At 40.8% G+C, this 55,058-nt stretch overlaps 1 protein-coding gene across 1 annotated transcript; it reads right to left on the bottom strand.

Moving 5' to 3' along the window:
- Nucleotides 1-2,802: 2,802 nt before the first annotated feature.
- On the bottom strand, nt 2,803-34,334 carry ERICH6 (glutamate rich 6). The gene is made up of 14 exons (XM_046002402.1): nt 33,968-34,334; nt 33,025-33,082; nt 27,272-27,363; nt 24,426-24,488; nt 24,100-24,155; nt 23,892-24,008; nt 21,132-21,245; nt 20,028-20,185; nt 19,518-19,588; nt 18,410-18,555; nt 12,467-12,552; nt 10,414-10,569; nt 7,725-7,953; nt 2,803-3,066 (listed from the first exon to the last, which is right to left on the bottom strand). The coding sequence occupies exons 1-14, from the start codon at nt 34,332-34,334 to the stop codon at nt 2,803-2,805; spliced, it is 1,977 nt and encodes a 658-aa protein (XP_045858358.1).
- Between the last annotated feature and the right edge of the window lie 20,724 nt (nt 34,335-55,058).

The raw sequence follows: 55,058 nt of genomic DNA, 5'->3' as shown, positions 1-55,058 counted from the left end.
AGACACTCCCCATCGCTTTTCAACCTGAAGGTCAAGTGTAGTATTGGATAAGACACTCCCTCCAAGGAAGCATGGAATTTGAGGAGGGTTACCTTTTCATTAGAAGAGGACTAGAGGATGTGTTTTTGGAAGTTTAACTCATTTCATATTACCTCAGCTATATTTACATGCTTTAAAATTATTTTATTTTCCTATATTGAATATATTCCTAAAAGATCCCTTACATTGTTTCTGGAATAAGGTAGAGCAGAAAATATACATACATAATATTTGTTGTAGGAAAATGAAACAATAGAATGATAATAAATTATTTAGTTTGAAGTAAAATATATTTTTAAATCACCTTTTGTGTATTATCTAACATAGTTGGAGAAAAGCACAGTTCATTTCTGTGTTTTACAAATTACTATTATTATTATTTTTTAAATATTTATTTGAGAGAAAGAACAAAGGGGGAGTAAGAGGGAGAAGTAGGCTCCTTGCTGAGCAGGGAGCCCAGTGCCAGGCCCAATCCCAGGACCCTGAGATCATGAGCCCAAGGCAGATACTCAACTGACTGAGCCACACAGGCACCCCTAAAAATTATTATTAAAATATAAACTTTGCTTCTGAATGTTCATCGAAGGCAGGGGGAGCCTTGGGGCTCAGTCGGTTAAGCATCTGCCTCTGGCTTAGGTCATGATCCCGGGGTCCAGGGATGGAGTCCTGCATCAGGCTCCCTGCTTAGTGGGGAATCTACTTCTCCTTCTCCCTCTGCCACTCCCCTTTTTTGTGCTCTCTCTCTCTCTCTCTCTCTCTCTGTCAAGTAAATTTAAAAAAACCTTTGAAAAACATCCATACAGAAATCCAGATAAGGGACTAGAAACTAGCAATAGAGCACCATATTAAAGATGGCTATTTCCCTGTGGTGGAATTATGAGTACTTTTAACATCTTTATGCTTCTGTAATCTCCCAGATTCTCTACGAGTTCATATTACTTTTGTTAGCAGAAAAGACCACCAATGAAACGGACTTTAAAATATTTAGTTCATATATTGTAAAAAGTTTGCACAGGCTGATACACTGGATGTGGTTTTACATTCTGATCCCAGCAGGGCTTTGCTGAACACACTGCTGCCAACTTTACCTGGAGCAAAGAATTGTAATTTCTTTGTTTATCAGTTACATTGAAGTGCATATATGTCTTCTTAAAATGTGATCACTGTATCTGTCAAAAATGTATACATAAAATCTAAAATATGCATAAACAAAAATAAAAGTCATAATCCTGAGATCAGAAATAAAAAGACACAAAGCTTTAAGCTTTAAGTACATCAGTGATTTCTTCAACGTTTACATCTGGAAAAACCTACACATACAAAGTGTTTTCTTCTCCCTCAATTTATTAAAATAATACTAAAGTATTAGTATATGACAACTTTATGCCCATAAGTAATTTTTTTGAAGAGGTTGTTACTATATTTAAAAAAAAAAAAACCAACAACCCATGAATTAACAGACTGGATTATTCAAAAATGAGATTGCCTAAAACAGCCATATGGAAAAGCAGACTGATACATAAAATCTATGGACCCCAATCCACTTTTTGTACATATTATTGTCATATTGTTATACTGTATCATTATTGTTATTTTAACAGTACAATCCTTTAAATAAATAAAACTGCCCTGAGATATGATCCTAATAGATTAGGGTTAATAGATTAATAGATTTAGATATGTTTTTCACTTGGAAACATTTTATTTTCAATATGTTTTTAAAGAAGCAACATCAATTTCTTTATTACATGTAGTTATTTTTAAAGTTAAGATAATTTTGAAAAGTGAAAGCTTTATCTGATCTGGAGTAATCACAGTATGAAAGTGAAGATAATTTTAAATAAATTCTGTCACTAAACATGAAGCAACATGATTAAAGATGACATTTCATTATCCTGCCAGCCCCCAATTAAGGCCTCATTCAGTATCCACTATGGGTTTAGCATCCCCAAATAATTATTACTGATGTACAAAAACCAGATTCAGTTAAGGCTTTGTTGTGATTAAGTATTGTGCTACATGCTAGTTTTTCAGAGCTGTACAGATACATATTAGTTCAGTTAGTTTAATACTTGTCTCATTTGATAGAAACTAAAAGTTCATCAGTGAAAAGGAAGAGGGGAGAGGGCAAAAATAAAATTGAAACATTTAGCATTGATCAAGACTTGAGTCTAGGAACCTCTGTGCGTTCCCCAGCCAGAGGCTTCACCTTTGCGAGGCGAGAGAGCAGCAGCCTGGGTCAGGCAGGAGAGGTAGATGGCACTCCTGTGATCCTGCGCTCCTGAAGCTGCAGCAGGGGTTTTCCTTGACCTTCACTTCCGGAGCCTTTCAGATGGGTTTTAGAAGCATCTAATCCTGCTTTCTTTCTATTTTTTTTTTTTTTCTTAAGAGTTTATTTATTTATTTGACAGAGATCACAAGTAGGCAGAGAGGCAGGCAGAGAGAGAGAGGGGAAAGCGGGCTCTCTGCTAAGCAGAGAGCCCGATGCAGGACTCATCCAGATCAGGACCTGAGCCAAAGTCATAGGCTTTAACCCACTGAGCCACCCAGGCACCCTGCTTTCTGTTTTTCTGATAGAACTCTGATAATGGACACTTAGGAATGATTATGCTCATTCTCTGGTGTCCTGAATATAAGCTACTGATGACTCAGGATGTGTTCTAAATTTATAATAAACCATATTTCTTGGTATTTCCTGGTCATTACACTTTTCTTGAAATCTCTCACACCCCCTCCCAAAATAAAAAATGAAGGTACCGTCATTTAAGTATTTTCATTTATTATAGCTGATATTGTGTTCATTGTATCTTTTTTTATACCAGAATTGTGACAAAGGGCAATTAGTTTTACAGAAAGTGAAGAAAGATAGGAAGGTAGCTTTAATTTTTCCCAAACCTGGCTGGAGGGAAAATTCACACATCCTTCAAGTTTATGAAACAGGCGCCGAATCTTTATTAAGTTGGCCAGCAGCAGCAGATCATCCCCATTCAGGTACCGGAGAACTGGAATCTCCTCGGGGTTAGGGAACTTTTCAGCAAAGAGAAAGAGAAGGGAAGCTCGGATCCCGCGGGTGGCAGCGGGGAGTTTGTGAGGAGAAAGCGAGAAAGTGCGGATTTGGAGTAGGATTCCGGTGATTCCTTATCTACAGAGCCGGGTGGGAGGAGGGATAAGGTTGGGCAGCAGTGTTAATCTAATCTGGAGGAATGAGCTAAAATGCTGTGGAGATTTGAGAGACCAGAGCAGGCCTGACCACATAGAATTTGAATACTTTCAAATGCTCATATTTTATTCAAGTAATGTATCAGCATATACTAAGGGTAGCACCAAGATGCCTTGAGCACAGCCCCTTCTTGGGAAGATGCCCAGTGGGGAGAGCATGGTCAGTGCTGGACTGGAGGCTAGGAAGGCGCTGAGCAGACGGCCTTCCTCAAAGAAGGGAGCACCTCAGCTGAGTTTTCAGGTAGCACCCGGACCGCTGAAACTCCTTTCCTTCTAAAATGTGCCCCTGCCCCCAGGAAGCCATTCCACGTTAACCTTTCCTTGACCCTCCCTTGGCCTCTGCGCTTCCCCTTCCTCACAGCCTTTGGTGATTCAGGCTGATGTCTGAATTCTTGCAGCTCCAGGAAGGGGAATGATCTGTCAGGACGGTTTTGCCTGTGTGTGCCCACATGTGGATTTAGGACCAGTTTAGGAGGGGCGTTTAGCCTTGGTGGGGTGGGCTAAATGCAACCTGCCGCCACCAGTGTTACCACCTACCTGCAAGAGAATCAAGAACGCACAGCATTCCCTTCTGCATCGCAAGGTAAGAAGGGAGGGACGGAGGGTCAAGGGAGTATGAGACAAGAATAACAAAGAATGGACCAGCATTTATAAGTTCCCTTCAATCCCGATTCCATAGAATCACAGAAAACTTTTTAAGAGAGTAAATCAATGATGGTTCTAGGAAATAGAAAAGATTTTGATCAGCAGCAATAATCTTATAGAATTCCTGAATATCAGAAAACAGATGGGACCATATTCATAGAGAGGTAATATGATCAAATAAAACCACTAACCCAGAACACATCCAGAAGTGAGAAGGAGGAGGGACCCTGAGGTAAATACTAGAACAATGTTGATCAGTTGGGAGGCGCCCTTATGTGGGTGGGGCTGTACCTGTTTTCAATCATCGTGCCCCCGGGGCTGCACAAGCTGGAGCTGGAAGTCTGGCCCTGGGGCTAGCCTTCTGCCCCTCAACATATACCACTTTCCCAAAGGCCCCACAAACAAACTTCAGTAAGTAAAATACGCAGGAAAGTAGGAATTCTCAAATACAAAATGAACACACAACCTGGAATCACCAATTATATGAGGAAATTTGAGGCTGTGAGAGAGCGGCCAGATAAACCTATCAGAGATACCAATATTCAAGGAGACAGTAGCCAGAGGAAGACTCGAATATGTATGGTTAATATTTTCTGAGGGAGAGAATTCTTGTCGAAGAGAAGCAATAACTAGAGGACTTGGAAATTCTATGCATATAGGAAAATAGATGTGTTAACAATTTTATTTATTTTTTTAAAAGATTTATTTATTTACTTATTTATTTGACAGAGATCACAAGTAGGCAGAGAAGCAGGCAGAGAGAGAGAGGAGGAAGCAGACTCCCTGCTGATCAGAGAGCCAGATGCTGGACTAGATCCCAGGACCCTGGGATCATGACCTGAGCCGAAGGCAGAGGCTCTAACCCTCTGAGCCCCTCAGGTGCCCGATGTGTTAACAATTTTAGAGTGATCATTAAAATGTATTAAAAGGTTGAGTCTGTTAGGTTGAGGAAAGCAACAAAATCCAGTTATATATTGTTTATATATATATACACACATATATATATTAAAATTGTATAAAAACATTGAAAATCAAATAATGCAAAAAAAAAAAAAAACCACACACACCAAGCAAATGCTAACTAAACAGAAAGCTGGTATAACAATTTAACATCATACAGAATAGTATTTAAGGCAAAAGTCACTTACAGGGACATTGGGAATAATGTTGAAAATATAATATTTTTGTCAAAATAAAAACAAAGAACTTCACTGACAACACTGAATCTCATAATGGGCAGAGCTGAAGAACTAATAGGTGAGGTGGAAGATCGGGCTGGCCCAAGGCAGAAGGCACAACGCACCAAGGAGCTAGTCAACATCTTGAATTTCCTAACCACAGCCTTAAGAATCAACTGGGGAAGAGCAGAAGCAGGGAGACTCATTAGGAAGCTCTTACAATGATTTAAGCAAGAGATGAACTCGGCCCAAGAGGCAGACAAGAGGGTAGGTATTAGAGGACATGAGAAGGTTTGAGACCGGAGGGGTAGAGGAGGGGGGGTTTATAGGACCTGCAGGGAATAGATGTGAGGCTCTGACATGGAGAGAAGGAATACTGCTCCAAAGTGCCCTCAGCAGGGAAGGAGTGCAGGTGTCACTGTCTGAGGTGGAGAAGACTGGGTGGAGGGGAGGGGGCGGGCATTCTCTAGGATCTAATTTTGAAAAGTTTTTAATGCCCTCTTAACACATGCAAATGTAGATGCAGGGTTGGAATCCAGGATGTGAAAGCTAAAAGTTCAGGAGAGAGAAAATGAAAGGATTATCAAGATGGAGGTGGTATTGAAGGACAGGAGACTCCATGAGACCACCTAAAGAGGGATCACCTAGGGATATGAAGAAGAGCCCCCAGGGGGAGGCCTGGAGCCCCTCGATATGTAGAAAATGCAGAGGTGAAGAGCAAAGAAAAATGAGAAGGAACAGTTCCGAGGTGGAAGGAAAATCAAGGGAAACAAGGCAAGAAATGCTTCCAGAAAGAGGAAGTGAATAACTGGCTGGTACCACTGGAAGGCCACTCCGTGTGGCAAAAATTATACTGCATATAAAATGTTATGGAGCCATTAAGAATAAAATAGACAACGCTTGGAAATGTAGACATGGAAAAACCTCTAATACTCCTTAAGTGGAAACCAAAAACAGAATCCACCCCCCCCAACAATACAAGCAATATGATCCAATTTTTATTGTAACAAAGATGTGTATGAATAATTTATAAATACATTGAACAGAGAAATACTAAATTTGGGGTAGTGATGACCTTTAAGAAAGGGGTTAGAATAGATGATGAAAGGATGAAAGTGGAATCTCGACTTTTCACTCTATTTCTATATTATTTGAATCTTCGAATATGAGAATGTATTTAACATATCACTTTTGTAATTTTTAAAAACCTAAAGAAAGGGTGATCATGAGGATAATGAGAAATGGAACATCAAAAAAAAATTTTTGGCATCAAAACGACTCTCTTCTGATTAAAATTCATTTCTAAGGAGCAAAGGGGGAGAGAGAACATTTTTTACATTTTTGGTAAGAAGGCATTTACCATGAATGTAACCAGAAAGAAGCCTATCTCATCAATTTCTAACAAAGAAGCTTGTCTGGAGCCTAAACAGAGGATCCCAATAGCCAGAGAGATGGAAAGTGGCTTTGGAATAATACTGAGTGTGGGGTAGACCCTCTTGGGGGTTTGGAGTTGGCAGACTCAGAAGTGTCCGTTTTGTTTGGTCTCTGTGAGATATTCCTGCCTGTGCTGAATATGGAGGTCATATTTCCACTTATTTAAAAGTGTAGAAGTTTTCGAGGCTGACAACACCTTTGAAGTCTGGAGCAGTCTCTTCTTTTAATAATTGATGAAACAAAGGGCTTTGAGTTTAAGAGACTTGTTCAGAGCCACACCCTAGATAAGCTACATACACCTCTATTTATCTCTCTCTCTCCATATATATATATTTCAACATTATTGAGTTATAATTGACAAACTCTGTGTGGAGCTATCATTTATTGAGTACTTAGTTGGTACCAAGCACCATGCTATATGATCTATACTTTGTATTCTTGTTGAATATTTGGCAATCTGTTTGGTGGGAATCATTATCCCCATCTTATAGATGAGGGAACTGAAGTTCTATCACCCACTTAGCTAAGTGGCAGAGTTGAAGTATGAAACTATGTCCCTTTAACCTGAAGGCCACATTCTTAATCATTGCCACTCACTGACAGTGTATTCTAGGCCATGCCCTGGGTAGGGTAGAACAATCCGTCAGGCAGAGATTCTGTTCTGGAGCTCACCATCTGGTAGGCAAGGCAGCCACAAGGGCAAGTAAGGCAGCATGGTCCATCAAATGCAGGGACAGAGGTGAGTACATGAACACCCCCAGGGAAAGCCATGATGGACCCTGATTGGGCAAAGGTCTAGGTGGTCTGGGAAGTGTCTCCAAGGAGACAGAACTTATACTTGGTCTTTAACATGGTTGAAACCCAGGGTCTCCTGACTCAGCCCAGGACTTTCTGCCAGAGCACAAAGGAAAAACAAACAGTACAAAATTCTAAACCCAAACCCCCAAAGTAGCACTACTTGGTCACAGAGTAAACACAGTAAATGTTCGTTTTATCCACTCTGTACTAAAAGGAATTTCTGAAGAACAAACAATAAGGTTACCTCAATTCCATATGAAATTTTCACTATGTGTTTTTTTCATTGAATTCCAAAACTCTTAGTGGATAGCAGATTACACACAAGTATAATCTCTCAGTCATAATACTAACAAGAGTCATTTACTCTCATTATTCTAAATGCTTTGAACTGTTTTCAAAAAATGTACCTACCTTCACTTTGGTCCCAACACTGATTCTTGCCTGTTGGCCCATTGCTAGAAAAGTGATTGAAATCTTGTCTTGTTCCAAGATGCGAATTCCAATGTAGTGGTTCAAAGCCAGAAAGACAGGTTTAAATGAAACAAAGGGTGAGGAAGCGACAGAACTGGACCAATTCCAAGCCCTTAGTCTGTTGCCAGCTTGATCTGAGTATTGACCTCCCAAGATATTGATGTATACCCTGGGCAGAAAGGAAATTGAAAATTATAAACCATCATATTTTGCTTTAACCTTGAAATTAGCCCTGTTGCTTGCTAACCAAGGGGAGCAGCAGTTTATGCTAGGCAGCCGCATACAAATAGTGCAGAACCTCAGGTAATCTTGTGAGTGGTGATACTGTGACTGGATTTTATACTAATTTAGAGGGTGGATCCAATCCAAGACCTACTGATAAACCAAACTGGGTCCCAAAGACTGAACCACAATGGTAAAGGGATCTGGAACACTGTGTGTTGGGAAAAATGAAGGGGGAGCAGGGAAGGTTTACTCTGGACAAGAAGACATGGAGGTGAGGCAAGCAGGCTGTATCTGAAGAGGGGAGAAGACCAGTGCTTAAATTTTCCCCAGGACACAATGAAGACCAGTGGCTGTTAAGTCCTAGGGAAGACCCCATTGGCCTCAGTATGGGACAGCTGTGTTCTAACAGTACCCAGCGACTAGGAGCCAGGATGAGCTCTTATGAGGGTTCTCCTATGAGGGTTCTCGTCAGGGCTGGGTGTGGGCAGAAGAGACTCTGGGAACATCTCTGAAATGGCTCAGGATGCCAGTGAAGAGCCTTGTGATGGAGCACAAAGTAGAGCTTAGACTAACAGGGCCTCTGTAGTCTCTTGACATAGCTGATGCCACATTTACTACATTATATACATATCAGGCCCGGCACAGCCTGAGCCCCAGTGACACTAGGGACTGCCATTCTACTTAGTTATCTCCTCATGCTCTCTCACTGTCTTCCAACTTGGATCTCCATCCCTTTCTTGAGAGGGAATACGTACAGCTCTGGGTATTTAGAAAGTTTGCTGAATTTGGTAATAAATTATTTGTTTTTAAACTAGATGAATTGGCCATGAGGGGTCCTAGAGTAAGTTGATATCTTATTTCCCCACTGACGATTAGTGACAATAATCTAATAACAGAAGTGTAAATGAGAAATTGAGGTGATGATCTTATTGTATGTGGGAGAAAGAAGTTTCCTTTCATCGTGAAATGTGGATGAAAATAAAACTTGGGTAACATTATGTAGACAAATTGTTCACTTAATAACATTCTTTGAGTCTATATCATGTACATGCTTGTAGGGACAAAGATTCAGAGTGTGACTTCAAAGACCATCTGTCCAAGAGGGGAGATGGACTTGCTACACGAAAGGTGGAGGCAGGTAGAAGGGGCTGTGAGAGTATGCAGAAGTCACACCAGAGGGTCAGGAATTCAATTAGTGGGTCAGGGGACTTCACAGACAGGAGAACAGTCCTAGAAACCAAAGAAAATCTGGTGACAATTAAGACAGTGCCCCACCACATATAATATAGAATTGCTATTGAACCCTGAAGGATAAGTAGAAATTCTCCAGTACAGATAGGGATAATGGACTGCTGCTTTAGACCTAAAAAACACAAGTGTCTTAACTTTCACAAGTACTGGTAGAATGTCCAGACTTTGTCAATTATGAACGGAGTTTCTCAAGATGAGATAGTTATTCCTGTACATAATATAATGGGAGAGTGTATGTCTTTCTGAAAAGTTCATTTGAAGTTAGAACCCAAATTTCACTTTCTCAGGCTAAATGATATGAGGCAAAGTCACAGAGTAGTTAAGTTCATAGATCAAAATGGTCTGTAGACATTTTGTGGGTATGTTATTGTAAGTTGTAGCTATAGGAATATTGGAATAGTTATAGATATATCTCAAAACAACACACAGAAAAACTGTAACAACACAGTATGGCAGCTTCCATTGTAAATTATTTCCATAGATGATGTAGTATAACATTATCAGGCATACCTCTAGAGAAACCACCTGGGTTTGTATCCCAAATCCCTCATGTGACCATATAATTTGTTTGGAGATTTTTTTTTTTCTAATACTGAAATACTGAAATCACAAAGTTCATATATTCTTACTGTTTATAGAAAGAATATGATGAGCTTTGTTTTACGCAGCTGTCTGGGATTTTTCCACTGAGAAGATATGGGACGACATAAAAAAAAAACTTCTCTGAGTTGAACATTACTATCTAAAGACCACTAACTTAAAAAATTCTTATTCTCTTTACTTTTATCATTTGAAAGAAAAAAAACCTCCAGCTATAAGATGAATAAATTCTAGGGATTTAATGTACTGCATAGAGATTATAGTTAATACTGTATATATATTTGAACATTGCTGAGAGAGTATATCTTCAATGTTCTCAACACAAAAAAGAAGTGGTAATTATGTGCCATGATGGAGGTGTTAGCTAATGCAATGTGATAATCATTTTGCAATATGTAAGAGTATCAAATCACATTTTATGTTTTTAACTTCTACGATGTTATGTCAATTATATCTCAATAAAGTTGGAAAAAATGAAAGAAAAATAAATTTTCAAAACCAGTCCCCCCCTCCACCCCCGCAAAATGGCAGCAGGAGAAACCTAGAAGCTTACCAGACATTTCCATTGGGATGATAGCATGAACTTCTCCCAGAAGAATCTAACAATGCCAGGATTGCAGGGTCATTTGGCATATCTTCTTGGACTATACAAGTAAAACCACTTATTTTATTGGGCACTCGGATGATGGCTAGGTTTCCGGATGGGTAACTGAGATCAGGTAAGGTCCTTTGAGTTGTTCTAATGGCCCTTGACTATTCCAAGAATAAATTCAATTTATGAGAGAGGTTTTGAAACCATTCTGGAATGGGAGCTACAAAAAGCACTTTATGCTTTTTATGGGATCAAAATACATTTACAAGATTCAAAAAGTCTCAACAAAATACCAGCAAATGGAATCTAGGTATGTATAAAAAGAATTATATACTATGCCAAAGTGGAGTTTATCCCAGGAATGCAAGGTTGGCTTGACATCTAAAACTCAACCAATGAAATGTATTGTATTGATAGAATAAAGAGGGAAAAAAATGATAATCTCAATATACACAGAAAAAATGTTTGACAAAATCCAATACCTTTTCATGAAAAATAACTCAATGAAGTAGGAAAAAAAGGGAAACTTCTCAACCTGATAGTGTCTAACAAAAACCCACAGCTGACATCATATTTAATGGCAAGAGGCTGAGTGATTTCCCACTAAGATTAGGAACCAAATGAAAATGTCTATTCTTCCCACTCTATTCAACATTGCACTGAAGGGTCTAACTAGAGATATTTTATGAAAGAACAAACGAAAGGCATCCAGATTGGAAAGGAACGATGTGAAACTATCCTGCTCTTGTATATAGAAAATCCTAAGGAATCCACGGAACAATGTATTAGACTAATAATCGAGTTCAGCAGGGTTATAGGCTACAATACCAATGTACAAAAATTAAATTGTACTTCTGTATACTAGCAGGGAACATTCTGCAAATGTAATTAGGAAAATAATCCCATTTACAATAGCATCAAAAATGAAGAGAGTCTACTGAGGATAATTTATTGTTAATACTCAGTCCTATCTAAGATGATCAGAGAAGATTAGAGGAAAGGTAAACACAAGATTGACTCTGAGTCATTTTGAAAAGCAGCCAGGGCCTTCAAGAGAATTAAGAATTAAAGACAGGTCCTGAAATGATAACTAATGATAAAAGCTGGGGGGTGTTATGTAAAATTTATTGATGTAATTAAAACAAGACTTACACTTTTTCTCATGGGGCCTTACCTAAAACTTCATTATACTTCCTATGCATGAAAGTCATTTTTCTGCTTGATTATTGGGGTTTGATTGAACTTTTAGGAAACTATAACCAAACATGTCTTTCTCCTATAAAAGTGGGGCCTTCAGCCACCAAAAATCTCTCCTCATTTCATAGCTCTGTTTTTTACTTTCCTTGATGTATTAAATGGCCTTTATGTCAAAATAGCCAATGGCTTGGCCATGAGGTGGAGGTTCAAGTGATGAATAACTTAGTGTTCCATAAAATGGATATCGAATTTTTGTATTAAAAAGTAATGTACTGCTCAGAGATGTATAAATTGGTACACATTTTCTGGGGGACAAAATCTATCAAAGCTTTAAACTGCCTAATTTCTCAGTCAGAGTTTCTACCCCTAGACATTCAATTCAAGGAAATAAGTGAAAAGTATACAATGAAGTCTGCACAGAGCTGTTCATTTAGCTGTTGCATAGAATAGCAAAAAATTGTGATACTGCCTTTGAAGTTAGGTTAAATGAATTATAGTACATCTCTATAATGAAATACCTTGTGGTTATAAAACCAGTGGTGTATTTCTATCTTTATTGTATATTATATGCTCATAACATTGTTATTTAATATTATTATATAAAGAGGGCAAGTTGAACAATATGAATAATGAGTTGAGGAATTGACTTTTAAAGAATTATATATATATATATATGCTCATAGAAAAAAGGAAAGGTGTATAAAAATGTTAACAGCTTTTCTCTAGATGACAGGGTTTGGGGTAATATTCTTTCTTTATAATTTTATATTATTATATATATAATAAAGCTAATAAAAATAACTTGTTGAAAGGATACAATATTTGTGTTGTTCCATCAGGAAATGAAGTCAGAAACTTGATCCCATGTTTGTAGTGCTTCTCCAAGAGCTCTTTCCTCATGATCTATGTATGTACAACAGAAAATGAAAGGTCCCTTAATGTTAATTGTTCCAGATACAGTGTATTAATTATGATAATAACAGGCATTGGTCACTTGCTAGGCGGTGATACAAACCATTTCTTAATTTAAATTTTCAGCCCTGCAACAGTGACAGGGAACAATCTTAAGAATCATTAAAGATTATTCCTAGCCCCTGCAGATAACTTGATAAAAGCTTTCAGGCAGGAATCTGACATTATATATCTGTTTGAAAGGCTTTAAAAAAAATTTTTTTTACCTTATTCATGTATTACTCTAGAAACAGAAAATTAAAGAACAGCCCTAGCACAATGGAAATATTCTATGTGCTGATTGTAGTAGTGGTTACATAACTGCCAAAATTCAGAGAGCTGTACATCTAAAAAAGGTGAATTCAACTGTATATAAATTGTACTTCGACAGAGTGACTTTAAACTCAAGTACAATCTATAGCATCTGGTCTCTCTTCAGGATTGCTCTTGAAGTTATTTGAGTGAAACACTGATGGCATATGAGAAGAAGAAAAAATACAGGGAGATAATCCTTATTATATCTCCAATTTTAACTATTTTATATGTAGTACTTAATAGGGAAATGAATTTGTGCCCAGTAACATTTTATAATGAAAGATTCTTTTTAATCCTAATCTTGTATTGATTCAATACAATTGATTATATTGAATTACAGTTGTTGTATTGAATTACAACAATATAATTGATTCAAGGATTTCTAGGGCTAAACAATGAAACCACCGAAATATTCATGTAAGTGTTGCCATTTATTTTGAAAGATAACACATTTTTATTCATTTTAAAAGTTATGAATATGAAATACAGTAAGAACAGTGCTAAAACATGCTGTTTTGTTAGTGAGTAATTATAACATGAACACCCATTGTTATCGCCATCCAGGTCAAGAAATAGAATACTACCAGTACTCAAGGAGGCCCTCTGTGTGTCTATCTCAAAGTCGATACTTTCTTTCCTAGACATAACCACTACTCTGACTTCATAGTCATTTCCTTGCACTTTTATAATTTCTGAACAATATAGCTTTAATTTTTGAATTTTACATAAGTAAAAACATACATAATGTGTCTTTAATGTTTTGTTTCTTTCTGTTAATATTATGTGTGAGTTTCATGCATGTTCCAGTGTTTAGCTGTGGTCCACTAACTTTCATTTGTGTATAGTATTTCAGGGTATGAATTTATCCCTATTTATTTAATGGTTCCCTGAGTCATTCCCAGTTTTTGACTATTGTGAAATGAGAACATTCTTATGCATGTATGCTGGTACTCAGTTCCCCTTGGATATTATGACCATTTGAAAAAAATGGGCCAAAAAAACTCTTGAACACTTCTGAAAGGAGAAATCTCAAATGGTCAATAAATGAGAAGGTACTCAGCATCATTAGTAACCTGGAAAATTAAAACCACAATTAGAGATCAGTATATATCTATCATACTGGCAAAGAAAATGTAAATTCTGATAGTACTGACTATTGGAAAGGATAAAGAACAAGAGTAACTATTGTTTGCCTCTGGTGGATCAATGTAATATAGTCCAACAACTTGGAAATCATTTTGGCTTCATCTAGTAAAGTGAAAGATAGGCATAGCCTGGGATTCAGCAATTCCATTTCTGGGTATAATATCTGAAAGAAGGGTAAATATTATAGCTTAACTTCAAACTTGGATAAATTAAGTTTACTTGCTGAAAATTTCTAGGGTAGCCAGAAAAATAACAGAAGCAGAGAGTATAACTCCCAAACTTGTAGAGGTAGAACAAAAAACAGAATGATATATTTTAAATACCCCGCCCAAAAGACAAGAAAGGATAAAGGAAAAGAAAAACACATAACAGGGAACAAATAGTAAATATCAAAGAATGTCAGTAATTATGTGTAAAAAGACTAAATACTCCAGTTAATAAAAAAAAGAACATCAGATTAGTTTTAGTTCTTTAAGGAAAAATTCCAACCATATATTGTTTACAAGAGACAACTCTAAAATCTAAGGATATAAAAAGATTATAAATAAAAATGATATTTGAAAATACTGAAGAGTCTTACTAGAGATAAAGAAGATTACTTCATAATGATAAAAGTTTAAATCTACCAGGAAGATATAACATTACAAAATATTTTTCCCATATTTAGATAATTTCAACATATAAAGGAAAAATTAAAAATTCCATAATCACAATGTGATATTTTAGCCTACCTCTCTCAAAAATTGCAAGGATTTTTAGACCAGAAAGGAAATAATAAAATAAAATATTTGAATAACACTTTTCATAAATTTGACCTAATGTTCATGGATTGGAAGATTAAGTATTTTAATGATGACATTCTTCCCAAATTGATTTATAGATCCAATGTAACTACAATTCACATTTTAACGAGATTGTAGTATTTGTATGTGTTGAGGTAAGGGAGGTCTTCACAAGTCGATTCTAAAATTTATAGGAAATACCAAGAACTTAGAAGAGCCAAGATATTCTTAAAGAAGACGACTGAGAAAGAGGAATGTGATCTACCAGATATTAAGATCTATCACAAAATAGAGTAATTAAGACAGTGTAGTGTTGGGGCACAATAAAGAAATCTATGATGCAGAATAAAGAGTCCAGGGGTGCCTGGGTGGCTCAGGTCATGATCTCAGGGTCCTGGGATCGAGACCCACGTCAGACTCTCTGCTCAGCGGGGAGCCTGCTTCCCCCTCTCTCTCTGCCTGCTGCTCTGCCTACTTGTGATCTCCGTCTGTCAAATAAATAAATAAAATCTAAAAAAACAGAGTCCAGAATCAAAATCATGCCGTCATAAACATATGATGTGGGACAGCTGTGCCAGTGCATGGTAATGGAGAAAGGAAAATCTTTTCCATACATGGTGCTAGATACAACCAGGTATATATATGTATTTACACACACACACACACACACACACACACACACACACACACACACACATATTTTAAGATTTTATTTACTTATTTGAGAGAGAGAGAGAGACAGTGAGCATGAGGGGAGGGGAGGGGTAGAGGGAGACGGAGAAGCAGGCTCCCCACTGAGCAGGGAGGCTGATTCGGGACTCCATCCCAGGACCCTGGGATCATGACATGAGACGAAGGCAGATGCTTAGCCGACTGAGCCACCCCGGTGCCTCTCTATATTTTTTAAATGAAATTAGAACCACTACCTCACATTATATGTAAAACCCAATTCCAAGTGGATTAAAGACCTAAATGTGAAATGCAGAACTACAGAGATTTCTTTAACATAGGAGAATAACTTTATTATCTCAGGTCAGGGAAAGATTTACCAACCAATGAAAAAAAGCAGTATCCATGAAAGATTTGATAAATTACAGTTAAAATGGTGAAGGATAAGCCAAGAAGGGAAAAGTAGTTGCAGCAATATGATATACAAAGGACTCATATCCTAAATGTATGAAATATTTTTATAAATCAACATGAAAGAAAAAGTCTAATGTACCACTTTTTCTCTTCATCTTTCTTGAATATCAGACCATCCAATTACACAAAGCACATTCTTTTGAATTTCCTTTAATGAGGGGCTACTAGTGACACATTTTCTTTGACTTTACTAGACAATATCTTTTTTGGACACGTTTTCTTGAAAAATACTTAACCGGTTATAGACGTCTAGACTGACTGCTTTTTTTCTTTAAGCATGCTAAAGACATTCCATTGCCTTCTGCCTTCTCTTCTTGCTATTGGGAGGTTATCTGAGACTGTAACTCTTCTTTGAATATAAACAGAACTTCTTGTTCTCTGCTGCTTTTAAGATTTTTTTTTTCCCTCTGTGTTCCCCAGTTTTGCTCTCACATGTCTAGGATTTTTTTTTCTTTATTTCATCTTGATTGGGATTCATTGGGCTTCTTAAACCTGTGGGTTATTCTCATTGATCAGTTCAGAAAATTATCCATTATCGCTTCAGATACTGCTTCTTCCTAATTATCTTTCTCCTCTCCTTTTGGAATTTTGAATAGATATGTTTTAGAGACCTCATTTTCATATCATATCATAAACTTCATTCTGTATTCTTTACTTATTTTTATTCCCATGGAGAATTTTATAATTTTTTAAAAATCTTTTTTCCAGGTCATTAGTTCTCTTTTTAGTTGGACCTAACCTGTGTTTAACTGTCATCTTTCAAGTTTTTAACTTCAGTTTTTATTTTTCATTTCTATAAATTCCATTTTTTTCTTTAGAAACCAATTATGGCACGATAGTTTTCTGTTCCCTCCATATATCTTAAAGCTGATATTTTATTTTCATAAGCATAGCTTACTCTAATTTCCAAAGTCTTTGCAGGTCTTTTTTAAATTAGATATTATTCTTCCGGGTTTTCAATTGTGGTGTTTTTTCTTGCGTTCTTGATTCTTTGTCACTGTGTGCTAGTAACTGAATCTGAAGGATAATTTGCAGGAGAAATTTGAGGGCCAGGCAGGTGACTCTCCTCCTGACAGGATTTGGGCTTGATTCTGTCAGTCACCTCAGTTCACCGCCACGACTTAAATTCTTTATCACCCAAGAGAAACAAATATGGTCTCCATAATTTAGTTTCTAGAGCTCTATTCTGAAAAATATACTTATATAAAAATCCATTTATACACAAAGATATTCAAAGCAGTATTACTTAATATAGCAAAAGAATTATTAACCTGCATGTCTAATAATAGGGGAATGGTTAGACAAACTACATAAAAAACCACACAGATATTGAAATGCTGTTAATGGAAGCTATATAATATCATGGAAATAATGAAAAATTTTAGAACAGTTTTAGATTTATAAAAAAAATTGTATAATAGTACAAAATATATCTCAAACCCAGGGATGCCTGGGTGGCTCAGTTGGTTAAGTGGCTGCCGTCGGCTCGGGTCATGACCCCAGCGTCCTGGGATCGAGTCCCGCATCAGGCTTCTTGCTGGGCAGGGAGCCTGCTTCTCCCTCTGCCTCTGCCTGCCACTCTGTCTGCCTGTGCTCGCTCGCTCTCTCTCCCCCTTTCTCTCTGACAAATAAATAAATAATATCTTTAAAATATATATATATATATATATCTCAAAGCCAGTGTATCCTATTATTCACATCTTACATGAGTATGGTATCTTTGTTATAGTGAAGGAAACAATATTGGTACAATATTATTAACTAAAGTCCTTACCTTATTCAGATTCCATAGAAATATTTTTATAATAAATTTTAAAAAGATAAAAATTACACATGTAACATAATTACAGGTGTTATTAACAAAAACCAATGGGTAAAAGTCTAGAACGGTGCCATCTAATACAACTTTTGGTGACCAAAAGAATGTTCTGTGTCATCAGTATGGTAGCTGTTAGTCACACACGGCTGTTCAGCACTAGAAATGTGACTAGTGTGACTGAAGAATTCCATTTTAAATTTTATTTAATTTTAGTTATTTTAAATTTAGATAGCCATATGTAGTAGTTGCTACCCTATGGGGCAGTGTGGATCTAGAAAATATCCGAATATTAAAAACGAATTGGGGAAGTGCTTGAGGCTTTTGGTGATCTTCTCCCCCTTCTTTTTAGTTTTTAAGGGTTCTAAATGTTCCAGTGATCACATTTTAAAATAAAAAACCTTTAACTAAAATAGCTCACCGTAAAATATATGTAAAAGCATTGTTACAAAGGCTAGTAGAAGTTAAGCCAAGTCTGTACCATTTCTTCTTGACAAAGAGTTAAATGCGTTCTGTAGCCAACCTGTTATACACATTATGACAGCGTTTAAAATTTTAGGGAAAACTGATTTTAGAGTCATGAGTAAAAAAATTATAAGAGAATTACCTTTCCACATGCTATTCTAGCATCACAGCAAACAATGGAAATTTTTCTTTTTTCTAGTTGGAAATCAAGTAGTCTGTCAACAATTGGCTCTTTTTCCGGAATATCCACAGAAAGTTGATAAGAAATTGTTTTTAAGTGCTTTGAATCTAATGAGAAAATAATCACATGAAAGTGGATATTTGTTTAAAATGTTCGAAAATCTCTCTCCTAAAATGAAATTTCAAACCCTATTACAAAAGGATCAATTCATCAGACTGTTTTTAATGGAAGAAAAATGACGTCCTTCATTAAATTAAAGTGTCTTCTTTTGTTAAAAAAATGAAAACATTCCTTTGTTAAAAGAAGAAAGATGATTTTTTATTAAGTGGAATTTTCTGGCCTTATGTTTAGTAGGAAATAGTGGAATATCAAGGAACTTTATACTAGGGATTTAGTTTAAACCACAACAAACATTTATCTTTTCTAAGTATCTTTTCAATAGCTCTGAGTGGTAGAGGAGCAACCCCGTGTTCAGAAAGATTAAGTAATTTACCCCAAATCAGCCAGCCTATAGGAGAAGAGCAAGGGTATAAATCAAGAACTTCTGATTCTAAAAATCAGTGCTCCTTCAATTTTACCCCTGACTAGAACAACTTTACAGCTACCTGTAAAGTGGTCTATAGATATTGCTAATTTATTTCGATCAATAACAATAGTAAGCAGAAGACAAAAACCTCCAAAAGCCACATAACCGAAATACCGGATTTTCTGAACCATTTTAAGTGAGGCATTGACTAGAATGAACATTTTATTTATTTTTTAACTATTACTATTTTTTTAGATTTTATTTATTTACTTGAGACAGAGCAAGTGAGAGAGAGAGAGAGAGAGAGAGAAGGCGAGGGGGGAGGGGCAGAGGAAGAAGCAGACTCCCAGCAGAGCAGGCTCAATCCCAGAACTCCCCGCTCATGACCTGAGCCAAAAAGGCAGACCCTTAATGACTGAGCCTCCCAGGCATCCCTGGAATTAACATTTTAAATATTATTTTTTAAATAAACCAATTTCAGCTCTTAGTCGTCTGAGCTTTCTATGTTCAACTGATGGATAATATCAGCGTTGAGGAACTCACCTTCTTCAGAAAAATTAGTCTGTCCATTTGTCATTACTGCAAATTGTCTGGCCATTTGTCGCTCCTGTTTTCTACAAAATTGCAAAATATGATGCAAAAGTCTGAAATGTGTTTTGAAGCTTGAAACAGAATTTTAGTGCAAATTTTAACTGTTTAAACATTGCCCCTTATTATTTTTATCTTTAAATACTTGTGAATCCAGGCATTTGATCAGTACATATGGGTCTCTACTCTTTAGTCAACAAAGTTCTCCAACATGGGAATTCTAAATTGAGCTGAGAATTTGCAGTTGGTAGATTTCTACTTTAAATTGGTGTGTTCACAGAGTTTCTGGGAGCTTCTGAATCTCAGTAACATCCACCAGGAATTTTAATGGGTTTGCTTTGGCCAATTTTTATTTCTTTACTGGGAACACATCTTCAAAATTATAAATTTTGAAAAAACAAGGTTCGTCGACAAAAAGCCCTCTGCTTCAATGGGCCTGAGGTTCAGTATCAAAGGCTCAGTTACCTCCGTAGGGCTTTTTCCTTTGCTTTGAGTCTGTCAGCTTCACTGCCATGGGCTGCGTGAGGGTTAATACAGATTAATTCCGCTGTAGGGCCCTGGATTTTTTTCTTTTCCTCATAGATGTAGTCAATCAGATTTTGAAAATGCCTACAACAGGAGGCCTGAAAAATAAAGAGGCCATTTTTCATCTCACTAGTCCTCAAACGAAGATAATTAGAGAGGGAAAAAAACAAAAATGGCTAATGCACTTTGGATAACGATCTATGGTTACTTTTTTCTGGTAACAGCTTTCTTGAGGTAGAATTTACACACCGTAATTCACATCCATTTCAAGTGTACAAGCCACTGGTTTTTAGTGAATTCACAGAGTTGTGCAAAACCACCGCTGCAGACAACTTTTAGAACATGAACCCTTATCCCTTGACATTTCCTCCCCATCCTCTTCTCCTCTCAGCCCCCCAAAGCCACCAACCTGCATTCTGCATAGGTTTCCTGTTGTGTACAGTTCATATAAGTAGAATCAGACATTTGTGGTACTTTATGATCAGCTTTTGCTTAGCATATCGTTTTCAAGTTTCTTCTATGTTGGAGCATGTAAGCATGGATCAGTACCTCGTTCTTTTTATGACTGAATAATATTCCATTATATGGATACACCACATTTATTGACCTGTTTATCAGCTGATGGTTATTTGGGTTGTTTTCACTTTTCAGCTGTTATAAATCATGTTACTATGCACATTGGTGTACAAGTTTTTGTGGAGGTAGAGGTTGTCTGTTCTCCTGGACATAAACCAAGAAGTGTAGTTGCTGGACTGTAGGTAACTATGTATTTAACTTTTCAAGGAGTTGCCAGACTGTTTCTCGAAGGCCAAACCATATTCCAGTTTCTCTACATCTTTGCCAACATTTGTTAGTATTATTTGTCTTTCTGATTATAGCCATCAGAGTGGGAATAAAACGGTATCCTGTTGTGATTATGATTTGCATTTCCCCACCAGCTAACATGCGACCCTTTTAAGCCTTGTGCGAGGGAAGATGCAGGAGAAAATACTTCATACGTTTAAAAATAACACCATTTCCTCCATGAACCCCTTTAGAACTTACTTCTTCTATTGATTCCGAGTTACTGTCATCAGAGATAATATCCATATTGGAAAGAAATGTTCTTAAATCGCCCCCACAAAATTCACACTGGGGTGATATTTCCTCCTCTTCTTCCTTCAGGGAGGGGAAAGCAAAAATGAATCGATTCCCACAAGGAGGCCCAGAGCCTCTGGGAGCTGCAAGAGTCAGGGCTCCGGGTGGGACCAGTAAATGTCCACTAGGGGAGCAGGGGTGGGGCTGGGGGATGTGCCAACTTGTCAGGATCCCTGGGGGCTGAAATAGTTGGTGGGGAACTTGCAGGGGGCTGAGATCCTATACCAGAAGGCACCAAACTAGCAAGGTCTGTATATTCCAGTAATGAGACATTATTTTTTTTCCATTTTATTTATTTTTTCAGCGTAACAGTATTCATGTTTTTGCACAACACCCAGTGCTCCATGCAAAACGTGCCCTCTCCATTACCCACCACCTGTTCCCCCAACCTCCCACCCCTGACCCTTCAAAACCCTCAGATTGTTTTATGAGACATTATTTCTATTCAAGGGCTGGGGAGGCCTGAAGAGGCAGAGGTGGTGTTTTGAGGGCCTCTGTCTGGTTCACCAGAGCGCAGCGAGCCCATCAGGAACTTGTGGGTCCTTAGGGTGCCTCCTCAGTGAAGGAAGAAAGTTGCACAAATGACTTTACCGTTGACATCAGAGTCTGGTTGGGGGTGTGTGGATTACAGTGTGTGACTGGATGCAGGAGACAAAGGATAACACACATTAGCCCCAGGATGGGGCTCTGAATTCTCCTGTCTGTGCTGTGAGGGTAATCTTGAAGGGGTGTGGGAGGCCAGGGGAAGCAACAGGAGACTTGGAGTTAGGGGTCCAAGGGTTGAGGCACTATGGCCACGTGAGTGTCTGAGGTCACGACTGTGACTGCAGGGGCTCCTGGGCAGGCCAGCAGCCAAGCCCAGCACAGTCCTCCAGGAGAAACCCACCTCGTGCGTGGCTCGCAGATCTTGAGCACTACCAGGCCAGTTGTGTCTTCCGTTCTCTGGGACTGGCAAAATGGCCACCGTGGGGCCAAAGGGTGGATGAGGTGGCCGGTGCCACCAGGCGTTCATCCCTGGGGAGTGAGGGCTACTGTCTTGAGGCTGTTGAACTACCTGATAAAAAGTACTATGCATGGCTGAAAGTGGAACAGTTTGGGAGGGATGAATAAAGCCCCGCCCTGAAAGATGGTGGTGGATCGTCTAGCTTGTCTCCCATGTGACAGGACAGGCGGAAAGAAAATGTGGTGATGCCATTTCCCTACCGGGTCTGGGTCATTAGCTTTTCAGCCCATAGTCCCTTCACCCCTTCACCTGGGGGAGAAGGAAGGCGGAGATGCTTCCAAAGATCATGAGGGGGCTGGCCTCTGCACCTGAAGGGGCTGCAGCTGGAAAGGAGAGCTGGCAGGCCAGCGCCTGGCGTCCCTGTCAAAGCCCCATGAGATATGATGTGTGTAAAGATCCGGGGGCCAGTGTATGGACCACTCCCCTGGAAGAAAGGCCACCAGGCTTTCTTCATGTTCAAGACCATCTCTGGGGGTCAGCAGAAGAAAACTCCAGACACTTCCTTGGGTACAAGCTTTTGTGGTTCAGCAAGAGGAAGGAGCTAGGTTTGAATCAAGAATTTCAGCCTGAAGAGTCTAAAGGGTGAGCCTAAAGCTTACAAAAACCTGGACAAATACAAACAACAAATACTGACCAATATTACATTCGATGGCATGTTTAATGTGTCCACCTCATTAGACTTGTAGAGTTTAATGTGCTGCCCCAAGTGGCTATGAGTAGCATGGCGTGTGTCCGCCCAGCATTCCCACACACACTTCTGCCTCACGCCGCCTCCCACGATGGCTGGCTCTTATTTCCAGGGAGTAAGCCTGAACCTTTAGTGTACCCTGAAGTAAATAATGAAGGAGGTTCCAGTCTGGGGAGGGTGAAGCTCTCTCCACATGGCCAAGCCACCCGAGTTTGGAAATAATGCACCACCCATCAGTCCCTCCCAGCTCTGGTGCAGCAGGACAGTGTGCAGTCCTGTTGGAATTATGAGGGCGGCCTTTCCCTTGCCCATCAGGCAGAGGCAGTAACTGGTCACTTAAGGTGATCAAGTTTGGCAGACGTTCACCTTTGTTTCCAGGCCTTGTGGCCACTGTTACAGGATGAATCGTGTCCCCTGAAACAACAGTTGGGAAGTCCCAACCCCTGGTCCCTGGGAATGGGGACTTATATAGATATGGGGTCTTTGCAGATATAAGCAAGTGAGGATGAAATCATTAGGTCATAATCCAATAGGACTGGTGTCCTTGGAGAAGAGGGACACCGGGACACAGACACACAGAGAATGCCAGGACAGCTGAGGCAACATAGGCGTGGAACAGCCCCAAGCCAAGGAAGGCCAGGGTTCCATGGCCATGCTGGAAGCTAGGAAGAGGCAAGAAGCATGCAGTCTGAGAGGGTAGATGGGGTGGTGTATGGACTTTGAACTTCTAGCCTTCAGAACTGTGAGACAGTAAGTTGCCGTGGTTTTAAGTCACCCGGTTGGCGGTACTTAGTTCCAGCGGCCCCAGTAAACCAACACAGCCACCCTGAGTGCCGTTCCACATAAAAGAGCTCTTTGCCTGGCTTTTTTTTTTAGAGTATGTTCATATCTTCTGTGCAAATCGTCACATGGCTTATTACATTATGTATTAATAAATGAAATTTTAAAATTTTAAAACAATATGAATTAAAATCACCTTGAAGTTAATGCCTAAATTGGAACTCTCTGGTTTGAATGTCAGAATGGATGGTGGCCCGATGCTAGGCAATGTTCTCAGAGAAGGCTCAAACAGGGTGATGAAATCTTCTTTAAACTACATTTTTAGAAAGAGAGAGAATTGATGTTTGAATAAGTGATATTTACCACGGACACTGTTGACTATTGGACTGATAAACGTTTCTTACCTCCAGCTCACATAAAATACTCAGTCTTCGCTCTTCTGGATTAATTACCCATTTTTCTGAAGAGAAAAGCATCAATTTAGAAAGAAAGTATAAAATCTTTGTAACGGAGTCTTCTACTCACTCGTCACCCACTACCCATCTCAAACACACACGCGCGCGCACACACACACATTTTTACAATGTCTTGAAACCTTTTCCCCACCTCCTCGGGTAAATTCTTAGGGGAGGGCATTATGAGAGGGGCGGGCACCATCCCGGTTAAGGGTGGTTCCCCAGTGGCAGCTGGCCTTCTCCGGCAGAGGGAAGGACTCCAAACATCCATTTACCTCTTAACTTAGAAGCCAGATTTTCAGGTTCAGTTTCTTTGATTACAGAGGTTGCTTCCTTCCCTGTAAAACGAGTGTACATTTGTCATCAATCCTGACAAAGTAGGAAAGAGGTTTAATGTAAAAGAAAATATGCCTGTCAGAAAAACAAATTCCCTTATCTGTGTTTGTTTTACCTTTGACCTTGTACCTATTACTTTTTTTTTTTTTTTTTGCCTTTTCCAAATAGCTTTTTATCAACTGTGGGGAACAGAGGAAAGCCACCACTGAAGGATCATTTTTAAAAATGTTTCCCTCTTCCTTTCTGGTCCTAGAGATGCACACTTGATTATAAACGTTGTTTGCAGACTCTTTTGTTTCCCTCTTTCTAAAGTACTATTTTGTCTACCTTATGTCTGTTATTCTGTAAAAGACTTTCCAGGTTGAAGGGTGCTAAGGGTTCTCCTTTAAGACACTGAACTCAACCCTGAGGATTATTCCCTCCACAGATTCCATGGCAGTACTGGAAATGGGGAAGGTGACCATCAGCAACTTTGAATAAATGTCTAGGAGATTTAAACGGATAGAACTGGAATGATGGAAACCACCCAGATCAACCTACAGTGGGACAGAGGTATGGGGAGGGAGCTGGCCCTTTTGCTCACAGAGCCAGGGCCAGCAAGGACTGTTGTTGGAGAAAGAAGTGGGCTTCAGAAAATGATGCACTTCCTATGTGGAGTATCTGGGAAAATTTTAAATGTGTTTTAGGTATTTTGTCCAACAGAAATACCAGCACAGGATAAAAAAATGTATGCACAAAGATTTTTATTAAGGCATGAGTTGTTAAGGGGAAGGGCTCAAAACATCAAACCAAACCAAACCAAACCAACTCTGAAATATCTAGCAATCAGTCTTATTACATAAGCCACAAGAACTGTATATAAAGGAACACTATGCTGTTGTTTCAATGACTTAGATCGATCTTTCATGACATGGAAAGGTGTCCATCATGCACTGCTAAGAAAAAAAGTTAAAGAAGAGATAAAGTTGCCATTACTCATGGGAAATGTTAATTGTTCTGCAGACTTTCAACTTACAAACTATTAGCATTAATAAGAAATTTCAGCAATGGGTGGGTCAATACGAGATTAATATATAGAAATCAGTAATTTTCCTATGCATTGACAATAATTAGAAAATGTAACAGGGAAAAAGTGTCCAATTGTTACATCAATACAGGACTATAAAACACCTAGGAATAAACTAGGAAGAGCTGCACGAGTCCTTTATGGGGGGGAAAAACCCCCACAAAACTATGAAAGAAGATCTGAAAGAAATGGAGGGGCACACCTAGGCTCACTAGGTTCCTGCTTGGTTCGGAACGAGTGGCCATCAGATGAGGAGGCCCTTCCGCCTTCCTTGCTAGCCTAGGTAAGCAAACCGAAATCCACGCCGGTCAATTCCTGTAAATGCCTCAAGATTAGGAACAGGCCAGTGGGGACAGCCAACTAGGTTTCCCAAATATCTCAAACCCATAAGCTCTCCAATTAAAAAATTTCATTGTTCTGCTCCGTGGTCCTCTCTGTAAGAACCTCCCCCTGCCCCCGCTCTTGTCTGGGGAGCGCTCCTAACTATCTCCTGTTGGGCACTGCGCTGTTTCAGTCCATGTTTGCTCAAACTTAGACATCTGACAATGCCTCAGTCTGTCTTGTAACACTGCTAAGATGGGGTGACAAATCAACTTGTCAAGTTCCATTGAAAAATCCCATCAGAATTACTGTGTGGATTAATTTGGGAATGATTAACATCTTCCTAGTATTTGGTCCATTTTTCTGTTAGATTTTGTCACTCTTCTGTGCAAACCCTGTAGTGTCTTTCTTTTTTTTTTTTTTTTTTAATCTTTTTTTTTTTTTTAAATATTTTATTTATTTGACAGAGAGAAATCACAACTAAGCAAGGAGGCAGGCAGAGAGAGAGGAGGAAGCAGGCTCCCCGTGGAGCAGAGAGCCCGATGTGGGGCTCGATCCCAGGACCCTGGGATCATGACCTGAGCCGAAGGCAGAGGCCCTAACCCACTGAGCCACCCAGGCGCCCCCTGTAGTGTCTTTCTACTTCATTCCCATTTATAAAGATCTGGTCCTCAATTGTCTCTTTGACCCTCAGATTCTCCTCCTACTTACTTCCCTGCAGCTACACTGACTGCCCCCTTGTTCTGGGAGGAGGCTCGTGCTAGTCCAGTCCCTGTGCCTGGAGTCCTCTTTCCCCGGAAACAATTCTGGCTCATTTCTCTCACATCCTTGAGGTCTTTGCTCAAGTATTTTAGCTTCTCAGTGAAGATTTCCCTGAGCACCCGACATAACCTTGCACCCCTCCCACCCAACATCTCCTGTCCCTTCCTCTGCTTTTTCTCCTAAGCATGTCTATTGCCTAATGTACTATATATTTGCTTATTTTATGTATTATCTACCTCACCAGCCCCCACACACCTTCCACACTTTAATACCAGATCACTGAGACAGGGTTTTTTTTTTTCTTGTTTGTTTGTTTTTCTTCATTGCCATTTCCCTAAAACCGGGTCTGGACTATGATGGATGCTTGGCATGTGGTAGGTGCTCGATAAGCCTCTGATGAATATGAGACATAATATAAAAAAATAGAAAAGTTCAAAGAAAGGGCTATTCATAGTTCCTTATACTGGGATAAATTAAAATGTTCATTTTTATATATTTCTTAATGGTTGGCATTTAGAAACAGCATGCATTTTAGTTATTAATAAAAAATGAAGACATATATAAAAACATAAGGGCAGATTTTTTTCTTGATGCGAGCATATAGCCAAGCCAAGGCTAAGAAATCAAACTACTCACTCCTCCGCCTTTTGCCAGAAAATTCTTGAAGCCAGCTTTCTTCTGTTTGTACTGATGTTGGAATTCCTGGATACAAAGTGTGATACATAGTCCTGAAGTTTAGACAAAGTGTTAGTTTTGAGTATATCTATAGAGTTGTTAGCAGTTCTTCGGAACACAGCACATTTTAACAGTCAAATACTGCAGGTACATAGGAGAGCCTGGTTTCTATTTTCTTTGAAATATATTCTTCCATTCTTATCTCTCAGTAAAGTCAGGCACAGCGTGTTTTCATCATAGGGCAAGTGTTCCTGAGTCCCAGAGGCTCCCAATACCGTATCGCCACCCCACCCCACCCCCGCCCAGGGAATAAATTCCCACCACTCTATCGGTGCTTGTGTGTTGGTGGTGACAGTGATGGAGTGTGTTTAAACATTTATTTGAATTTAAATGAGACGTATTGTACATTTTATTTATTTAAGTAATTTCTACATCCAACATGGGGCTTGAACTCCCAATGCTGAGATCAAGAGTGCTATGCTCCTCCAGCTGAGCCAGCCAGGTGTCCCACTTAAATAGCTTGAAAATAATCCAAACCTTTTTTATTTTTTCTTTGAAGGGTTGAAGCTCAATGCTTTGTAATCAAGCAATTGGTATTCTTTCTGCAAGTAGTTCAGTTACTTGAGTTATCACTGACATGATAGGAAGGCAGAAATATATTGATTTTTACGAGTTAAGATGACTGTTACCAGTAATAAGTGAGTAATAACTATTGCTTCAAGTTTCTTTGCCTCTTTGAATTTCAATTTTTTGTAATAATTTGCTGGATCTTCTGAAGTTATCAAATCTTTTTCAAATAATTGAGTCAATTTTAGGTTCTCACTTTTTTTTTAACCATTCTTTGTTCTCTTCATGTCTCTACCTCTCTTTTTTCTTTTTTTTAAAATTTTTCCCCATTTTATTTATTTTTTCAGCATAACAGTATTCATTGTTTTTGCACAACACCCAGTGCTCCATGCAAAACGTGCCCTCCCTATTACCCACCACCTGTTCCCCCAACCTCCCACCCCTGACCCTTCAAAACCCTCAGGGTGTTTTTCAGAGTACATAGTCTCTTATGGTTCGCCTCCCCTTCCAAATTTTTTTTTTTTTAATAAACATATAATGTATTTTTATCCCCAGGGGTACAGGTCTGTGAATCGCCAGGTTTACACACTTCACAGCACTCACGATAGCACATACCCTCCCCAATGTCCATAGCCCCCTCCCCCTCTCCCAATCCCACCTCCCCCCAGCAACCCCCAGTTTGTTTTGTGAGATTAAGAGTCATTTATGGTTTGTCTCCCTCCCAATCCCATCTTGTTTCATTTATTGTTCTCCTCTACCTTCCTTTTTTAATGCTTGGTTCCTTGGCACATTGCATCACTGGGATATTTTAATCCTGAAATGACTGTGTCTTGTGGTAAGTGAAAAATAACTCTGCCAAAGCCACCTCTGCAAATCTCTGGGGGAGTCCTGTTTATCTCACCTACCAGATAAATAAGTTATGGGGACCAAGGGTAAAGGCATATATACACACACACACACACACACACACGCATATATATATAAACATACACATACAAATACACATACAAATTATATATATAATATATACATATATATTATATATATATATATATAAAGCTTTATTTATTTATTTATTTATCAGAGAGAGAGAGAGCACACACAAGCAGGTGGAGTGGCAGGCCGAGGGAGAGGGAGAAGCAGGCTCCCCACCAAGCAAGACCCTGATGTGGGACTTTATCCCAGGACCCTGGGATCATGACCTGAGCCAAAGGCAGATGCTTAACCGACTGAGCCACCCAGGTGTCCCAAAGGTAAAGGCATATTAAAGAGCAATCCCTAGACAGCATTGAATGTTTGGCACTTTTTTCCTGAATTCAATGGTTAGCAAAATCAATACATTATCCACCAAAGGCTCTTTGCCTTCCTGAAACCAATACCAAAGATTGTTTCTGAAATTCTGTGTAAAGATGGCAGATGACTGAGGATAACAAAACTAACGTTTATAGAGAGCTTACTATGTAGTAGTCCCTTCATAACAGTTGCCTTACGTTATTTCATTCCAATTAACAAAAACTAATCAAGGCTGAATTAATATTCCCTTTCTCCAGGCAAGGAAACTGAGGCTCTAGGGAACTTCTGAAACATTGCATGGGGCAGATGGAGATGGAGATGAAGCTGACCTGTTCAGCTTCAAAACCTGTGTTTCTCCACATTCACCTGCTGCCTACAGTTGGCCCCATTTTCAACCAGAATAGTAATAGGGTAATTAAAAATAGGACGTGAGGCAATAGTGGTTGCATTTTTATGACTTTTAAAGACAGATTTCCTTAAAAACGCAATCTCATGAAATTCACCAGAGAATGCTTGGAAATATAAAAGAAGTGTCTTCTTAGGAAGATTTATGAGGGGAAATTATGAATTTGATCAAGTAAAGAGATGTTCCCATATCATAGGAAGTTCAGGTCAAGATGGCATTTGAGCACCCGGTTCCCTCCCTATCCAAGATCTTACTGAAATAACAAACACAACCAAACAAAAAAACACAAACATAGCCCTGGAGGGGCGCCTGAGTGCCTCAGTACTTTAAGGTCCCACAGACCTGGGATAGAGCCCCGGAGCCCCTCATCAGGCTTCCTGCTGGCAGAGAGCCTGCTTCTCCCTCTCCCTCTGTCTCCTGGCTTGTGCGCTCACGTTCTCTCTGTCAAATAAATAAATAAAATCTTAAAAAAAAAAAATAGCCCTGGAAAATAAGAAACATGTCATCTGTAGACCAGTAATATTGAAGTCCTTAAAGAACAAAAATAAATGCCTTTCATCTGATGGAAAACCAGAGTGGAGAACACCACAGTTTGAGACAAAAGAGGTAAGTAAAGTTCTGGGAAGTTCCTCGCTCAGACTCAACCAAATGCAGTGAGGAGGGAGCTAGGGACTGCCATCAGAGGAGTTCAAGAAGTCAACTCAAAGCAGTTGGCCAGTGCCGCAGCCAGGCCCCTTCTTCTCCCCTTATACAGGAAGGTTGTTTTTATTTCCAGATGAAGCCCAAAGAACTGCTTCCTACAAAGAGCGGGCAGCCTCTCTGGCTAGATTTTGGGTCTGAAAGAGAAGCAGAGCACAGTGAGAGTTTCCATAGGACCTGCCTGATAGGCCTGGATGAGGAAGGGGCACCCCACCCAGAAACGAAATGCCTGAAGAACTCTGACCGTGCAGCAATGTGTCCTTATCCTAACTCTAGTGTGGGGCATCCAGCTTGCCTGCTTCCTGCCGACACTCCAGGAGAGGCTGGCTCTGACAGGCCCCATCCACCCACACATGCACGAATCACCGCCCAGCCTCCAGGAGAGTGCTCTGAGGAACTACCCAGCTGCAGAACGACTCCGACTCCGTTCTGGCTGCCTACCGGCCATTCATTTATAAATACAAACTGATAACCCAGGCTTACCAGTCAGCTAAGGGCAATCAATAGTATGGAAGAGAAGCACCAAGATAAACAGAACTCATCCTGAAAAGAAAGAACTTCAAAGAACAAAAAAGAACTTCAGTATAAGAATACTCTCGAAAAAGATTTACAAGCAACAACTATTTGGACAGCAACACAGAGCAAGATCTGGTTCTTGGAAATGACAAGTATGAACAACGAAATAAAAATTATTGTACAAGGGCTGCATATTCTCTTATAAATACCCCAAATCTTGAAGATATCTGAGAGGGCCAACAGCTATCCAGTAGGAGTTCTAAAGGAAAGAACAGAGACGAATGAAAGAAGGAATCACATGCCACCAGTGTCTGAGAATCAGAACGATCGGTAATACTGGGTACTAGAAGGCAAAGAAACAATATCTTCAGAGCTCTGAGGAAAAGGGCTTTAAATGTATTCTTTTATGCTATGTTATATTATTAATTAAGTATGAGGGTAAAATGAAGAAATCTCCAGACAGGCAAGAACTCAGGAGTTTGACTACCTATGAGATCTGCATGAGATAATTACCTGAGGAGTTTCTCCAGCTAAGAGGAAAGGAATAGAAGCTGGGAATCAAGAAAGTGTGGCCACTCAGGAAAGCCGAAGACAATTAAAACAACTGGGAGGTGAAAAGTTCTCCTTTTAGGAGCCAAGTTTTACTAGCATAGGACTTTTTTTTTTTTTTTTTTTGTGCACTAATCCAATCATATTATTGGATTCTTAGCATGAAATTATATTGTTGATTGGCTTTCAATTTTTATAATTCACCTGTACTGACTTAATTATGATTATAAAACATAATATGAATATAACAAAACTTGGCAAAGTAAAATAACTTTATATGACTATATATTACACATTAATATAGTTTGTTATAAAATGTATATAATGTGTTAATTGGGATAGGAAGGGGTGCGAGGAGATATAGAAGAAAGTAGAAGTGCATTATTGGGTTAACTTTTCATAATAAGTGTTAATAGGTAGGGCTCCTAGGTGGCTTAGTTGGTTAAGCAACTGCCTCTGTTTGGCCCACGTCATGATCCCGGAGTCTGGGGATCGAGTTCGGCATGGGGCTCCCAGTGGAGCTGGGAGTCTGCTTCTCCCTCTGACCTTCTCCCCTCTCATGCTCTCTCTCTCTCTCTCAAATAAATAAATAAAATCTTTTTTAAAAAAAGGAGTTAATAGGTAGTCGCTAAAGTTGATAAATCAGATAGTAGAGATTTAAATATCTTAAAATCCTAAAGGCTAGAAAAACTAAAAATAACATCACTACCGAAAATGAAGAGGAGAGAAATAGTATATGAGTTATAATCCTCATCTTTCATGGGTGGGAAGTCCATAAATATGTCACAAATGGATAAATCAGAGAATGAAAATACACTATTTAAATTTATATTGGAGTGGCATCTGGCTGGCCAAAGTTGGTATAGCACGCAACTCTTGATCTTGGGGTTGTGAGTTTGAGCCCCACATTGGGTAAAGAGATTACTTAAAAATAAAATCTTTAAAAAAATACAAACAAAATTATATTAGAAACAAACTGTTAACAATATGTTAATTGGTGAGTGGGAGTGTAGAGATGAAGAAGGGCATGGAGATTTTTTTATTTTATATCTTTGTATACTTTAATGTTTTAACCATGTACATATTTTTTTCTTAAAAAGTTGAATTAAAAGGATAAATAAAAACATAAAAGTGGGACAGAATAATCCTGATGCTTAGGAATTTAGAATTTGCTTGTAAAAGCAAAGTTAAGTGAATAGTAATACAAGATTGTGGACTCAGGTTTGGTGTGAGATTTCAGGGAAGATTTATAAACATGTCCCAAAAGGTATTTCTCTGGTCTCTTCCTGTGCTTGAAGGCTAATAGCAAGAATAACAAAAAAGAAAAAGAGAGGGTGGGGGGGAAGACCATAATTTTCAATCTCCTTCACAGATGTCTGTAATCACGGTCTCATTTTGCCAACAGAGACCTATGTCCTAAATGTTCAGAACCCTTGCTATTGTCTACCTGGTAGAGTGTTATTATTTCATGTTTTATGAAGTGGACATGCCATCTCTGCAGGTAGATGGACACGGACCTTGTCTCTATCCCCAAAGTGTCTAACAGTATGGTTTTTTAAAAAACCTTTTTGAATAAATTACTCGTAAGTGCCCTGGATTATTTTACTCTATTTCCAGACATGTTTATCCAAGAGGTAAACACCATCAGCTTCCAAAAATAATATGAAAGCAAAACATTTCTTACCTATTTAAATTCGTTTCAGAGAAGTCTTTCCTAAATGTTTGAAATATTTTAGGAAAACCTGTTGAATGAAACATTAAACAATTTATCCACTCTTTCTAAATCAGTGGTTCTCAGAAGGGCAATTTCTGCCCCCCCCCCCCCCCCCCCCCCGACCTTTGGCAACATCCAAAGACATTTGTGATTATCATAGAGTGGGGGCTAAGGGCATAGTCCCCGCTAGAGGCAAGGGATGCTACCAAACATCTATAACGCAGAGGACAGCCCCCTCCCACCCTCTGCCCAACAGAGGAGGATCCTGGCAGAAATGTCAACATTGGGAGGTTGAGGATCTTCTAGATAACTGTCCTGCCTCTCTTTTTAAGGAAGTGACTAGTGTGGTTTTAGCACAGGAACTTAAACACAAAGTAGGTTTTTTGGAGGACGGTCTTAGAAGCACAACACTCTAAAGGCACTACTTTTCCAGGAGTGGAACGTTCCTGTGTGTGTGTGTGTGTGTGTGTGTGTGTGTGTGTGTGTGTGTAAAAGGTTGGGGGGGATGGGGGACCGTGGGGTGGGGGCAGATAGAAAGAGGGAGGGAGAGGGAGGGAGAAAGAAGGAGGGAGAAGGAGAGAGAGGGAGGGAGAGAGTGGGAGGGAGGGAGGGAGGAAACAAAATCACGGCCAGAATGCACAGAGGAGTACTACCAAATGCGCTCCATATGGCACCACCCAAACTTCAGTTTCGCCAAGCTGAAGTTTCAACGATGTCCTAAACTCTGAGCCATCACAAAGGCTCGGGCAAGATTTCAGTGCCCGGCAGAAGGGCCGGAGATGGACTGGGTTGTGTGTGGAGTGTGCATGTATTTAGAAACCAGCCGCGCAAGGAGACCAAGGCTCTGGAGTCTCGGGACCCGCAGCCCCGAGGGCCGGGAAGCCTTAGAGGAAGGGGCGGGCAGGGGCTGTACTTTTCTGGGGAGTGGAGGCGCTCCACTTCGAGCTGCCGCTCTGGGTCTCGCTCTGCGACGGTCTCGACGTCTGGCTGAGCGGCGGGGTCGGGCTCAGGCTGGGGCTCAGGATGCTGGTAAGGCGAGGAAGGTAGGGCTCTGAATTTTCGCTATTGCTGTCACCGAGCTCCACAGCCTTCCAGAAGTACTCATCGCTGAACGTCCCGTGGACCTCCACCTTCTTCTCCTCCGCGTCCGCGGCCGCCGCCTCCTCTTCCTCCTCCACCTCCTCCATCTGTGCCAACACCTCCTCTTCCTCCCCTTCGTCCTGCCGGCCCTCCCCCGTCTTGGGCTTTCTGAAGCTGCGACGCGAGTGCAAGTTGGCCATCGCTGGCGGGAAGCCGGGTGGCCGCAAGCGCAGTGGCCGGCTTGGCCGCGGGTCTAGGCGGGGGAGCTTCTGAGCTATTGTGCCTCTGTCTCCCTGGGCAACCGCCAGCCTTGCGCTTTGGAGCCCCTGGATTTAAAGAGGCAGCACCCTGGGAAAATTGGACAGCCACATGCAGAAGAATGAAATTGGATCACTTCCTTACACCACACATGAAAATAGACTCAAAATGGATGAAGGACCTCAATGTGAGAAAGGAATCCATCAAAATCCTTGAGGAGAACGCAGGCAGCAACCTCTTTGACCTCAGCCGCAGCAACTTCTTCCTAGGAACATCGCCAAAGGCAAGGGAAGCAAGGGCAAAAGTGAACTATTGGGATTTCATCAAGATCAAAAGCTTTTGCACAGCAAAGGAAACAATTAACAAAACCAAAAGACAACTGACAGAATGGGAGAAGATATTTGCAAACGACATATCAGATAAAGGGCTAGTGTCCAAAATCTATAAGGAACTTAGCAAACTCAGCACCTAAAGAACAAACAATCCAATCAAGAAATGGGCAGAGGACATGAACAGACATTTCTGCAAAGAAGACATCCAGATGGCCAACAGACACATGAAAAGTGCTCCACATCACTCGGCATCAGGGAAATACAAATCAAAACCACAATGAGATACCACCTCACACCAGTCAGAATGGCTAAAATTAACAAGTCAGGAAATGACAGATGCTGGAGAGGATGCGGAGAAAGGGGAACCCTCCTACACTGTTGGTGGGAATGCAAGCCGGTGCAGCCACTCTGGAAAACAGCATGGAGGTTCCTCAAAATGTTGAAAATAGAACTACCCTATGACCCAACAATCACACTACTGGGTATTTACCCTAAAGATACAAACATAGTGATCCAAAGGGGCACGTGTACCCGAATGTTTATAGCAGCAATGTCTACAATAGCCAAACGATGGAAAGAACCTAGATGTCCATCAACAGATGAATGGATAAAGAAGAGGTGGTATATATACACAATGGAATACTATGCAGCCATCAAAAGAAATGAAATCTTGCCATTTGCGACGACCTGGATGGAACTAGAGGGTATCATGCTTAGTGAAATCAGTCAATCGGAGAAAGACAACTATCATATGATCTCCCTGATATGAGGACGTGGAGATGCAACATGGGGGGTTAGGGGGATAGGAGAAGAATAAATGAAACAAGATGGGATTGGGAGGGAGACAAACCATAAGTGACTCTTAATCTCACAAAACAAACTGAGGGCTGCTGGGGGAGGGGGTGGAGAGGGTGGTGGGGTGATGGACATTGGGGAGGGTATGGTGCTATGGTGAGTGCTGTGAAGTGTGTAAACCTGGCGATTCACAGACCTGTACCCCTGGGGATAAAAATACATTATATGTTTATAAAAAAATAAGAAATAAATAAAAATTATAAAAAATAAAATTTAAAAATAAAAAAAAAGAAATGCAAAAAAATAATAATAATAAAGAGGCAGCACCCGCGGGGCGGGGGGAGGGGCGGCGGGGCAGTGAGCTGCTAAGGAGCCAGGACTTTGGGCAAGCTTCTTTCTCACCTGCTTTCCCCTCACAGCCTGTGGCGAACTGACCTCCCTTTCCTCTCAGGTTCTTTGAAGCGTGTTTGTTTGTTTGTTTGTGTGAGTGGGGTAGGGGGGGTCACTAATGACATCGTGAGGCCACTTGGTATGGTTGAGGCTGGATTTCGGTTTTTGAGTAGATACATGTTTGTTGGAACTTACTGTAAAACTTTTATTACAAAAACAGGCACGGGCCTTTGGGTCGCCACCTGCTGCTTTGCTTTTTTATTTTATTTTATTTTATTTAGTTATTTATTTTTAAAGATTTTATTTATTTATTTGACAGACAGAGATCACAAGTAGGCAGAGAGGCAGGCAGAGAGAGAGAGGAGGAAGCAGGCTCCCCGCTGAGCAGAGAGCCCGATGCGGGGCTCGATCCCAGGACTCTGGGATCATGACCTGAGCCGAAGGCAGAGACTTTAACCCACTGAGCCACCCAGGCGCCCTGCTTTGCTTTTTAAATTGATTTTATCTCGATTAATGAGATTTTGGGTGCCCCTTAAATTTTGTGCCCGAGATGGGTGCCTTGCTCTGGACCCAGTCATGCTGGTCGCAAAGCCTGAGGCATCTGGCTACTCTAAGTACTACCTGTGTCTTTCCGGGGACTTTGTTTTCAGTTTATTGTATTTTTTTGGTAAAATATTTGTATACACACAAGGAGGTAGATAGAATGATAGGTAATGGACGTTGTTTACTTACCACCCAGACTGGAACATACATCTTCACTGTAGAGTTCAGCATCCTCTGAAAGGCCTCTCACGTTTGAGAAACGTTCCTGGTGAGAGAAATTGTGTTTTTGCTGTTTGACTTCACCTCTAAGGTAAAGGAAGCAAACTGAGATTCTCCATGGCTGAGGACACCTGGCTGTTGTAAAAAGGGCCTGGACTGGCCCTTATATTAAGTGAACAGGGTTAGGTCTCGAAGTCTTCTTGTCTGACCTCTGTTAAATCACTTCCTGAAGAAATTAAGAATAGAGCTTCCCTATGACCCTGCAATTGCACTGCTCGGTATTTACCCCAAAGATACAGAAGTAGTGAAAAGAAGGGCCATCTGTACCCCAATGTTTATTGCAGCAATGGCTACGGTCGCCAAACTGTGGAAAGAACCAAGATGCCCTTCAACGGATGAATGGATAAGGAAGATGTGGTCCATATACACAATGGAGTATTATGCCTCCATCAGAAAGGATGAATACCCAACTGTTGTAGCAGCATGGACGGGACTGGAAGAGATTATGCTGAGTGAAATAAGTCAAGCAGAGAGAGTCAAGTATCATATGGTCTCACTTATTTGTGGAGCATAACAAATAACATGGAGGACATGGGGAGATGGAGAGGAGAGGGAGTTGGGGGAAACTGGAAGGGGAGATGAACCATGAGAGACTATGGACTCTGAAAAACAACCAGAGGGTTTTGAAGGGGCGGGGGGGGGGGGGGTGGGAGGTTGAGGAACCAGGTGGTGGGTAATAGGGAGGGCACGTACTGCATGGAGCACTGGGTGTGATGCCAAAACAATGAACACTGTTATGCTGTAAATAAACAAATAAACAAATAAAAAAAAAATCACTTGACCTTGTTCAACTTCAGTTTCCCTGGGGGTAAATTGGGAATAATAATACTTTACCCCTGAGATGTTTGTGGATATCAGTGAATGTGGAATGACAGCCTATAACTGTTGGAGCCTTTCAGCCAAAGACCATCCTAGGAACACACATGTACTTAAATACGTTATCACTGATTATAGCAAGGTGTCTTAGTGAGAGCATAGTAGGGTGTTGCCTTCAGCTAGATGATTCAGGAGAAGGTCTAAGCAAGCAGGGTGTTGCTCTGAATTGGACGCTGTCAGAAAGTGGGAGCTGTTCTATGATGGAGTATTTTGTGGTGGCTCAGGGACTTTATTTTTATGATGAGACAAAACCATGAAGTTGCTGTGTTTTGTTTCATTTTGTCATGGTGTCAGAGGGACCTTGCGTTTTGCTTAGTTTGGGCGGCTATGTCAAAATATCATAAACAGGGTGGTTTACAGACGGCAGAAATCTATTCTCATGGTTTTAGAGGCTGGGATGAACAAGATCAGACAGACTTGACGTCTAGTGAGAATCTGCTTCCGGGTTCATACGCCTCTGTCTTTTGGCTCTGTCCTCCTGTGGCAAAAGCAACAAGGGAACTGCTTGGGGCCTCTTTTAGAAGAGCACTAATTCCATTCATGAAGACTCTCCCCTTAGGACCTAATCACCTTCCAAAGGCTCCACCTCCAAATACCATCACCACGGAAATCAGGTTTCATTGTAAAAGAGGGCACATTTAGTCAACAGCATCTTGTCTGAGGTTGTTATTCTTCCAGAATGTTTCTGTCCAACAGGAAGACAAAATGACCTGGCTGCGTCAGACCAGCTTGTAACAATCATGAGCTCTAGCTGTGAATATTAGGTCAGTTCCTGGCATCAGGGACTCCCATTATGAGCTTTCCAGCCCAGAAGACTTGTACTAACAGGGCTCTCAAGAAAGCAGGAAGTGAGAAGTTAGGCATGGAGAATCACAGGCAATATGACTGTCAAATATTTAATGAGCACCAGGAGCTAGCCCTCTGCTGGGTGCTGGGCCATGGCCGTGAAGAAGAAAGGGACGGACCCCACCCTCACTACGCCAGGACCTGCCCCTTGGCAGGAGTCTGGCAAGCTATGGGGTCCTGAGGCAGGACAGGGCAGATGAAGGCACAAAACCGCCCGTACACTCCAGAAAATCAGAGGGAAAGATATTGTAATATTCCTGGAAGAAGGAGAGTTCTCATAGGCTAGCAAAGCAGTCGGTACAGATAAGAGATAGTTGAGCTGCTCTGGAAGGAAGAGTGAAATGTGGAGAGGAGGCGTTTGGAGAGGAGGCGAAAAGCAGTTGAAAGCATGTCAGCAGGCTCAGGGCAGGAAAGGGGGCTGGCACTGGGAAATGCGGTAGAGAGGACAAAGTGCAAATAAGATAAGTGGTATTTAAAAAAAAAAAAGCCCAACATTTTTCTGGGCAATAAAAGCATTTTGATGCTAGAAGGGCTCTTTGAGGTCACGCTACTTGTACGTGGGCTTCCAGAGGAGGCAAGCTTATTTGTTCCCAGGGTCATAAGAGAGCAGAATGGAAATGAGATGTGGGTGTGTGTGGGGGTGGGGGCCAGGAAGGAGAGAACAAGTGTGAAAGTGCTTGTGTTATAGTCTGTGTTGCCTGCCCTTGGCTTGGTGCAGTGACGGTTACAGCATTTTCCCAATTGTGTAGTGAACTCATTTTTATGTAAGCCTTATTTAGGACCTTTGTTAAGGCCTTTTTGAAAGTCTTACGAATCCTTTCTTTGGATCCATTTACTCTACGAAAAAATTTATTTCCTTTTCATGGAACATCATTCTCTGTTTTGGCCAATGAGAGACAAGATGGCACAGGGCCATTATTGTTTCCCTCCCCTGGCCCAGGAGCTCTCTGAAACTGGAGGCCTGGGACTGGAGAACCAGGCACCGCCCCTCACTAACTCACTCTGAGCTTGTTCAGTGTCGGCTCCTCGATTTGAGATTCCTGATCTGCCTAATTCACGGGGCTGTCTTGTTATACAATTTGATTATGATTTTTATTATATTACACATAGGTTATTAAAATTTTTTCTTGTTGAGAACTAATCTTTTATTTATTCTATTTTTTAAAAAAAAGATTTATTTATCAGAGAGAGAGCACAAGCGAGGAGGGGGTGGGAGGGGGACATGAAGGGAGAGGGAAAGCAGCAGACTCCCTGCTGAGCATGGAGGCCCGGGTGTGTGGCTCAATCCCATCACTCTGAGACCATGACCTGAGCCAAAGTCAAGAGTCAGTCACTTAACCGACCAAGCCACCTAAGCGCCCCTTGTGTTTTACTTTTAGAATCACATAGTCTTGTTTAGAAAATAATGTTACTTTTATAATCTGTAAAATGTTTTAGGTGCTTCCAATGCTAAGTTGATTTAAACATTTTTTTCTTCTCAAAAGTATATAGTCCTATATAATTGTTCTTTGTTGTCATCATTTGGTATATTGTTTCTCTTCCTGTTTGCTGTTGTCTGTCTGAAGACGGACATGAATACATCCACCTTGAGAAAGGCAAGAGAGAGAATTTTTGCCCAGTGCAAGCAATATTTGCATGCCGAATATTTTGTTAGATAGCTCTCAGCTCAGAAGGAAAGCACTGGGACCCTTCAGAATGCATTGCTCTCATTCATAATAGAGGAACAATAGCAAAGAACCACAGCCTTAACGAGGGCTGAGAGGTAATGAGCCTGGCTGTGTCCTTTTGGGTTGCTCTGACAAAATACCACAGACTGGGTGGCTTTTTATAAACAATAGGCCTTTATTTCTCACAGTTCTGGAGACTTGAAAGTCCCCCGTCCAGGTGGGGGCAGATTTAGTATCTGGTGAGAGCCTGCTTCCAGGTTCATAGGCCTCTGTTCCCTCCCCCACCCCTCTTCAGGTGGTGGAAGGGGAGGGGCTCTGTGGGGTCTTTTCTAAGAACAGGAATCCCATTCACAAGGGCTCTACCCTCATGGCCCAAGCACCTCCCAGAGGCCCGACCTCCTAATACCACCACTTTGGGCTTTATTTAGTATTTCAACATAAGACTTTGGGGAGCACACAAGCATTCAGACCTTAACAAAACTGCTATGAGAGGAATCTTTGTAAATGTCAGGACCCGCCCTACCCCGCCCCCCCGCCTTCACACAAGCTCCTTTCACGAGATGATTTCTGAAAACATGCTTAATGCCTCTTAATTAGCAGTGACATCCGCTTTATCTTTCCCTTTAATATTTCATATCAAACGCTATCCCCCCTGATTGCTACATGCGCAGCAGAGACTGCCTTGGGAAAGATGCTGTGGCAAACACCTGTCTCTACCCGAAGACCCTAAATCCTGCTGCTCTCTCCTCCCTGGTTTCCTATCATCTCACTAGTTCTTTAGAGGTCAAGCCTGGCTTGAGAACCCTTTTGCTTCCATCCCTTTCAATCTGTAAGCCTAACTCTAGTTATCGTTTCTTGTCTCTGGACTGTCCCTACAGTTACAGAGAAGTAGATGCTCTTTATCCCTGCTGAAACTACCCAGTAAGGGCTATCCCTCCCCTTCCAGCCTCCTCCTTGACTTCCCTTCCTTCCTCCCATCCATCCATCCTCTAGTACACTCAGTAATTCAGTGATTTGTTCATTCAAAAAACGTTTCTCAAGCCTGTGCTCTATAGCAGGCCCGTTTCAGGTCTGAGGAAGCAGTGGTATACACGGTTTCTGTTTCACTCGTGCTGCTTAGATTGGAGAAGGACCACACAGTAAATAATTAGTGTGCCTGAAGGTCAGAAGTGCTGTGGACAAACAAAGTGAATGTGTGTAGGAGGGGTGCAGAGTTGTGGGTGGGAGTAGTTGCTTTTTGATAGAGGTGGGCACAGAAGACCTCTCTAGTAGGGTAATATTTGGGCAGAGGCCCGAGGTAACTGAGGGAGATTGTCAGGGGGATCTCTGGGGAAGAATGTTCCAGGCACAGGGAGGGAGTGTGAGGGTTGGAGGGGCAGGGTGGCTGGAGTGGAGGAAGCAAGTGATCCATTGTGGAGGGCCTTTGGCTTTTCCTTTGGGGAAGATGGGGAGCCATTGGAGGCTTTGAGCAAGGTATGATTACATTTAGAGTCTGCTAGACTCACTAGACTATGGGAGACCAGGATTAGGGAGGATAGACAGGATGGAGATAAAAGGTTATGGTAATGGGCAGTATGTTTGAAGTGCAGCCCAAGGGCCAAAGAAATACTGTTAGAAATACAGAGATGAGTAAGGAAGCAGAGAGGGAGGGGAGATGTGACAAGTTCTCAGGTAACTGTAAGAGAAGATGAAACGTGTGGCCGGCTGCCAGACAGGCACAGAAGATGTCTTGGAGCTCATTGAACTCACTCCTGGTTAGGGACCAAGGGGAGGGGAATCAGGAGACACTCAGGAAGAAGGCGGCCATTACCTGGTATGACCTGGTAGATTATTTCTAAGTCAGAGCCCCAGTCATTTAAAAAGTAATATACACTCACTACAAAAAATCTGGAAATGCAGAAGATAAAGGTAAAAGGGAAAAAAAGCCTACCCATATTTCTAGCATCTTGAAACAGACACTATTAACTTTTTGAGTTATTTTCTGTCAGCCATCTTTCTGTGCATATTTATTTGTTTTACATCTTGTGAGTATATATAATTTTGTACCATGCTTTTCTTCATTTGAACATGACATCATAAACATTCTCCTCATTTAATTTTTCTGTCATATCAGGCAGACATACCTCACTTTATTCCATAATTTTTGCATTCAGTTAGAGAATTATTCAACAAATACTTGATCTCAGTGCCTTAGTCTCTGTGAGGATACGGCTGGGAGTAAGACACGAGGCCCTGGCCTTCATGAAGTTTATATTCTGGAAGGAACTTACAAGAAGGCATTAAAGAAGGAAACAAATAAATAGGCAGTTCTACCTGTAAGATAGATTTGTTCTACCTGTAAGATAAATTTGTGCTGTTTTAAACCACCAAGTTTGTGGTAACTTATTATAGCGGCAACAGGAAACCAGTACACGAAGCCATTTCCACCTCCAGGCTCTCGCTCTCCCCTCAGCTCTTCACGTGTCCGCTTCCTCCTCAGGCAGGTCTTACCTCAAGTGGCATCCCCTCACAGGGAACCACCCCTGTCCTCCAACATGTCATCCTCTTTCATTTTTTTCAATTTCTCCCGTAGAGCCTTTAGAAGGAACCAGCCCTACCACCATGCAGACTTTAGCCTTGCACTCATTGCAGACTTCTGACCACAGGAGAAAGAAAAACGGACAAATCAGTAGAGGGCAGGTAGAGGACCATGTTCTCCCACTCTGTAGTTGGCTAGGGCTGCCATAGTGCAATACTACAGACTGGCTGGCTGAGGCAACAGAAATTAATTTTCTCATAGTTATAGAGACTAGAAGTCATGACCAAGGAGCCAGCAAATGTGGTTTCTGGTTAGAGCCCTCTTCCTGGCTTGCAGATGACTGCTTAGCTTTTTCTTCCTGGCTGCATGAGCCCAGTGGAGTGGGGGGAGGGCTCTCTCTTGTCTCTGCTTATAAGGACTCTAATTCCACTGGACTAAGGCCCCACCCTTTTATCTTATCTAACTGTGATGTTTCCTCAGAGGCCTCTTCTCCAAATATAACCACCCTCAGAGTTAGGGCTTCAATATAAGGGATCTGGGGAAGGCACAAACATTCAGTCCACAACATCTACCTTGAAGGAAACAAAGGAGCCAAAGTTTCAGGTGAGCCATTGTGCCGGAGGTGATGACTGAGGCCTGAGAAAAGACTCTGGATCTTTGTGACTGGATTCTGTTTGTCAGGGCAGTTTCAGGGACAGCGCAGAAGGGTTCCCATTCTTCAAGAGCTTTTGTGTCCAAGAGGTAAATGCCAAGATGGGGAAAAGTCTGAGAAGAAAAGGGGAAAAGGAGTCCCAAGAAAGGAGCCCCTAAAATCTATGGTTAAGGGCCTGGACTCAAGGAGCAAGGATACTTGGGTTTAAATCCTGGCCTTGAAACTGACCCTCAGCATGACCTGACACACCCACCTTCTCTGTGCCTCAGTCTCCACATCTGTAAAACAGGAGCAGTATTTAGTCCTCCTGACAAGCCCATGAGGTAGGCACTCACATTCTTCGTACTGATTTTACAGGCCAGTCATAAGGGTTCGATGAGTTAATATATGTAATACCTTAGAGCAACCCCTGACGCACTATAAATATTGCATTATCTATTTACATTTGTTATTGTTTGCCATCTTGCAGGTAGGGTACAGTAACAGTTTGTGGATGGGCACAGCCTTGTAGGTACCTCTTTGAAAACTTGTCAGCGATCCAAAAAATAAGTGAGGTCAGGAAAAAATAGACTTAAAGGTATAGTTAATAAATACTCAAGTGTATTTATGGCCTGAAAAGGAAGTGGCGTGGCAGGTTGATTATAAACTGTTTACACGTTCACTCTGCCCTGTCAGGGATGTCTGTTGGTGAACGGCTCAGCCAGGGTTCAGGTATAGGCTGATTTCCTAAGCTACGGGCCCCACTTCTCCTGCTGTGTCTTGTGAGACCTTTACCCACCCCTGGGTTCAGGTTGCACCAGAGGTCTTTGTGCTCCTTAGCGTACCTGCCATCTCTCTCCTCAGGACTGGTAGATAGCCTGCTGATCCTGCTCACCGTGTCCCCCTCCCCTGTGCCTCACCTGGCTAACGCTTTCTGGATTTCCAAAAACCTCCCCCCTATACCCTGATGACCCCTCTGCGACTCTTCTCAGGGGAAGGCACAGATCACAGGCAGTTCTTGCTTCTCTATTTGTCTGCCTGTACTTATTAGATTGTAAGTCCCACCAGGGCAGGAAATGAATGTCTCTATCTTGTCCTCCAACATGTCTTGAAGGCCTCGTAAGTACTTAATAAAAGGGGCTGGATCACAGAAAATGAAATGGGTTTTAAGTATAATTTAGGATCCCTCACTTCACAGGGGAACCTCCCTGGCTCAGAGAAGTGTGGTGGTTTATCTCAGGTCAGAACTAGTTAGTGAGGACTACAACTCAAGTCATCTGGCCCCCAGGCAATGTTGTCTTCCCAACACCACAGAAGGTCCACGTGTCCCTTGTGCTATTATGATCAACCTGGGCTAGTTTTTTAAAAATATGAAGTTTTAATGAAAATACACACATAGAATTTCTCAAGATAAACACATTAGGACAAGCTTTACTGATTAGATATTAATTAAAATATGATTAATTAGTATAAATGCCATAAACTTGGTGTGAAAATCATCACATTTTCTTTTCCCAGTTAATCACTGAAGCCCTTAAACTAACTCACCTGCAGAGGCAGCTGCCTTCGGCTTTCCAGAGAGGACCAACCTCTCGCTAGTTGTGAAGCGTCCCTCTCTTAGAATCATAAAGTCAGAGCTCTTAGTCCCTTCTGTTCCCATCATAGCTGCCCTAGACCAGGTCCCAGGACCCACCACCTCTCAGACCCAGATCTCCTGTCAGCCTTGAAGTCCTGCACTTGAGAGAAGACCTTTTCCCTTAAACATCCAGAGCACAAAGGGTCTGAGAAGATGTTGGAGTTACTTGACCTTCTGACCAAATGATACAGCTTCTAGGAGACATCCCGAGGAATTCCCAGGTGCCCTGCACAGGGCCTCAAGGAGTCTGGTGGCTTAAATCAGCTACAAATTCCCACCCTCCCTGTTCATATACTCCTTTGCAACGCAGTTTTCCTCCTCCCGTCAAGAAGTGAGCCCATGTCTTTGCTCTGGAAGCTGGGGTTTCTCATGTGATTTGCTTTGGCCAGTAGGGTATTAGCAAACATGATGTGGGTAGAAGCCCAGAGCCCTGGTTGGGAAGCTTAGCAGCTTTTGCTGCTGGGACCCCTGAGATCACCATGTGATGAAGCCTGGGGTAGCCACTGGAGGATGTGAGACCACGTGGAGCCAGGACAAGCTGGTAGGGCTGAGGGCCCTCCCACCTACCAGCTACCAACCAGCCAAATGTGAATGAGAGCTCCAGCTCACACACCAACAGGCCACAGGGATGAGCCAGCTGGCCCAGGTCAGAAGACCTGCATGGCTGAACTACAGAAGCATGAACTAAATAAAATGGTGAGTTTTTTTGTTTGTTTTTGAAGTCACTAAGTTTAACGGTGGTTTGTTGTATGGCAGTAGATGACAGAGTTAAAAGTGATTTTCTGTTGTGGCCTAGATAGTGCGGTAGCTGGAACTTCTCTAAAGAAATGAATAAACGGGGCACCTGGGTGGCTCAGTCATCAAGCATCTGCCTTCGGCTCAGGTCGTGATCCCAGGGTCCTGGGATCGAGCCCTGCATCGGGCTCCCTGCTTGGTGGGAAGTCTTCTTCTCCCTCTCCCTCTCCCCCTGCTTGTGTCCCCTCTCTTCCTGGGTCTCTCTCTGTCAAATAAATAAATAAATAAAATCTTTTAAAAAACAAATAACACACATTTGATATCCTTCAGGTACGATAGCATCCTAGGTAAGGATGGAGATACACACACGTGAGGATACACACACATAGAAGAGAGGGCTTTTTTCTTTTTTTAATGTCAGGAACAAATAGCCCTGGGGAATAGGAATGAGTTAGGATTTGGGGGGAAGTGAAGAAGCCCTTTAATTTTAGCTCTGTATACACATCCATATAGATGTTTTTGCAATATATATATATATATATATATATATATATATATATATATATATACACAATACCACCTGGGTCATATTTTGGGGTGGGGGGAAGGGGCAGAGGGAGAAGAAGAGAGAATCTGAAGCAGCCTTCATACCCAGTATCGAGCCCAACACAGGGCACCATCTTGAGACCCTGAGATCATGACCTGAGGTGAAATCATGAGTCAGAGGCTTAACTGACTGAGCCACCTAGTGCCCAAGATACAAAATATTTGAATACATTTAAAATGTGTGTAGGTTCACTGTGATACTGCACAGTAACTGATTTCACTTGGTGATTACACCCAATCAGTGGTTAAATAAATATTGACACCATGCTGAGGAGCTTCCATTTTGTTTCCAGCTTGGGGCCTGGGGAACACAGTCCCCTTTTCTCTCAACCACAGTCTTTTGGGGTTTTTCTTCCCTCAGGAGATGAGAGGAGAGTGTCTTTGTTAGAGGCTCACAGCAGCCTTGGGAAGCTCTCTGCCCCATTTCAGTCCTTGCTCCTTGCATCCATTGGTGGGTGCAGGGTGGTGGAGGGAAGATGTGGGAGAAAGGGATGGAGGAGAAAGAAGTGGAAATGGGTTCTGTTATTTTGAGAGGTGAGGAAATAACTTCACATCTTTGGAGGGGTTGGGGGGGAGTGCCCAGGGGCTTGTTCAACCATCACCCCATTTGCTGACGCAGAAGCTCCTTCCACTGGATGACTCAGTAGGAAAGTTGTGCAACCTTAGGTTTTGAGTGCAGAAGAGCAGAGAGCAGATGAGTTCTGGGATTTCTAAGGACAAAAACAAAACAAAACACAAAAACCAGTGTCATGCAGGAAAAAAAACCATGGCTGAGCATAGAGGAAAATGTAGGTCTCTAAGGTTCTTTATTAAGGATGGGTTTAATTTAGAAACCTTCTGAAAGTTGACATGTCCCCTTGCTTAATTTTATTACCTATCCACTCTGTGTCCCTGTCATTATAAAGCCCTCTGGTGGGCAGTGATTGTTCGTGATGGCCCAGTATTCCTTCTCTCTACTCATCTTTCTTGTGGAGAACCCATTTCATAGGATTTAGATGAGGATGATCTCAGAATCTCTCTCCATGATCAGGAGTCAGCCTACAGTTTCCTAATTCTAGGAAATTCCTTATTCTATTTGGAAACTCTAGAATTCCAGAAAAAAATAGAATCTGTTCTGTCCTTTTTAATATTTTCAGATCCCCTGTTGAAATTCAGTCTTGTCTTTGGTCTATTTTAACCTTGTGAGCATAGCTATTTTTAAGCCAATGTCCAGTAGCTCCAGTATCCAGAACCCTTCAAGTAGGTTTCTGCTCTTTTTGTAGTTATTATTGTTCATGTAGTCTTGTCTCTTCAAATACCTGGTTTTTTTTCTTTTGGATTTTTTTAATATAGTTCACACATGTGACATTAGTTTTAAGTGTACAACATAGTGATTGAATATACTACATGTTCAGCTATGCTTACCACAAGTGTATCCGTCACCGTGATACGTGGTTATTTTTTTTTAACTTGTGCCAGACATTGTTATTTGAAAAAATTGAAGAAGTAATTTGAGGTTTATAAAATATTATCTTTTGCTGGTGAGGAATGACATTTGCTTTAAGAAGGAACCTAGGAAGCCTCGTAATCCAGGATTTCCTTAATCCAATTTCGGGTGATTATTGTGATTCAAAGCTAGATCCTGTCCCTACAAGGATTATACTACTTCCACTTCATCCTCTGCTGAAATGAGCCATCAGTGTCCCATCTCAAGTGTGGGGTTAGCAGCACCTCTCTCCCATAGCTGGTGGGCTCTAATTCTCCCTCTCTTTTTAAAATGGCTAATTGTGGGATAAAGGATTTCTTTTTTTTTTATTAACCTGTAATGTATTATTTGCCCCAGGGGGTACAGGTCTGTGAATAAACAGTCTTACACAATTCACAGCACTGACCATAGCGCATACACTCCCCAGTGTCCATTAACCAGCCACCCTATCCCCTCCCTCCCCCGACCCTCCAGCAACCCTCAGTTTGTTTCCTGAGATTAAGAGTCTCTTATGGTTTGTCTCCCTCCCAGATCCCATCTTGTTTAATTTTTCCCCCTCCCTACCCCCCATGACCCCCTGCCCTGCCTCTAAAATTCCTCATATCAGAGAGATCCTATGATAATTGTCTTTCTCTAATTGACTTATTTTGCTTAGCATAATACCCTCTAGTTCCATTCACGTCATTGCAAATGGCAAGGTATCTTTTTTTGATAGCTGCATAATATTCTATTGCATATATATGTGTGATATCTATATCATATCTTCTTTATCCATTCATCTGCTGATGGACATCTAGGTTCTTTCCATGGTTTGGCTCTTGTGGACATTGCTGCTATAAACATTCGGGTACACGTGCCCCTTTGGATCACTACATTTGTATCTTTAGGGTAAATACCCAGTAGTGTGATTGTTGGGTCATAGGGAGCTCTATTTTCAACTTTTTGAGGAACCTCCATGCTGTTTTCCAGAGTGGCTGCACCAGCCTGCATTTCCACCAACAGTGTAGGAGGATTCCCCTTTCTCTGCATCTGTCGTTTCCTGACTTGTTAATTTTAGCCATTCTGACTGGTGTGAGGTGGTATCTCATTGTGATTTTGATTTGTATTTCCCTGATGCCGAGTGATGTGGAGCACTTTTCATGTGTCTGTTGGCCGTTTGGATGTCTTCTTTGCAGAAATGTCTGTTCATGTCCTCTGCCCATTTCTTGCTTGGATTATTTGTTCTTTGGGTGTTGAGTTTGATAAGTTCTTTATAGATTTTGGATACTAGCCTTTTATCTGATATGTCATTTGCGAATATCTTCTTCCATTCAGTCAGTTATCTTTTGGTTTTGTTGACTATTTTCTTTGCTGTGCAAAAACTTTGATCTTGATGAAGTCCCAAAAGTTCATTTTTGCCCTTGATTCCCTTGCCTTTGGCGATGTTCCCAGGAAGACGTTGCTGTGGCTGAGGTCAAAGAGGTTGCTGCCTGTGTTCTTCTCAAGGATTTTGATGGATTCCTGTCTCACATTGAGGTCTTTCATCCATTTTGAGTCTAGTTTTGTATGTGATATAAGGAAATGGTCCAGTTTCATTCTTATGCATGTGGCTGTCCAATTTTCCCAACCATTTGTTGAAGAGACTGTCTTTTTTCCATTGGACATTGTTTCCTACTTTGTCAAAGATTAGTTGACCATAGAGTTGAGGTTCCATTTCTGGGCTCTCTATTCTGTTCCATTGATCTACGTGTCTGCTTTTGTACCTGTACCATTTTGTCTTGATGATTACAGCTTTGTAATAGAGCTTCAAGTCTGGAATTATGAAGCTGCCAAGTTTGGTTTCCTTTTTCAACATTCCTCTGGCTATTTGGGATCTTTTCTGGTTCTGTATAAATTTTAGGATTGTGTGTTCCATTTCTTTGAAAAAAAAATTGATAGTATTTTAGGGGTACCTGGGTGGCTCAGTTGTTACATGTCTGCCTTCAGCTCAGGGCATGATCCCATGGTCTTAGGATCAAGCACCACATCAGGCTCCCTGCTCGGCAAGAAGCCTGCTTCTCCCTCTCTCACTCTTCCTGCTTGTGTTCCCTCTCTTGCTGTGTGTCTCTCTGTCAAATAAATAAATAAAATCTTTCAAAAAATTGATGGTATTTTGATAGGGATTGCATTAAATGTGCAGATTGCTTTAGGTAGCATAGACATTTTCACAATACTTGTTATTCCAATCCATAAGCATGGAACGTTTTTCCATTTCTTTGTGTCTTCCTCAATTTCTTTCATGAGTACTTTAGTTTTCTGAGTACAGATTCTTTGCCTCTTTGGTTAGGTTTATTCCTAGGTACCTTACAGTTTTAGGTGCAATTGTAAATGGGATCAACTCCTTAATTTCTCTTTCTTCTGTCTTGCTGTTGGTGTATAGAAATACAACTGACTTCTGTGTATTGATTTTATATCCTGACACTTTACTGAATTCCTGTATGAGTTCTAGCAGTTTTGGAGTGGAGTCTTTTGGGTTTTCCACATAAAGTATCATATCATCTGCAAAGAGTGAGAGTTTGACTCCTTGCCAATTCAAATGCCTTTTCTTTCTTTCTTTTTTTTTTTAAAAGATTTTATTTATTTATTTGACAGAGATCACAAGTAGGCAGAGAGGCAGGCGGGGGTGGGGGGGGGGGAAGCAGGCTCCCTGCTGAGCAGAGAGCCCGATGCGGAGCTCAATCCCAGGACCCTGAGATCACGACCTGAGCTGAAGGCAGAGACTTTAACCCACTGAGCCACCCAGGTGCCCCAGATGCCTTTTATTTCTCTTTGTTGTCTGATTGCTGAGGCTAGGACTTCTAGTATATGTTGAATAGCAATGGTGAGAGTGGACAGCCCTGCTGTGTTCCTGACCTTAGGTGAAAATCTCTCAGTTTTTCCCCATTCAGAATGATATTCACTGTGCATTTATCAATGTCACTTTGATGATATTGAGGAATGTACCCTCTATCCCTGCACTGTGAAGAGTTTTGATCAAGAAAGGATTCTGTACTTTGTAAAATGCTTTTTCAGCATCTATTGAGAGTATCATATGATTCTTGTTCTTTCTTTTATTAATGTATTGTATCACATTGATTTGTGGACATTGAACCAACCTTGCAGCCCAGGAATTCATCTCACTTGGTTGTGGTGAATAATCTTTTTAATGTACTGTTGGATCCTATTGGTTAGTATTTTGGTGAGAATTTTTGCATTGCGTTCATCAAGGATATTGGTCTGTAATTCTCCTTTTTGTAGTCAAATGCTCTACCACTGTAATTCTCCTTTTTGGTGGGTTCTTTTTCTGGTTTTGGACTCAAAGTAATGCTGGCCTCGTAAAATGAGTTTGGAAGTTTTCCTTCCATTTCTTTTTTCTTTTTTTTTTTTTTGGAACAGTTTCAGGAGAATAGGTATCAATTCTTCTTTAAATGTTTGATAGAATTCCCCTGGGAAGCTGTCTGGCCCTGGGCTCTTGTTTGTTGGGAGATTTTTGATGACTGCTTCAGTCTTCTTACTGACTATGGGTCTGTTCAGGTTTTCTATTTCTTCCTGATTCAGTTTTGATTGTTTATATGTCTCTAGGAATGCATCCCTTTCTTCCAGATTATCATATTTGCTGGTATATAGTTGCTCATAATATGCTCTTATAATTGTTTTTATTTCTTTGGTGTTGGTTGTGATCTCTCCTCTTTCATTCATGATTTTATTAACTTGGGTCCTTTCTCTTTTCTTTTTGATAAGTCTGGCCAGGGGTTTATCAATCTTATTAATTCTTTCAAAGAACCAGCTCCTAGTTTCAATGATTTGTTCTTCTGTTCTTTTGGTTTCCATTTCATTGATTTCTGCTCTGATTATTATTTCTCTTCTCCTGCTGGGTTTAGGCTTTCTTTGCTGTTTTTTCCCCCCAGCTCCTTTAGGTGTAGGTTTAGGTTGTGTGCTTGAGCCTTTCTTGTTGTTTGAGAAAAGCCTGTATTGCTATATACTTTCCTCTCAGGACCACCTTTGTTGTGTTCCAAAGATTTTGAACAGTTGTGTTTTCATTTTCATTTGTTTCCATGAATTTTTAAAATTCTTTAATTTCCTGGTTGACCCATTCATTCTTTAGTATGATGTTCTAGTCTCCATGTATTTGAGTTCTTTCCGACTTTCCTCTTGTGGTTGAGTTCTAGTTTGAAAGCATTGTAGTCTGAAAATATGCAGGGAATGATCCCAATCTTTTGGTACAGATCAAGACCTGATTTGTGACTGAGGATGTGATCTATTCTGGAGAATGTTCCATGTGCATAAGAGAAGAATGTGTATTCTGTTGCTTTGGGATGGAATGTTCTGAATATATCTGTGATGTCCATCTGGTCCAGTGTATCATTTAAAGCCTTTATTTCCTTGTTGATCTTTTGCTTAGATGATCTGCCCATTTCAGTGAGGGGGGTTTAAAGTCCCCTAATATTATTGTATTATTGTCAATGTGTTTCTTTGATTTTGTTATTAATTGATTTATATAAATGGGTGCTCCCATGTTAGGGGCATAGATATTTACAATTTTTAGATCTTCTTATTGGACAGACCCTTTAAGTATGATTTAGTGGCCTTCCTCATCTCTTATTATAGTCTTTGACTTAAAATCTAATTTGTCTGATATAAGGATTGTCACCCCAGCTTTCTTTTGATGTCCATTAATATAGTAAATTGTTTTCCACCCCCTCACTTTGAATCTGGAGGTGTCTTTGGGCCTAAAATGAGTTTCTTGCAGACAGCATATCGATGGGTCTTATTTTTTTTATCCATTCTGATACCCTAAGTCTTTTGATTGGGGCATTTAGCCCATTTACGTTCAGGGTAACTATTGAAAGATATTAATTTAGTGCCATTGTATTTCTTTTAAGGTGACTGTTACTGTATATTGTCTCTGTTCCTTTCTGGTCTGTTACTTTAGGCTCTCTCTTTGCTTAAAGGACCCCTTTCAATATTTCCTGTAGGGATGGTTTGGTATTTGCAAATTCTTTTAGTTTTTGTTTTTCCTGGAAGCTTTTTATCTCTCCTTCTATTTTCAATGACAGCCTAGCTGGATATAGTATTCTTGGCTGCATATTTTTCTTGTTTACTGCTCTGAATATATCATGCCTGTGTTTTCTGGCCTGCCAGGTCTCTTTGGATAGGTCTGCTGCCAATCTAATAATTCTACCATTGTATGTTACAGACCTCTTGTCCCAAGCTGCTTTCAGAATTTTCTGTCACTGAGACTTGTAAGTTTTACTATTAGATGACAGTGTATGGGCTATTTTTATTGATTTTGAGGGGGGGTTCTCTGTGCCCCCTGGATTTTGATGCATGTTCCCTTTGCTAAATTAGGGAAATTTCACTCCTATAATTTGTTTCAATATACCTTCTGCCCCTCTCTCTCTTTCTTCTTTTTGTGGGATCACAATTAATCTAATATTGTTTCATCTTATGGTATCACTTATCTCTTGAATTCTCCCCTCATGGTCCAGTAGTTGTTTATCTTTCTCTTTCTCAGCTTCTTTATTCTCCATCATTTGGTCTTCTGTATCACTAATTCTCTCCTCTGCCTCATTTATCCTAGCAGTAAGAGCCTCCATTTTTTTATTGCACCTCATTAATAGCTTTTTAAATGTCAGCTTGGTTAGATTTTAGTTCTTTTATTTCTCCATAATTGGATTCTCTAAGTATCTTCCATGCTTTTTTCGAGCCCAGCTAACACCTTGATAATTGTCATTCTGAACTCTAGTTCTGACATAATACTAATGTCCATATTGATTATGTCCCCAGCCATTGGTACCTCCTCTTGTTCTTTTTTTTTTTTTTTTTGAGGTGAGTTTTTCTGTCTTGTCATTTTATCCAGATAAGAATATAAGAATAGATGAAGAGAGAAAAAAATACTAAAAGGGTAGCAATGACCCCAGAAAAAAAATGCACTATCCAATTCAGAAGAAATCCAAAACCAGGGGAGAAGAAAGGAGGAAAAAAAAATGTATATACATACATATATATATTATAAATATATATATTATAAATCTATCTATCTATCTATCTATATATATATATGGCTGGTGAATAGAACAGAGCCACACACTTGATTTTGGGTGTATTTTGTCTGTTAGAAGAAACTGTCTCCCAGAATGTTAAAGAAAGAAAACATATATATACACAGAAATAAGGGTAAACATGATGAAGGGATGGAATATGACTATAAAGATGAAAATTAAAAAAGATTCTAAAAAACGAATTGATAAAGAAGTTGGTTGAAGAAGAAAAAAAAAGGAAAGAATGTGATAAGACTGGAGACTAGAACACAGTCATGTGCTAGATTTAGGGTACATTTTGCTCTATTAGAAGAAACGTATCCCAAAATTTTAAAGAAAGAAAAACTTATATGTCTACAAAAAATAAGGTTAAGTACAATGAAGGGATAAAATGTGACTACAACAATGAAAATTTTAAAAGTTTTTTAAAAGGCATTGATACGATAAAATAGTTAAAAAACATTAAAGGAGGAAAGAGGAAAAGTAAAAAAAATAGAATAAGAAAAAATAAAATTTAAAAGATTTAACTTTTAAAGACGAAAGGATCGGGGGAAAAAGCCATGAATTCTAAGTGTTGCATTCCCCTAGCTCTGGACTTCTGTTCGTCTCATTGTTCAGTGAACTTGGTCTTGGCTGGATGTTCTTGCTGATCTGGCAGAAGGGCTTGTTGCAGTGATTCTCAAACGTCTTTGCTGGAGGTGGAATTGCGCCGCCCTTGCCAGGGGCCTGGCTAAGAATCTGCTCGGGTTTGCTCTTGGAGCTTTTGTTCCCTGAGCGCTTTCCGTAGAGCTCTGGAGAATGGGAATGAAAATGGCGGCCCCCCAGTCTCCCACCCAGAGGAACCAAGAGCTCAGCCCCTGGTCCTCAGTGTACCCTCAGAGTCACTCCCTCCCGTCTCCCTGGTCTCCATCTTCCTGGTCTCCGGCTGCGCTCTGTGCTCACCCGGCCGGTAACCGAGCATCTCTCTCTCTGGCACTGGGCCCCGTTTGGAGTCTCCAAACCCAGTCGATTCCTGCAGCATGCTCCAGTGTTGCTTCTCCTGGGGGAGGAAGGTGAGTCTCCCCGGATCTGCTGCTTGTGTGGTCCCTGCTTCAAGAGCAGTGGTCTGACTATGCCTCAGGTCATGGTTTAAGGTAACCCTGAGCCGAAAGCCCCTCCTTGGCTCCATCTCTGCAGCCGGCATCCCTGCTCTGATACCTGGGGGCTCTGCCACACTCGGCCACCCCCCGGTCTTTCTGTGACCCCAAAGGTCTTGAAACCACACTGTCCCCGCGAGGGCTCTACCCCTGCCTAGCCTCTGGAGCGACGT

The sequence above is a fragment of the Meles meles genome, chromosome 4 (genome assembly GCF_922984935.1).
Source record: "Meles meles chromosome 4, mMelMel3.1 paternal haplotype, whole genome shotgun sequence".
Classification (NCBI taxonomy): domain Eukaryota; kingdom Metazoa; phylum Chordata; class Mammalia; order Carnivora; family Mustelidae; genus Meles; species Meles meles.
Note: the sequence above shows the minus strand (reverse complement) of the source record. Positions and strands in the feature narration are given on the sequence as shown.

Coding starts and splice junctions, on each gene's coding strand:
- ERICH6 (XM_046002402.1), bottom strand. CDS start 34,334: ATGGCCAACTTGCACTCGCGTCGCAGCTTCAGAAAGCCCAAGACGGGG. Junction 24,489..27,271: donor TTCTGGCAAAAGGCGGAGGA/GTGAGTAGTTTG, acceptor CTCGTTTTACAG/GGAAGGAAGCAACCTCTGTA. Junction 10,570..12,466: donor GATGGAACAACACAAATATT/GTATCCTTTCAA, acceptor ACCTGATCTCAG/TTACCCATCCGGAAACCTAG.